The sequence below is a fragment of the Arachis hypogaea genome, chromosome 17 (genome assembly GCF_003086295.3).
Source record: "Arachis hypogaea cultivar Tifrunner chromosome 17, arahy.Tifrunner.gnm2.J5K5, whole genome shotgun sequence".
NCBI lineage: Eukaryota > Viridiplantae > Streptophyta > Magnoliopsida > Fabales > Fabaceae > Arachis > Arachis hypogaea.
In genome coordinates this window covers 118,230,727-118,302,815 of record NC_092052.1, presented here as the reverse complement: position 1 = coordinate 118,302,815, position 72,089 = coordinate 118,230,727, and the positions used below count along the sequence as shown (strand labels likewise).

Below are 72,089 nucleotides of genomic sequence, written 5' to 3'. Positions count from 1 at the left end.
AACTATAAGAATTAAAAATCTATGTGCATTGATAAGCTATGTTTATTTTTGCCTCTATAAAAAAATAAAAAAATATAAAATATAAAAAATATAAAAAATATAAAAAATATAAAAAAAATTAAAAAAAATATTTTAATAAATAAATGAATAAGGGGACAAAATTATCCCAATGCTGAATTGAGAATTCAAAGATCAATGCACATATGATAAAAATTAAAATAAAAAGTTGATACATGAGTATGGAATGTAAAAGGAAAATTCTGGGTAGGTAGGTATGAATTCTAAGGTTATGCAAGTTATATAGGTTGGGTTGAAGCTTGGGTTAATTAAAGATTCAATTTATAAGCTCACTTGACCATACATGTATCCCTACCTACCTTGGCCCCATTACAACCTTGAAAAGACCTCATGATGTTTGCATTGGTATATTAACTGTTGTTGATTGGTTAGGAGAAGAACAAAAGTTAGAGAGCATGATTAGAGAAGGATAGAGTGATTACCCTATACACTAGAGAGGTTAAAGCGTACATACATCATCAGTGAGGGTTCAATGCTTGAATTTCCATGTTCCCTGCTTTCATGAGCTATCTTCTTGCACTTTTATCTGTCTTACTGTATGATGATAGAATTAGTGGAGTTTGATTTGTAATTATTTTGAAGAGCTTATTTACTTTTGATCAAGTGGACAAGAATCATATAGTTGCATTCATATATATATATATATATATGATTGCATTGCATTGCATGAGTTTCTACATGTTCATACTTATTTACTTTATCTCCTTCAATTAAGCATGAGGACATGCTAATGTTTAAGTGTGGGGAGGTTGATAAACCACTATTTTATGGTTTATATTGTGTTTAATTGTGTGGTTTTATAATGATCCTTACCCACTTATTCATTAATTTAGCATGCATTTATATTTTCTTCCTGAAATTATTACATGATTGAAAACCGCTTCCTAGAGACTTTTAATTATGCATTTTAATTCTCCTTTATTCCATTCGATGCCGTGATCTGTGTGTTAAGCGTTTCAGGCTTTATAGGGCATGAATGAGTTGGGGATTGGAAAGGAAGCTAGAAAAAATGGAAGGAACACAAGAAATTGAGGAGATAACCAGCGAGAAGTGACGCGGCCGCATGGCTCATGCAACCGCGCAAAAGAGGAGAAATCGCAGTGACGCGGCAGCATGGCTCACGCGACCACGCGGACTAGAAAAGCACGAGCAACGCGGAGGCGTGGACGACGCGAACACGTGGCGAGGAAAAGCGCGAATGACGCGTCCGCATGGATGATGCGATCGCGTGACATGCGCGATCTGCATAATCTGCAGGATTCGCTGGGGGCGATTTTGGACCCTATTTTGACCCAGTTTTCGGCCCAGAACAGTAGACTAGAGCCAGAAAACATGCAGAAACCAAAGAGAACATTCATTCTACACAAGTTTAAAATTAGATCTAGTTTTTACTCCTCCTCTAGGTTTTCTCTCTAGACATTCATAGTTCTTAGGATTTAATTTGTGATTGCTCTTTGCATTGGAACACTGAGAAGATTTATTACCTCATCAAGACTTCGTCATTCTAGTTCGTTTTCTTTACTTGGTTTACTCTTCCATGTTCTCTGCTTTGTTTAATTTTACCATTGGAATATTCTTAAGATTATTTAATACAAGGATCACTTTTATTTTTAATTGACTATTTTAATTTTTATTTACAATGTCTTTCTTTAATTCCTTTTTATATGCTATGAATTTTACCTTTACAATGAGTGAGTAGTTCCCTAACTTGATGGGGAGTTGATTGAAAGGAACCCTTGAGTTGGAAGGTGGTGCACGAAATTGTGATCTCAGGCAACGGCGCCAGAAACTCTGTACGCACGTCTTAATAAATCATTTTTCATTCACAACTTCGATACAACTAACCAGCAAGTGCACTGGGTTGTCCAATTAATAAACCTTACGTGAGTAAGGGTCGATCCCACAGAGATTGTTGGTATGAAGCAAGCTATGGTCACCTTGTAAATCTCAGTCAGGCGGATATAAAATAGTTATGGAGTTTTCGAACATAAATAATAAATAGATAGAAAATAAGGATAGAAACACTTATGTATATCATTGGTGAGAATTTCAGATAAGTGTATAGAGATGCTTTCGTTCCTCTGAACCTCTGCTTTCCTGCTGTCTTCATCCAATCAGTCTTACTCCTTTCCATGGCTGGCTTTATGTAAGGACATCACCGTTGTCAATGGCTACTTTTAATCCTCTCTAGAAAATGGTCCGATGCGCTGTCACTGCATGGCTAATCGTCTGGAGGCATCACCCTTGCCAATGGCTGCATCCTATCCTCTTGTGAAAATGGTCCAAATGCTCTGTCACAGCACGGCTAATCATCTGAGGTTCTCGATCATACTGGAATAGGATTCACCCTCCTTTTGCGTCTATCACTACGCCCAGCACTCGCGAGTTTGAAGTTCGTCACAGTCATTCAATCCCAGAGTCCTACTCGGAATACCACAGACAAGGTTTAGACTTTCCAGACTCTCATGAATGCCGCCATCAATCTAGCTTATACCACGAAGATTCTGATTAAGAGATCCAAGAGATACTCATTCAATCTAAGGTAGAACGGAAGTGGTTGTCAGGCACGCGTTCATAGGGAATGATGATGATTGTCACGTTCATCACATTCAGGTTGAAGTGCGAATGAATATCTTAGAAGCGGAATAAGTTGAATTGAATAGAAAAATAATAGTACTTTGCATTAATCTTTGAGGAACAGCAGAGCTCCACACCTTAATCTATGGAGTGCAGAAACTCTACCGTATGAAAATACATAAGTGATAATGGTCCAGGCATGGCCGAATGGCCAGCCCCCATGAAAGTCTAAGATAGCATAAAACTGATCAAAGATGTCTAATACAATAGTAAAAAGTCCTATTTATACTAAACTAGTTACTAGGGTTTACAGAAGTAAGTAATTGATGCATAAATCCACTTCTGGGGCCCACTTGGTGTGTGCTTGGGCTGAGCTTGAAGTTTCCACGTGGAGATGTCATTCTTGGAGTTGAACGCCAGTTTGTAACGTATTTCTGGCGTTCAACTCTGGCTTGTAACGTGTTTCTGGCGTTTAACTCTAGACAGCAGTGTAGAACTGGCGTTTAACGACCTTTTACGTCATCTAAACTCGGCCAAAGTATGGACTATTATATATTTCTGGAAAGACCTAGATGTCTACTTTCCAACGCAATTGGAAGTATGCCATTTTGAGTTCTGTAGCTCCAGAAAATCCACTTTGAGTGCAGGGAGGTTAGAATCCAACAGCATCAGCAGTCCTTCTTCAACCTCTGAATCTGATTTTTGCTCAAGTCCCTCAATTTCAGCCAGAAAATACCTGAAATCACAGAAAAACACACAAACTCATAGTAAAGTCCAGAAATGTGAATTTAACATAAAAACTAATGAAAACATCCCTAAAAGTAACTAGATCCTACTAAAAACATACTAAAAATAATGCCAAAAAGCGTATAAATTATCCGCTCATCAGAAGGTTCAAGAGAAAGATTGTAATTGGGTTATTGTTAGTTTGCTCTCTAATTCCTGACACCAATCCTCCCCAGAGTGGATTGGGACTTGCTGATAGAACAGCATTCCAGCTTGTTTTACCTTCCCTTACTTAGTAAAGGATAACTAAACGAAATAACTCTCAATTGTCAATTAATCTTAGAGTATTCCATCAAGAATAGGGCTTCCATGTAATCAACTCCCAGTCAAGGCTTTTATTTACATTATTCAATTTCATCAATTTAATTTCCTGTTTACTCAACTCAAACTTTTTCGAAAACATCTGATTAATAAAATAGCTCCCTTTCCTGCAACTCGTTGGGAGACGACCTGGGATTCATACTCCCAGTATTTTAAATTTCAATTTTCTGTGACACCTTTCTAAATTGAGCGGTGGATTTCTGGCGAGTTAAGAACTATACTTGCAACGTATATATTCTAATAATTTTTAATTCACCAATTTCTGCCCGCATCACCTCCTTTACCCTGTATGGGCCTTTTCAGTTTGCCGCTAACTTTCCTTCACCCGGAGTCGGTAGTCCTATGTCGTTGCGCCGCAAGACCAGGTCGTCCCGTTCAAATTCTCTCTTGAGTACCTTGGCATTAGAGTGGAGGGCCATTCTTTGTTTTAGTGCTGTCTCCAACAAGTGGGCCATCTCTCTGGCTTCATCCACCAAGTCTTTTTCTACGGCCTCTTCGACTCCTCCTAGAAGTAGTCGTGGACACGGCTCGCCGATTTCTACCAGTATTATTGCATCTACCCCGTAGGTGAGTCGGAAGGGTGGTTCCCTGGTAGACGACTGCTAAGTTGTGCAGTAAGACCAGAGGACTGAGGCCAAATCGTCAGCCCATGCTCCCTTCTTTTCATCAAGTCGCTTTCTGAGGCCTTGCAGGATGACCTTATTTGCCACTTCCACTTGGCCGTTGGTTTGGGGAATGCTCCAGAGACGAAAACTTTTGCTTTATGCCCAGGCCAGCCAGAAATTCTCCAAACTTTTTGTCGACAAACTGTGTCCCGTTGTCCAAGATGACGACTTCTGGTATTTCAAACCTAGCTATCACTTGTCTCCACATGAAATTCCGACAGTTGGCCGAGGAAACGCTGGCCAACGGCTCTGCCTCTACCCACTTTATGTAATAGTCAATGGCTACGACTAGGTATTTGACCTGCCCTGGTCCCACCAGGAAAGGCCTCAGCAGGTCGATTCCCCATTGCGAGAATGGTCGTGAGGCCGTTAGCAAACTTAGCTCGGCTGTTGGTGCTTTATGAAAGTTGGCGTTCTCCTGGCAGGTTTTGCATTTCTTCACAAATTCCTTAGAATCCGCCATCATAGAGGGTCAGTAGTAACCGGCTCTGACGAGCTTTCTGGCTAGGGCCTTCCCCCCAATGTGGTGACCGTAGCATCCTTCATGGAGTTCTCTGAGCACGTAGTCCGTTTGGTCGGGATGTAGGCACTTCAACAGGGGTTGGCTGATCCCCTTCTTGAGCAACTGGCCTTGTATGATTGCATATTTGGCTGCTTCTCGCCTTATTGTCTTTGCCACCTTCTCGTCGCTGGGGAGTTTAGCCTTTTCCAAGAAATCGATGATTGGGCTCATCCAGCAAGGATCTACTTGGGTCAGATACAACGCCACTGCCGGTTCCTTTATCAAACCCTGAATGAGAGATCGGTTCCCCGTCCCTGGTTTTGTGCTCACCAGCTTTGATAGGAGATCTGCTCGTGTGTTCCTCTCTCTCGGGACGTGTTGGACCGTGACTTCCTCGAATTGCTTACTCAACTCTTTGACTTTCTCCAGGTATTTCTGCAACAATGAATCTCTGGCTTGGTAGGTCCTATTGATCTGCGACATCACGACCTATGAGTCACTACATATTTCCAGCCTCATATTTTGCTTGATTGTTCAACACCGGGAATTCGAATTTGACTGACTGCTCGTATACAACTCCAGTTGGATTTTCTAAGATGATTCCTGCTCCTCCGAACGTTTGGTTGGATGCTCCGTCCACGTGGAGCTTCCACCGTGTGTTCAGAGTCTCGGCAGGGTTCCCTGTGACCTCTACCAGGAAGTCAGCCATGGCTTGAGCTTTAATCGCGTGCCTGGGATCATACTACAAGTCGTATTGGGGGAGCTCAATAGCCCAAGTCATCATTCTACCCGCTAGATCGGGTTTCTGGAGTACTTGGCGGATTGCCTGATCCGTCCTAACGATTACTTGGTGTCCTTGAAAGTACTGCCGCAGCCTGCGGGACGAGGTCAGGAGCGCATACACCAATTTCTCCAGCTTGTTGTACCTTAGCTCTGCTCCTTGTAGTGCTTTCTTTACGAAATATATTGGTTGTTGGATCTTCCCTTCTTCTCGTACCAAGACTGCTGCCAATGCCTCGTCGGTTACAGCCAAGTACAAGTATAGCGCCTCTCCGCTCTTAGGCTTCCCCAGGACAGGTGGTGCCGAGATTATCTCTTTGAAGTGCTTGAAAGCCTCCTCGCATGCCGGGGTCCATTCGAACGCTGTCCCTTTTCTCATCAGGTTGAAGAAGGGTAGCGCCTTGGCCGCCGACGTACCGAGGAAGCGGGATAGCGCAGTGAGCCTGCCCGCCAACCTCTGGACGTCTTTCACACATCCCGGGCTCTTCATTTGTAGGATCGCTTCGCACTTTTCCAGGTTAGCCTCCACCCCTCTTCGGGTTATCATAAACCCCAAAAATTTCCCGGCTTCGACGGCAAAGGCACACTTGAGCGGGTTAAGCCTCATGCCGTGTCTCCGAAGAGAGATAAAGACGTTCTCCAGGTCTCCGATGAGGTCCTCAGCTTTGGCGGTCTTGACCCGGATGTCGTCTACGTACACCTCCACCGTCTTGCCGATGAGGTCTTTGAATATCTTGTTCATCAGCCTTTGGTACGTAGCCCCCGCACTCTTCAACCCAAATGGCATCACCTTGTAGCAGTATGTCCCGCCTGCGTTATAAATGCCGTTTTCTCTTTATCTAGTTGGTGCATCAGTATCTAATTGTATCCAAAATAGGCATCCATGAAACTCAGATACCGGTAACCCGCCGCCGCGTCAACAAGAACGTCAATATTGGGAAGGGGGAAAGAATCTTTGGGATATGCCTTGTGAAGGTCGGAATAATCCACACACATTCTCCATTTCCCACTGGGATTTTTAACCAGGACTACATTCGATAGCCACGTCGAGTAGTCGAGTTCCCGGATGAAGCCCACTTCCAGTAGGTTGGCCGTTTGCCTGGCCACCTCTTCCGCCCTTTCTTGGGACATCTTTCTCCTCCTTTGGGCCACCGGCTTTGCCTCCGGTTTCACGGCTAGTTGATGTGACATGAACTGGGGGTCTATACCCGGCATGTCAGTTGGGGTCCAAGCGAACAAGTCGCCGTTGGCTCTGATCATCTCCATGAGGGGTTCTTTCAAGTCATGGGGTAGGTTTCTATTTACAAAGGTGAACTTTTCATCCAAGTCGCCGACTCTGAATTTTTCGAGGTCCCCCTCGGGTTCTGGCCTAGGTTTGTCATCCACCCTGGCGTCCAGGTCGGCGAGGAAGACATCGGATGCTTCTTTAGGTTTCTTCCTCAGGGAGAGGCTGGCGTTGTCGCATGCGACTGCCGTTTCCAGATCCCCCTGATGGTCCCAACTGATCCATCATCAAAAACAAATTTCATTAATAGCAGCTTGGTAGAAATCACTGCCCCGAACTCGTTGATGGTCTTCCTCCCCAAGATGAGGTTGTAGGCCGTGGAGTCTCTTAAGACAACGAACTCCGCCATTAGCGACCTCTTCCCTAGACCTCCACCTATCGAGACCAGGAGGGAAACTACATCGTCAGACTTGATGAAGTTATCTCCTAGGACGACCACGCCGGGTTGGTGGCCCCTCAAGTCGGTATCCCGTAGGCCCAGAGCATCAAATACGTTACGGAACTTGATGTTGGAATCAGCTTCCGTGTCTACTTGGATCCGTTTTACTAAGCCGGTGCCCACTCTGGCCGTGATCACCATCGGAGGGTTCTCCGGGACATCGTCAAACCATTGGTCTTCGGGGCCGAATGATATCGACGGTACCCTTCGGGAGGGAGGTTAGAGCCAGAGGACATAGCTAAGACCTTGGCGTCCTTTTTGCTAGCCGATTTCGATCTGGGGGAAACATCTCTTCTGATCACCACATTTACAACAGTGAGGCCGCGCTCACTATCCTCCTCGGGCTCTCGTCTTTGTCTCACGGCGCGGCTTTTGTCCTCGTTTGATCGGTCGTGGTCCTACCTCCTCGGTTCCCTTATAAGGTGGGAAAAATCAGCCAACTTCCCCTCCCGAATGGCTTGCTCCAGGGTGTCTTTCAGGTCGAAGCAGTCTTGGGTCTTATGGCCATAGCCCTTTGTAGTAATTGCAGTAGAGATTTTTGTTTCCTCCCGTCCTGTCCTTGAGTTGTCGAGGCTTCGACAAGTTGCCCTTGTCGGCGATTTGCTGATAGACTTCAACGATCGGAGCTGACAAGGGGGTATAGTTGGTGAACTTTCCTACCCGGGGAAACAGCTTGAAGGTTTTGGCTGATCCTCCATCTTTGGAGTGCTCCTTCGACCTTTCCCAGCCGTCGGGAGGGCGAGCATTGGAGTAGGCGTGCTACCGCTTATTGGCTACCACAACCTGGCTAACTTCTTCATCATTGATGTATTCCCTGGCCACGTTCTAAATTTCTTGCATCATCCAAACGGGCTTGGTGGTAAGGTGTTTCCTGAAATCCTCATTCAATAACCCGTTGGTCAAGCACAAGCTGGCCACCGAATCGATTAGGCCGTCAATCTCCAAACACTCGTCGTTGAACCTATCCAGGTAATTTCGGGTCGGCTCGCCACTTCTTTGTGTTACTCCTAGTAGATTGATCGGATGCTTTACTTTAGCGATACGTGTGGTGAACTGAGCTAAGAAGGCATGACTGATGTCCACAAAGGCGGTTATGGAGCCCTGAGGGAGGGCGTTAAACCAACGAATCGCCGGCCCTGCTAACGTTACGGGGAAAGCGCGACACCTCACTTCATCGCCTACCCTTTCCAGGTTCATCCTGGCCTCAAAGGCCGTTAGATTCTCCTGGGGATCTTGAGTCCTATCATACCTCATATTTGTTGGCTTATCAAAGTGCTTAGGCAGCCGGATTTCCAAGATCGAGTGGTGGAAAGGGGTTGCTCCCATGACCACCGGTTGTCGCCTTTTCCTCGTCCTTTCTCTACTGTCTTCCCTGTGTGGTCGGCCTCTCCTTGACCTCTCTCTGCTATCTTGTCGCTGTGGTCGGCTTCTCCTTGGTCTTTCTCTGCTGCCTTCTCGGTCTTCTTCTACGGTTTCTCTCATCAGTGATCGGGAGTAGATCACAGGATCTCCCCGTCTCCTTGGCGCTTCCCTACTTTCCTGGCTCTCTGACTCTGTCCTGAGGCTCGGAGTGCGCCTGGAGTGGCTTCTTCAGAGACTTCTTTCTCTCCTTTGAGGAGATCGGAAACGCTCTTGACTAGGAGTTGGTTGATGGCGTTCTCTGCTGGCCACTTCCCGTTCTAGGTTTTGTACTCTGTGTTGTAGTTCTTGTATTATTCTTGTGCTATCACTACCTGTTCCTCCAAAGGGTCGTCTCTCGGGTTACCGCGGGAGGGACCTGGTGCGCTCGCAAGTGGGAGCGCCTGTGGCTACCCTACCGGCTCTGGGGTTCGCTCCCTCCCCGCGGGGCTCGCCTCCATCGTCCGCCCCAACTGTGCCCAGAATAAAGTCCATGTCCCCACAGACGGTGCCAATGTACTGTTAGTCGGATACCGGATGGTTCAGGAATGCTTGTCGGGTGCAAAGGTCGGGCCTGGTCTCGATTCGGGCCTGGAACGCGAGGGGAGAGAGCCGCCGACTTCCCGAGCTCTTTGTGAGTTGAGGGGGGTGCCACCTGCAATGACACTCTAATGCTCAAGTCAGAAGGGGTGCAGGTGGTATGAGGATAAGGGATATGGTGACGTACCTAGGGAGAGGGGTAGGACCCTCCCCTTATATACCCTGTCAATAGGGCGGGCCCCATAGGAGAAGACCCCCTTCCAGGAAGTTTTCTTTCTCACAGCTGTCATGCAGCTGGTAACAGGGGCGCGTGTCCGGGTCATAGACCGGACGGGTTGTGCACGTTGACCCGACTGCGCAAATCGGTTTATCCTCGAGCCGGGTCGGCCAACATGCCAGCTGGGCTGGGCAGTAATAATTTCTTAGGCCCCACGGTGGGCGTCAATTGTTCTTGCTTGATGATTGAGGTATAACTCGTCCTTTGACTATCTACTCCAAGCTTCTTTATCTCCGCTCCGAGCTTCTCGTCAATTGTTCTTTAGTATTTTGTAAGTTTATTCTCAAGTGATATTCAACTTGCCTCAAAATGAATTTCTCCCTTTCTTTTATATTGGGAGTTCGGATCCGAGGTTGTCTATTCCCAAATTATAGTGGTAATGTATGGAGATCATAACGTTCTGATTGTTTTTATGATTTTAATGGCCAACCTATAACGTATATGTCGAGTTTTTCTTAACCGACATATAACGGTTATATCAGGATTAATAGTTAAATTCGTCCCTGAAAGATCACTCATTTTTTAAATTGGTCCTCAAATGATTTTTTTAGTAATATTAGTTTCTGAAAGATAAAACGTAAGTCAAATTGGTCCTTCCGTTAGTTAATGATGACGTATTATGTTAAATGTCAGGGGGCATAATGATGCGGTAGGTTAATGCCACGTGTCACAAGATAATTGGTTGACGTATCAGGTGAGTGATACCTGGCATACCACATGTCATTTGACATGTCATAAATTTATTTATAATCAAATTAGTCCCTTAAAGTACACATGTAAATTATTTTCATCCCTAAAATTTAAAAAATTGATCAAATTAGTCTTTATGTAAATTTCTCTTTTTTTATATAATATTAAATTTTTAATATTTCTTAATCCTACTCATTTTAATCTTATTTTTTACATCTTAATAAAAATAATTAAATTATTACATAGTTATTTTCTTATATGTATTTTTAGATTTTCCATTTTCGAATTCTAGTTTTTTGTTGTAAAATTTTTTAAGATAAATAATTTTATCCAATTATTAATAATTATATACTAAAAGTTTTAATATTATAGATCTCACTAAATAAATATAGTAATTATTTTAAATATTTTAATTTTTTAGATCTCACTAAATAAATATAATAGTTATTTTTAAAATATTAAATTAAAATATTAAAATTCAACGAGTAATCCCACAAATTGATTTTTTAATTATTGAGTTCTACCATATAAATTAAACAATAATAAAAATTATAATTTTAAAAAATCTAAAAAATATAAATTTTTAAATAACTATTATATTATTTAGTGAAATTCAAAATATTAAATTTTTTAAATATATCATCAATAAAGTTAATAAACACATCAAATAAAAAATTTCACTATTAAAATAATTACAATTTGAAAATACAAAATTTTAAAATACAAATGATAAAATAATTTTATAATAATTTAATTATTTTTATTATTTTATACAAAGAGAATTTTATTTATTAAGGTCTAAAAAATAATATTAAAATTAGTAGTATCAAAAGATATTTAAATTTAATATTATAAAAAAATAAAACATATTTATATAAGGATTAATTTGATTAATTTTTAAAATTTTAGAAATGAAAATGACTTACGTAGTTACGTGTACTTTTAGGAACTATGTTGATTATAAATAAATTTTTTACATGTCAAGTGACATGTGACGTGTTCGGTGTCACTGACCTGAAACATGACATGTGACATTAACCTACCACGTTATCATGTCACATGACACTTAACATGACACATCATTATCTAACTGACGAAAGTAGCAATTTGACTTACCCATTTTGATCCTAAAAAAATTTCAGAGTAGACATTTTAGTCCCCAAATAAAATTAATTACTCGATTGGTCCCTAACAATTAACTCTATCAGTCTCTTAGGTCCTTTGCTCCGCCAACTCTAACGGAGGACAAAATAGTCTCTGACAACTCTAACATGGGATAAAATGGTTCCTGACCCCCTCTGTTCGGAAACAAAATTGTTCTCCCCCAATTTCTATCATATCTCATATAACGCTAACAGTCTTAACACTACAATTTCAAGCTACACAATGCACGCTCTGCAACTTCAATGTTCACAAGAAGAAAAATCCTCAATTTGATATCAATCAATTCATACTCAGGAAACTAATGACTATGTCTTTCAAGTACTCATCGTCTTCGATGGATCCCATGATTCTAGATAGCAAGTCCGATTTGTTAAGACCCGTCGTCGTCGTTGCCTTCTCCCTCCTCCTTTGCCTTATCATCTCCATGGCCACATTGTCCACCACTATGATCGCTTCCTTCGCCTTCTTTTTCGAACCAATGTTCAGTAATCGCTTCAGATTTCATATGAGCGGCGACAGTGACATTGCTCGCTATACTAATAGCTTGGATGCGAGGTCAAAGCTGTCTGCCAACTTGAATTTCGGGAGAAAAGAAATGAAGCACTCGGGGTTCATTCCAAATAAGAATTTGCATATGATGTCAAAGGAGAATCTTCTCATGATGTTCTAATGTCCAACAATCTATATTGCTTGTCGGTGAGTGTAGAAAGACGTACCCTTGAGATAATTGTGGAACTTGGTCTTGAGCATGTGGTGGACGTTGTTGGGGTTGGAGGTGATGTTGTTATTGAGAATGTGGAGGTGGATGCTTCTGGTGTGTGAAGTGCGGAGGAGGTGGGTGATCCATGACATGTTGAGGTAAGTGCGACACGCGTGGCAGTTATACCATAACTTGATCTTGGAGCTGAAGAGGAGGAAGAAAAAGATAGAGAAGAAGACTGTGAAGGTAAAGAAGGAGAGTATGAATGTTAGGGTTATGCGAGATATGATGGAAATTAGGAGAGAACGGTGTTATTTCCGAACAGAGGGGGTCAATCATTTTGTCCCCTATTAGAGTTGTCAGGGACCATTTTGTCCTTCGTTGGAGTTGACGGAGCAAATGACCTAAGTAACAGACGAAGTTAATTGTTAGCGACTAATCAATTAATTAATTTTACTTGGAAACTGGTGCACGAATTGTGAATCACACTTTTCACAACTCGTACCACTAACCAGCAAGTGCACTGGGTCGTCCAAGTAATACCTTACGTGAGTAAGGGTCGAATCCCACGGAGATTGTTGGTTTGAAGCAATCTATGGTTATCTTGCAATTCTTAGTCAGGAAGTCAATTATATTTATCAGTTGAATTGCGAATGAACAAGAGAGCATGGGTTAAAGGTTACTTGTTATGCAGTAATGGAGAATATGTTGGAGTTTTGGAGATGCTTTGTCTTCTGAATCTCTGCTTTCCTCTGTCTTCTGATTCACGCACGCACGTCCTTCTATGGCAAGCTGTGTGTTGGGGCATCACCGTTGTCAATGGTTACATCCCCTCCTCTTGTGAAAATGGTCCAAATGCTCTGTCACAGCACGGCTAATCATCTGAGGTTCCCGATCATGCTGGAATAGGATTCACCCTCCTTTTGCGTCTGTCACTACGCCCAGCACTCGCGAGTTTGAAGCTCGTCACAGTCATTCAATCCCTGAATCCTACTCGGAATACCACAGACAAGGTTTAGACTTTCCGGATTCTCATGAATGCCGCCATCAATCTAGCTTATACCACGAAGATTCTGGTTAAGAGATCTAAGAGACACTCATTCAATCGAAAGTAGAACGGAAGTAGTTGTCAGGCACGCGTTCATGGGGAATGATGATGATTGTCACGTTCATCATATTCAAGTTGAAGTGCGAATGAATATCTTAGATAGGAACACGCATGTTTGAATGGAAAACAGAAATACTTGCATTAATTCATCGAGACACAGCAGAGCTCCTCACCCCCAACAACGGGGTTTAGAGACTCATGCCGTCAAAGAGTACAAAGTTTTTATCTAAAATATCATGAGATACAAAATAAGTCTCTAAAAGTTGTTTAAATACTAAACCAGTAGCCTAGGTTTACCGAAAATGAGTAAACTATAGCAGATGGTATAGAGATCCACTTCTAGGGCCCACTTGGTGTGTGCTGGGGCAGAGACTTAAGCAATTCACGTGCCTAAGGCCATTTTGGGCGTTCAACGCCAGGTTTGGATCCATTTCTGGCGTTGAACTCCAACTTTTGATCCTTTTCTGGCGCTGGACGCCAGAATTGGGCAGAGAACTGGCATTGAACGCCAGTTTACGTCGTCTATTCTTGAGCAAAGTATGGACTATTATATATTTCTGGAAAGTCCTGGATGTCTACTTTCCAACGCAATTGGAATCGCACCATTTCGAGTTCTGTAGCTCCAGAAAATCCATTTTGAGTGCAGGGAGGTCAGAATCCAACAGCATCAGCAGTCCTTTTTCAGCCTGAATTAGATTTTTGCTCAGCTCCCTCAATTTCAGCCAGAAAAATACCTGAAATTTCAGAAAAACACACAACTCATAGTAAAGTCCAGAAATATAAATTTTTCCTAAAAAACTAATGAAAATAAACTAAAAACTAACTAAAACATACTAAAAACTATATGAAATTAACCCCAAAAAGCGTATAAAATATCCGCTCATCACAACACCAAACTTAAACTGTTGCTTGTCCTCAAGCAACTAGACAAATAAAATAGAAGACTAATAGGTTGAGAAGCAATAATATCTCAGAGTTTTTGAGTGAATCTCAGATTCTAATTAGATGAGCGGGACTAGTAGCTTTTTGCTTCCGAACAGTTTTGGCATCTCACTTTATCCATTGAAGCTCAGAGTGATTGGCATCTATAAGAACTTAGAATTCAGATAGTGTTATTGATTCTCTTATTTCAGTATGATGATTCTTGAACACAGCTATTTCATGAGTCTTGGCCGTGGCCCTAAGCACTTTATTTTCCAGTATTACCACTAGATACATAAATGCCACAGACACATAATTGGGTGAACCCTTTGGATTGTGACTCAGCTTTGCTAGAGTCCCCAATTAGAGGTGTCCAGAGTTCTTAAGCACACTCTTCTTTCTGCTTTGGACCTTGACTTTAACCGCTCAGTCTCAAGTTTTCACTTGACACCTTCACGCCACAAGCACATGGTTAGGGACAGCTTGGTTTAGCCGCTTAGGCCAGGATTTTATTCCCTTAGGCCCTCCTATCCACTGATGCTCAAAGCCTTGGGATCCTTTTTATTACCCTTGCCTTTTGGTTTTAAGGGCTATTGGCTTTTTCTGCTTTTCTTCTTTTTTTTTTTTGCTGCTTTTTCTTGCTTCAAGAATCATTTTTATGATTTTTTAGATAATCAATAACATGTCTCATGTTCACCATTCTTTGAAGAGCCAACATATTTAACAGTCTTAAACAACAAATTCAAAAGACATATGCACTGTTCAAGCATTCATTCAGAAGACAGAAAGTATTACCACCACATGTAACTAATTAGAATTTCTCTTATTAAAAACTCGAAATTTTATTGCCTCTTATTCAAAAGATCTACTATTTTATTCATGTTTGCTGATGATGAGAAAAATAAACTATGGCTTAATTGGAGATAAAATCAAAATAGATACTAATTACTACTATATGACTCCTAAGGTGAACTTCTCTAATGACACTATCACAGAGTTAAGGCAGAAATTAGAGTTTAACAACCTTTGTTCTGGGAAATGGGTGTTCCTCTGATCCGTGGGGTGCTTGATTCTTCAAGAGATAACTTCTGGCGCTTCAATTCCCTTAAGTCACGCCCTTGTTCCTCTTGTTCTTTAAACATATAGGTCAGTATTTGACTGTGTTCCTTCTGTTCTTTTATTATTTGCTCCATAGCTTCCCGTATTTTGGTGATAGACGTCTCAAGATACTCCCAGTATTCAGATTGAGGGATTTCTGGGAGAAATTCCTGTGTTTTCTTCTTGGTGGGATCATCCTGTGCTTGTTGTTTTTCCATTGATGCTTTGGTGATTGGTTTCTCAACTGAGATATACTCAGTTATTCCCATCCTTACCCCAGCGTCCTTGCAGAGCAGAGAAATCACGTTTGGATAAGCCAACCTGGCTTCTTTAGAATTTTTGTTAGCAATTTTGTAGAGTTCAGCTGAGATCAGCTGATGAACTTCCACTTCTTTTCCCATCATGATGCAATAGATCATCACTGCTCTTTTAACCGTGACTTCATAACGGTTGCTAGTAGGCAACAGAGAATGCCCAATGAAGTCCAGCCATCCTCTGGCGACTGGATTGAGATCTTCTCTCTTGAGTTGATTTGGGACACCCTTTGTGTTGGTGGTCCACCTGGCTCCAGGGATTCATATGTCCTCTAGAATCTTATCCAGGCCCTTGTCTGTTCTCATCATTCTCCTGTTGAAGGAGTCTGGATCATCTTTCAGCTGAGGTAGCTTTAAGATCTCTCTGATCTTGTCAGGGGTGGTATGAACAATATTTCCTCTGACCGTGGTCCGATATTCATAGAAAGCAGTTCCAGATAGTTTTTGCTTGTCAGTCTGCCACATATTAGCATAGAACTCCTAGATCATATTCCTTCCCACTTTCGTTTCAGGATTAGCTAGGACTTCCCAGTTCCTGATTCGAATTTGCTCCTGGATCTCCGGATATTCATCTTCTTTCAGATCGAATCTAACTTCCGGGATCACTGATCTCAGACCCATTATTTTATTATAATGGTCTGAATGTTCTTTAGATAAGAACTTCCCTTGATTCCAAAGTGGTTTTGGAACGCTCTCTTTCTTGCCTCTTGGAGTGGGTTGTTTTCCTTTAGGAGCCATGATCTTAGTGATCGCGGATAAACACACCAAACTTAGAGGTTTGCTTGTCCTCAAGCAAAAGAAAAGAAAGGAGAGGGAAAGAAGGAGAGCTAGGTGCAATTGTTGATGGGAGGGGAGGGAGGCCGAACTCGAATTTAAAGGGAGGGAGGGTGGGTTTTCGAAAAAAAAAGATAAAGATATGATAAAAAGATTGATTTGGAAAAGATAAGATATAAGATATGATAAGAGAGGATATAGTTTAAAATTGAAAACATATGAAAGATTTTTGAAAAAGATAGATTTAGATTTTGAAAAAGATAAAGTGGGGGTTTTGAAAAAGATATTGATGAGTTAAAAAGATAGATTTGTAAAAAAAAAGAAAGATTTGAAAAGAGTTGGATTGAATTTGCAAAGAGGGCTGGTGCTTATGGATTAAAATACATTTGATATTTTTAAGGTAGGGTTTTTAGAAATTAGGGATTTTAGAAATCAGGGTTCTTAACATGTTTATGCAAGAAAACATGAATTGAAGTATGAAAATCAAGATTTAGAATGAAAAATTATGAAGAAAAATGAGTTTGCCTCCTCCCTGCCATCCTGGCGTTTGAACGCCCAAACACTGCCTGTTTTGGGCGTTCAGCGCCCAAATGCTGCTCTCCTGGGCGTTCAACGCCCAGTTGCTGCCATTACTGGCGTTCAACACCCAGTGGGTGCCCATTTCTGGCATTGAACGCCCAGATTGCTACCATTACTGGCGTTCAACGCCCAGTGGATGCCTATTTTGGGCGTTGAACGCCCAAAATACACTTTTACTGGCATTTTCTTGCCAGTGAGCTCTTTTTCTCTGTTTTGTGTGCCGAATCCTTCTGTAACTCTGTGAACTTATACAAATGATTTCTCACCTTAGTGTCAGTGAACTTTATATAAACAAATAAAAATAAAAATAAAAATAGGGCAAAATTCTTAAAGGATTGATGCCCCATGGCTGGGTTGCCTCCCAGCAAGCGCTTCTTTATTGTCTTTAGCTGGACCTTGCTGAGCTTTTAATTTAGCTTCAGCCTTGAGCATTCTTGCTCAATGTTTCCTTCAAGATAGTGTTTGATTCTCTGTCCATTGACAATGAACCTCTTATCAGAATCAATATCTTGAAGCTCCACATAACCATATGGTGATACACTTGTAATCACGTATGGTCCCTTCCACCGGGATTTCAATTTCTCGGGGAATAGCCTGAATCTAGAGTTGAACAGCAGAACCTTCTGTCCTGGCTCAAAGATTCTAGATGACAGCTTTCTGTCATGCCACTTTTTTTATTTCTCTTTATAAAGCTTGGCATTTTCGAAAGTTGTGAATCTGAATTCCTCTAGCTCATTTAGCTGGAGCAATCTTTTTTCTCCTGCTAATTTGGCATCAAAGTTTAGGAATCTGGTTGCCCAGTAGGCCTTGTGTTCCAGTTCCACGGGCAGGTGACATGCCTTACCATACACAAGTTGATATGGAGAGGTCCCTATAGGGGTCTTGAATGCTGTTCTGTAAGCCCACAGAGCATCATCCAAGCTCCGTGCCCAATCCTTTCTACGGGTATTTACTGTCCGTTCCAGGATTCTCTTTAATTCTCTGTTAGAGACTTCAGCTTGCCCATTGGTTTGTGGATGGTATGGAGTAGCCACCTTGTGGCGAATTCCATACCGAACCATGGCAGAGTAAAGCTGTTTATTGCAGAAGTGAGTGCCCCCATCACTGATTAGTACTCTAGGGACACCAAACCTGCTAAAGATATGTTTCTGGAGGAACTTTAGCACTATTTTAGTATTATTGGTGGGTGTGGCAATGGCCTCAACCCATTTTGATACATAGTCAACTGCCACCAAAATATAAGTGTTTGAGTATGATGGTGGGAAAGGTCCCATGAAGTCAATTCCCTATACATCAAACAACTCAATTTCCAAGATTCCTTGTTGAGGCATGGCGTAACCATGAGGCAGATTACCAGCTCTTTGGCAACTGTCACAGTTACGTACAAACTCTCGGGAATCTTTATAGAGTGTGGGCCAATAGAAGCCACATTGGAGAACCTTGGTGGCTGTTCGCTCACCTCCGAAATGGCCTCCATATTGAGATCCATGGCAATGCCATAGGATTTTCTGTGCTTCTTCTCTAGGTACACACCTACGGATTATTCCGTCTGCACATCTCTTAAAGAGATAGGGTTCATCCCACAAGTAGTACTTTGCATCAGTAATTAATTTCTTCTTTTGTATCCTGTTGTACTCCTTGGGTATGAACCTTGCAGCTTTATAGTTTGCAATATCGGCAAACCATGGTGTTTCCTGAATGGCAAATAAATGCTCATCTGGAAAAGTCTCAGAGATCTCAAGAGAGGGGAGGGGCGTCCCTTCTGCTGGCTCTATCCGGGACAGATGATCAGCCACTTGGTTCTCTGTCCCTTTTCTGTCTCTTATTTCTATATCAAACTCTTGCAGAAGCAACACCCATCTGATGAGTCTGGGTTTTGAATCCTGCTTTGTGAGTAGATACTTAAGAGCAGCATGGTCAGTATACACAATCACTTTTGATCCTACTAAGTATGATCTGAACTTGTCAATGGCGTAAACCACTACAAGTAATTCTTTTTCTGTGGTTGTGTAATTTTTCTGGGCATCATTTAAAACGCGACTAGCATAATAAATGACATGCAGAAGCTTGTCATGCCTCTGTCCCAGTACTGCACCAATGGCGTGATCACTGGCATCACACATTAGCTCAAAGGGTAATGTCCAGTCTGGTGCAGAAATAACTGGTGCTGTGACCAGCTTAGCTTTCAACGTTTCAAACGCCTGCAGGCACTCTGTGTCAAACACAAATGGCGTGTCAGCAGCTAGCAGATTGCTTAGAGGTTTTGCGATTTTTGAAAAATCCTTTATAAACCTTCTATAGAATCCTGCATGCCCCAGAAAGCTTCTGATTGCCTTAACATTGGCAGGTGGTGGTAATTTTTCAATTACCTCTATTTTTGCTTGATCCACCTCTATTCCCTTGTTAGAGATTTTATGCCCAAGGACAATCCCCTCAGTCACCATGAAGTGACATTTTTCCCAGTTTAAAACTAGGTTGGTCTCTTGGCATCTCTTCAGAACAAGTTTTAGGTGATCAAGACAGGAGCTGAATGAGTCTCCATATACTGAGAAGTCATCCATGAAGACTTCCAGAAATTTTTCCACCATATCAGAGAAAATAGAGAGCATGCATCTCTGGAAGGTTGCAGGCGCATTACACAGCCCAAATGGCATCCTTCTATAAGCAAACACTCCAGATGGACATGTGAATGCTGTTTTCTCTTGATCCTGGGGATCCACTGCAATCTGGTTATAGCCTGAATAGCCATCCAAAAAGCAGTAATACTCATGACCTGCTAGTCTTTCTAGCATCTGGTCTATGAATGGTAAAGGAAAATGGTCCTTTCTAGTGGCTGTATTGAGCCTTCTGTAGTCAATACACATGCGCCACCCTGTAACTGTTCTTGTAGGAATCAGTTCATTTTTTTCATTATGAATCACTGTCATGCCTCCCTTTTTTGGGACGACTTGGACAGGACTCACCCAGGGGCTATCAGAAATAGGATAAATAATCCCAGCCTCTAGTAATTTGGTGACCTCTTTCTGCACCACTTCTTTCATGGTTGGATTTAGCCGCCTCTGTGGTTGAACCACTGGTTTAGCATTATCCTCCAATAAGATTTTGTGCATACATCTAGCTGGGCTTATGCCCTTAAGGTCACCTATGGACCACCCAAGAGTTGTCTTGTGTGTCCTTAGCACTTGAATAAGCATTTCCTCTTCCTGTGAATTTAAAGCAGAGCTTATGATCACTGGAAAAGTGTCACCTTCTCCCAGAAATGCATATTTCAAGGATGGTGGTAGTGGCTTGAGCTCGGGTTTAGGAGGTTTTTCCTCTTCTAGAAGAAATTTCAGAGGCTCTTTCATGTCCTCTGAATCCTCCAAATCAGGCTGAACATCTTTAAAGATATTTTCCAACACTGATTCGAGACTCTCAGCCATGTTGATCTCTTCTACCAAAGAGTCAATAAGATCAACTTTCATGCAGTCTGGATGTTGCATGGGTTTAACAGCGTTCAACTTAAATTCATCATCATTGACTCTCAAGGTTATTTCTCCCTGTTGGACGTCAATGAGGGATCGTCCAATTGCTAGGAAGGGCCTTCCTAGAATGAGAGTAGCACTCTTGTGCTCCTCCATTTCCAGCACAACAAAGTCAGTGGGAAAGGCGAATGGCCTAACCCTGACAATCATGTCTTCAATCACGCCTGATGGGTATTTAGTGGAGCCATCAGCAAGCTGAAGACATATCCGGGTTGGTTTAACTTCTTCAGTTAAACCAAGCTTTCTGATAGTGGATGCAGGTATTAGGTTGATGCTTGCCCCAAGATCACATAAAGCTGTCTTGGTACAATTACCCTCTAATGTGCATGGTATCAGAAAACTCCCAGGGTCTTTAAGCTTTTCAGGAAAGCTCTTCAGAATGACTGTACTGCATTCTTCAGTGAGGAGAACTCTTTCTGTTTCTCTCCAATCCTTTTTATGACTCAAGATCTCTTTCATGAACTTGGCATAAGAAGGTATTTGCTCAAGTGCCTCTGCAAATGGAATCTTTATTTCAAGAGTCCTAAGATAATCTGCAAAGCGAGCAAATTGCTTATCCTGCTCCTCTTTCCGGAGTTTTTGAGGATAAGGTATCTTGGCTTTATACTCCTCAACCTTAGTGGTTGAAGAAGCCTTTTTAGAGGGGTTGTTATCAGCACTTGTGTGTGTTTGATCCCTCACTGGCAATTGAGTGCCAGAGTTAGAAACTGGAGTGACGTTAGATGCCAACTCCTGGTCTGTTCCTGGCGTCTGAACGCCAGAACTGTGCCCATTTTGGGCGTTCAGCGCCAGATCCTGCCCATTTTGGGCATTCAACGCCAGACCCTTGCCTATTTCTGGTATTGAACGCCAGTCCTGCCTTGTTTCTGGCGTTGAACGCCAGTTTTGGGCATGGTCTGGGCGTTCAGCGCCAGCCTTCCACCAATTTTCTGGCGTTTTAGTGCCAGAATTATTTTTCTCTGGGCTCTTATTGTCCTCAGGTGAATCTTGGGTGGTTTGCTCATTTCTTGGCTTTTTGCTACCTTGAGGTGGGGTATTTAATGTTTTCCCACTTCTTAATTGAACTGCTTGGCATTCTTCTGTTATTTGTCTTGATAGCTGCTGCTTTGTTTGCCTAAACTGTTCTTCCATATGTATATTTGCCATTCTTGTCTCTTGTAGCCTATCTTTAAATTCGGCTAGCTGCTTAGTTAGAAAGTGCAATTGCTGGTTGAATTCAGCAGCTTGTTTTACAGGACTGAGTTCAGCAGTTACTGTTTTAATCTCTTCTTTCATGGAAGGGTCACTGCTTAGGTACAGATGCTGATTCCTGGCAACTGTATCAATAAGCTCTTGAGCCTCTTCAATTGTCTTTCTCATGTGGGTAGATCCACCAGTTGAGTAATCTAGAGACATCTGAGCTCTTTCAGCAAGCCCATAATAGAAGATGTCTAACTGAACCCACTCTGAAAACATTTCAGAGGGGCATTTTCTTAGCATCTCTCTGTATCTCTCCCAGGCATCATAAAAAGATTCATTATCTCCTTGTTTAAAGTCTTGGATGTCCAGCCTTAGCTGTGTCATCCGTTTTGGGGGGAAATATTGATTCAGAAATTTTTCTGTCAGCTGTTTCCATGTCCTTATGCTGGCTTTAGGTTGGTTATTCAACCACCTTTTAGCTTGATCTTTTACAGCAAATGGAAACAGTAATAGTCTGTAGACATCCTGATCTATTTCCTTATCATGTACTGTGTCAGCAATTTGTAAAAATTGTGCCAGAAACTCTGTAGGTTCTTCCTGTGGAAGACCGGAATACTGGCAACTTTGCTGCACCATGATAATGAGCTGAGGATTCAACTCAAAGCTACTAACTCTAATGGAGGGTATGCAGATGCTACTCCCATATGAAGCAGTAGAGGGGTTAGAATATGACCCCAGAGTCCTCCTGGACTGTTCATTTCCACTTAGGTCCATGATGGAGAAAGGGAGATGATGTAAAATAGAGAAAATATTTTTGTTTATTTATTTATTTATTTCGAAAATAAGATAAAGATAAATAAAAATGGGTGAAGATTTTTCGAAAAATTGAGGAGAGAGGGAGTGGTTAGGAAGTTTTGAAAAGGATATGATGATTTTTTTTGAAAAAAATTTTAAATTTTGAAATAAAAATCTGAATTTTAGAAATAGATTTTGAAAATTTGCTTTTAAAATAGAGAGAAAAGATATTTTTGAATTTAAAGAGGAGAGAGAAAAACAATAAGATAGCACAAGATTTAAAATTTTTTTTTTATCTGATGCTCCTTGTTTTCGAAAATTTTTAAGGGAAAAACACTAAGGAATACCAAACTTAAAAATTTTAAGATCAAGACACAAGGAAAACTCAAGAACACTTTGAAGATCCACAAGAACACAAGAACACAAAGGAAGAACACCAAACTTAAAATTTTTAGAAAACCAAACTAAAATTTTCGAAAAACACAGAGAAATCAACAAGAAAACACCAAACTTAAAGTTTGGCACAGGATTTAATAGAAAAATTATTTTTGAAAAAGGTTTTAATAAGAAAATAAGGATTCTAAAATTTTAACACGACACTAATACGAGACTCTAAACAAAAAGAGAAATTTTTCCTAATCTAAGCAACAAAATAAACCGTTAGTTGTCCAAACACGAACAATCCCCAGCAACGGCACCAAAAACTTGGTGCACGAATTGTGAATCACACTTTTCACAACTCGTACCACTAACCAGCAAGTGCACTGGGTCGTCCAAGTAATACCTTACGTGAGTAAGGGTCGAATCCCACGGAGATTGTTGGTTTGAAGCAATCTATGGTTATCTTGCAATTCTTAGTCAGGAAGTCAATTATATTTATCAGTTGAATTGCGAATGAACAAGAGAGCATGGGTTAAAGGTTACTTGTTATGCAGTAATGGAGAATATGTTGGAGTTTTGGAGATGCTTTGTCTTCTGAATCTCTGCTTTCCTCTGTCTTCTGATTCACGCACGCACGTCCTTCTATGGCAAGCTGTGTGTTGGAGCAACACCGTTGTCAATGGTTACATCCCCTCCTCTTGTGAAAATGGTCCAAATGCTCTGTCACAGCACGGCTAATCATCTGAGGTTCCCGATCATGCTGGAATAGGATTCACCCTCCTTTTGCGTCTGTCACTACGCCCAGCACTCGCGAGTTTGAAGCTCGTCATAGTCATTCAATCCCTGAATTCTACTCGGAATACCACAGACAAGGTTTAGACTTTCCGGATTCTCATGAATGCCGCCATCAATCTAGCTTATACCACGAAGATTCTTGTTAAGAGATCTAAGAGACACTCATTCAATCAAAAGTAGAACAGAAGTGGTTGTCAGGCACGCGTTCATGGGAAATGATGATGATTGTCACGTTCATCATATTCAAGTTGAAGTGCGAATGAATATCTTAGATAGGAACACGCATGTTTGAATGGAAAACAGAAATACTTGCATTAATTCATCGAGACACAGCAGAGCTCCTCACCCCCAACAATGGGTTTAGAGACTCATGCCGTCAAAGAGTACAAAGTTTTGATCTAAAATGTCATGAGATACAAAATAAGTCTCTAAAAGTTGTTTAAATACTAAACCAGTAGCCTAGGTTTACCGAAAATGAGTAAACTATAGCAGATGGTATAGAGATCCACTTCTGGGGCCCACTTGGTGTGTGCTGGGGCTGAGACTTAAGCAATTCACGTGCCTAAGGCCATTTTGGGCGTTCAACGCCAGGTTTGGATCCATTTCTGGCGTTGAACTCCAACTTTTGATCCTTTTCTGGCGCTGGACGCCAGAATTGGGCAGAGAACTGGCATTGAATGCCAGTTTACGTCGTCTATTCTTGAGCAAAGTATGGACTATTATATATTTCTGGAAAGCCCTGGATGTCTACTTTCCAACGCAATTGGAATCGCACCATTTCGAGTTCTGTAGCTCCAGAAAATCCATTTTGAGTGCAGGGAGGTCAGAATCCAACAGCATCAGCAGTCCTTTTTCAGCCTGAATTAGATTTTTGCTCAGCTCCCTCAATTTCAGCCAGAAAAATACATGAAATTACAGAAAAACACACAACTCATAGTAAAGTCCAGAAATATAAATTTTTCCTAAAAAACTAATGAAAATAAACTAAAAACTAACTAAAACATACTAAAAACTATATGAAATTAACCCCAAAAAGCGTATAAAATATCCCCTCATCACAACACCAAACTTAAACTGTTGCTTGTCCTCAAGCAACTAGACAAATAAAATAGAAGACTAATAGGTTGAGAAGCAATAATATCTCAGAGTTTTTGAGTGAATCTCAGATTCTAATTAGATGAGCGGGACTAGTAGCTTTTTGCTTCCGAACAGTTTTGGCATCTCACTTTATCCATTGAAGCTCAGAGTGATTGGCATCTATAAGAACTTAGAATTCAGATAGTGTTATTGATTCTCTTATTTCAGTATGATGATTCTTGAACACAGCTATTTCATGAGTCTTGGCCGTGGCCCTAAGCACTTTATTTTCCAGTATTACCACTAGATACATAAATGCCACAGACACATAATTGGGTGAACCCTTTGGATTGTGACTCAGCTTTGCTAGAGTCCCCAATTAGAGGTGTCCAGAGTTCTTAAGCACACTCTTCTTTTTGCTTTGGACCTTGACTTTAACCGCTCAGTCTCAAGTTTTCACTTGACACCTTCACGCCACAAGCACATGGTTAGGGACAGCTTGGTTTAGCCGCTTAGGCCAGGATTTTATTCCCTTAGGCCCTCCTATCCACTAATGCTCAAAGCCTTGGGATCCTTTTTATTACCCTTGCCTTTTGGTTTTAAGGGCTATTGGCTTTTTCTGCTTTTCTTCTTTTTTTTTTTTTGCTGCTTTTTCTTGCTTCAAGAATCATTTTTATGATTTTTCAGATAATCAATAACATGTCTCATGTTCACCATTCTTTCAAGAGCCAACATATTTAACAGTCTTAAACAACAAATTCAAAAGACATATGCACTGTTCAAGCATTCATTCAGAAGACAGAAAGTATTGCCACCACATGTAACTAATTAGAATTTCTCTTATTAAAAACTCAAAATTTTATTGCCTCTTATTCAAAAGATCTACTATTTTATTCATGTTTGCTGATGATGAGAAAAATAAACTATGGCTTAATTGGAGATAAAATCAAAATAGATACTAATTACTACTATATGACTCCTAAGGTGAACTTCTCTAATGACACTATCACAGAGTTAAGGCAGAAATTAGAGTTTAACAACCTTTGTTCTGGGAAATGGGTGTTCCTCTGATCCGTGGGGTGCTTGATTCTTCAAGAGATAACTTCTGGCGCTTCAATTCCCTTAAGTCACGCCCTTGTTCCTCTTGTTCTTTAAACATATAGGTCAGTATTTGACTGTGTTCCTTCTGTTCTTTTATTATTTGCTCCATAGCTTCCCGTATCTTGGTGATAGACGTCTCAAGATACTCCCAGTATTCAGATTGAGGGATTTCTGGGAGAAATTCCTGTGTTTTCTTCTTGGTGGGATCATCCTGTGCTTGTTGTTTTTCCATTGATGCTTTGGTGATTGGTTTCTCAACTGAGATATACTCAGTTATTCCCATCCTTACCCCAGCGTCCTTGCAGAGCAGAGAAATCACGTTTGGATAAGCCAACCTGGCTTCTTTAGAATTTTTATTAGCAATTTTGTAGAGTTCAGCTGAGATCAGCTGATGAACTTCCACTTCTTTTCCCATCATGATGCAATGGATCATCACTGCTCTTTTAACCGTGACTTCATAACGGTTGCTAGTAGGCACCAGAGAATGCCCAATGAAGTCTAGCCATCCTCTGGCGTCTGGTTTGAGATCTTCTCTCTTGAGTTGATTTGGGACACCCTTTGTGTTGGTGGTCCACCTGGCTCCAGGGATACATATGTCCTCTAGAATCTTATCCAGGCCCTTGTCTGTTCTCATCATTCTCCTGTTGAAGGAGTCTGGATCATCTTTCAGCTGAGGTAGCTTTAAGATCTCTCTGATCTTGTCAGGGGTGGTATGAACAATATTTCCTCTGACCATGGTCCGATATTCATAGAAAGCAGTTCCAGATAGTTTTTGCTTGTCAGTCTGCCACATATTAGCATAGAACTCCTGGATCATATTCCTTCCCACTTTCGTTTCAGGATTAGCTAGGACTTCCCAGTTCCTGATTCGAATTTGCTCCTGGATCTCCGGATATTCATCTTCTTTCAGATCGAATCTAACTTCCGGGATCACTGATCTCAGACCCATTATTTTATTATAATGGTCTGAATGTTCTTTAGATAAGAACTTTCCTTGATTCCAAAGTGGTTTTGGAACGCTCTCTTTCTTGCCTCTTGGAGTGGGTTGTTTTCCTTTAGGAGCCATGATCTTAGTGATCGCGGATAAACACACCAAACTTAGAGGTTTGCTTGTCCTCAAGCAAAAGAAAAGAAAGGAGAGGGAAAGAAGGAGAGCTAGGTGCAATTGTTGATGGGAGGGGAGGGAGGCCGAACTCGAATTTAAAGGGAGGGAGGGTGGGTTTTCGAAAAAAAAGATAAAGATATGATAAAAAGATTGATTTGGAAAAGATAAGATATAAGATATGATAAGAGAAGATATAGTTTAAAATTGAAAACATATGAAAGATTTTTGAAAAAGATAGATTTAGATTTTGAAAAAGATAAAGTGGGGGTTTTGAAAAAGATATTGATGAGTTGAAAAGATAGATTTGTAAAAAAAAAAAAAGATTTGAAAAGAGTTGGATTGAATTTGCAAAGAGGGCTGGTGCTTATGGATTAAAATACATTTGATATTTTTAAGGTAGGGTTTTTAGAAATTAGGGATTTTAGAAATCAGGGTTCTTAACATGTTTATGCAAGAAAACATGAATTGAAGTATGAAAATCAAGATTTAGAATGAAAAATTATGAAGAAAAATGAGTTTGCCTCCTCCCTGCCATCCTGGCGTTTGAACGCCCAAACACTGCCTGTTTTGGGCGTTCAGCGCCCAAATGCTGCTCTCCTGGGCGTTCAACGCCCAGTTGCTGCCATTACTGGCGTTCAACACCCAGTGGGTGCCCATTTCTGACGTTGAACGCCCAGATTGCTACCATTATTGGCGTTCAACGCCCAGTGGATGCCTATTTTGGGCGTTGAACGCCCAAAATACACTTTTACTGGCGTTTTCTTGCCAGTGAGCTCTTTTTCTCTGTTTTGTGTGCCGAATCCTTCTGTAACTCTGTGAACTTATACAAATGATTTCTCACCTTAGTGTCAGTGAACTTTATATAAACAAATAAAAATAAAAATAAAAATAGGGCAAAATTCTTAAAGGATTGATGCCCCATGGCTGGGTTGCCTCCCAGCAAGCGCTTCTTTATTGTCTTTAGCTGGACCTTGCTGAGCTTTTAATTTAGCTTTAGCCTTGAGCATTCTTGCTCAATGTTGCCTTCAAGATAGTGTTTGATTCTCTGTCCATTGACAATGAACCTCTTATCAGAATCAATATCTTGAAGCTCCACATAACCATATGGTGATACACTTGTAATCACGTATGGTCCCTTCCACCGGGATTTCAATTTCTCGGGGAATAGCCTGAATTTAGAGTTGAACAGCAGAACCTTCTGTCCTGGCTCAAAGATTCTAGATGACAGCTTTCTGTCATGCCACTTTTTTTATTTCTCTTTATAAAGCTTGGCATTTTCGAAAGTTGTGAATCTGAATTCCTCTAGCTCATTTAGCTGGAGCAATCTTTTTTCTCCTGCTAATTTGGCATCAAAGTTTAGGAATCTGGTTGCCCAGTAGGCCTTGTGTTCCAGTTCCACGGGCAGGTGACATGCCTTACCATACACAAGTTGATATGGAGAGGTCCCTATAGGGGTCTTGAATGCTGTTCTGTAAGCCCACAGAGCATCATCCAAGCTCCGTGCCCAATCCTTTCTACGGGTATTTACTGTCCGTTCCAGGATTCTCTTTAATTCTCTGTTAGAGACTTCAGCTTGCCCATTGGTTTGTGGATGGTATGGAGTAGCCACCTTGTGGCGAATTCCATACCGAACCATGGCAGAGTAAAGCTGTTTATTGCAGAAGTGAGTGCCCCCATCACTGATTAGTACTCTAGGGACACCAAACCTGCTAAAGATATGTTTCTGGAGGAACTTTAGCACTGTTTAAGTATCATTGGTGGGTGTGGCAATGGCCTCAACCCATTTTGATACATAGTCAACTGCCACCAGAATATAAGTGTTTGAGTATGATGGTGGGAAAGGTCCCATGAAGTCAATTCCCTATACATCAAACAACTCAATTTCCAAGATTCCTTGTTGAGGCATGGCGTAACCATGAGGCAGATTACCAGCTCTTTGGCAACTATCACAGTTACGTACAAACTCTCGGGAATCTTTATAGAGTGTGGGCCAATAGAAGCCACATTGGAGGACCTTGGTGGCTGTTCGCTCACCTCCGAAATGGCCTCCATATTGAGATCCATGGCAATGCCATAGGATTTTCTGTGCTTCTTCTCTAGGTACACACCTACGGATTATTCCGTCTGCACATCTCTTAAAGAGATAGGGTTCATCCCACAAGTAGTACTTTGCATCAGTAATTAATTTCTTCTTTTGTATCCTGTTGTACTCCTTGGGTATGAACCTTGCAGCTTTATAGTTTGCAATATCGGCAAACCATGGTGTTTCCTGAATGGCAAATAAATGCTCATCCGAAAAAGTCTCAGAGATCTCAAGAGAGGGGAGGGGCGTCCCTTCTGCTGGCTCTATCCAGGACAGATGATCAGCCACTTGGTTCTCTGTCCCTTTTCTGTCTCTTATTTCTATATTAAACTCTTGCAGAAGCAACACCCATCTGATGAGTCTGGATTTTGAATCCTGCTTTGTGAGTAGATACTTAAGAGCAGCATGGTCAGTATACACAATCACTTTTGATCCTACTAAGTATGATTTGAACTTGTCAATGGCGTAAACCACTGCAAGTAATTCTTTTTCTGTGGTTGTGTAATTTTTCTGGGCATCATTTAAAACGCGACTAGCATAATAAATGACATGCAGAAGCTTGTCATGCCTCTGTCCCAGTACTGCACCAATGGCGTGATCACTGGCATCACACATTAGCTCAAAGGGTAATGTCCAGTCTGGTGCAGAAATAACTGGTGCTGTGACCAGCTTAGCTTTCAACGTTTCAAACGCCTGCAGGCACTCTGTGCCAAACACAAATGGCGTGTCAGCAGCTAGCAGATTGTTTAGAGGTTTTGCGATTTTTGAAAAATCCTTTATAAACCTTCTATAGAATCCTGCATGCCCCAGAAAGCTTCTGATTGCCTTAACATTGGCAGGTGGTGGTAATTTTTCAATTACCTCTATTTTTGCTTGATCCACCTCTATTCCCTTGTTAGAGATTTTATGCCCAAGGACAATCCCCTCAGTCACCATGAAGTGACATTTTTCCCAGTTTAAAACTAGGTTGGTCTCTTGGCATCTCTTCAGAACAAGTTTTAGGTGATCAAGACAGGAGCTGAATGAGTCTCCATATACTGAAAAGTCATCCATGAAGACTTCCAGAAATTTTTCCACCATATCAGAGAAAATAGAGAGCATGCATCTCTGGAAGGTTGCAGGCGCATTACACAGCCCAAATGGCATCCTTCTATAAGCAAACACTCCAGATGGACATGTGAATGCTGTTTTCTCTTGATCCTGGGGATCCACTGCAATCTGGTTATAGCCTGAATAGCCATCCAAAAAGCAGTAATACTCATGACCTGCTAGTCTTTCTAGCATCTGGTCTATGAATGGTAAAGGAAAATGGTCCTTTCTAGTGGCTGTATTGAGCCTTCTGTAGTCAATACACATGCGCCACCCTGTAACTGTTCTTGTAGGAACCAGTTCATTTTTTTCATTATGAATCACTGTCATGCCTCCCTTTTTTGGGACGACTTGGACAGGACTCACCCAAGGGCTATCAGAAATAGGATAAATAATCCCAGCCTCTAGTAATTTGGTGACCTCTTTCTGCACCACTTCTTTCATGGTTGGATTTAGCCGCCTCTGTGGTTGAACCACTGGTTTAGCATTATCCTCCAATAAGATTTTGTGCATACATCTAGCTAGGCTTATGCCCTTAAGGTCACCTATGGACCACCCAAGAGCTGTCTTGTGTGTCCTTAGCACTTGAATAAGCATTTCCTCTTCCTGTGAATTTAAAGCAGAGCTTATGATCACTGGAAAAGTGTCACCTTCTCCCAGAAATGCATATTTCAAGGATGGTGGTAGTGGCTTGAGCTCGGGTTTAGGAGGTTTTTCCTCTTCTAGAAGAAATTTCAGAGGCTCTTTCATGTCCTCTGAATCCTCCAAATCAGGCTGAACATCTTTAAAGATATTTTCCAACTTTGATTCGAGACTCTCAGCCATGTTGATCTCTTCTACCAAAGAGTCAATAAGATCAACTTTCATGCAGTCTGGATGTTGCATGGGTTTAACAGCGTTCAACTTAAATTCATCATCATTGACTCTCAAGGTTATTTCTCCCTGTTGGACGTCAATGAGGGATCGTCCAATTGCTAGGAAGGGCCTTCCTAGAATGAGAGTAGCACTCTTGTGCTCCTCCATTTCCAGCACAACAAAGTCAGTGGGAAAGGCGAATGGCCCAACCCTGACAATCATGTCTTCAATCACGCCTGATGGGTATTTAGTGGAGTCATCAGCAAGCTGAAGACATATCCGGGTTGGTTTAACTTCTTCAGTTAAACCAAGCTTTCTGATAGTGGATGCAGATATTAGGTTGATGCTTGCCCCAAGATCACATAAAGCTGTCTTGGTACAATTACCCTCTAATGTGCATGGTATCAGAAAACTCCCAGGGTCTTTAAGCTTTTCAGGAAAGCTCTTCAGAATGACTGTACTGCATTCTTCAGTGAGGAGAACTCTTTCTGTTTCTCTCCAATCCTTTTTATGACTCAAGATCTCTTTCATGAACTTGGCATAAGAAGGTATTTGCTCAAGTGCCTCTGCAAATGGAATCTTTATTTCAAGAGTCCTAAGATAATCTGCAAAGCGAGCAAATTGCTTATCCTGCTCCTCTTTCCAGAGTTTTTGAGGATAAGGTATCTTGGCTTTATACTCCTCAACCTTAGTGGTTGAAGAAGCCTTTTTAGAGGGGTTGTTATCAGCACTTGTGTGTGTTTGATCCCTCACTGGCAATTGAGTGCCAGAGTTAGAAACTGGAGTGACGTTAGATGCCAACTCCTGGTCTGTTCCTGGCGTCTGAACGCCAGAACTGTGCCCATTTTGGGCGTTCAGCGCCAGATCCTGCCCATTTTGGGCATTCAACGCCAGACCCTTGCCTATTTCTGGTATTGAACGCCAGTCCTGCCTTGTTTCTGGCGTTGAACGCCAGTTTTGGGCATGGTCTGGGCGTTCAGCGCCAGCCTTCCACCAATTTTCTGGCGTTTTAGTGCCAGAATTATTTTTCTCTGGGCTCTTATTGTCCTCAGGTGAATCTTGGGTGGTTTGCTCATTTCTTGGCTTTTTGCTACCTTGAGGTGGGGTATTTAATGTTTTCCCACTTCTTAATTGAACTGCTTGGCATTCTTCTGTTATTTGTCTTGATAGCTGCTGCTTTGTTTGCCTAAACTGTTCTTCCATATGTATATTTGCCATTCTTGTCTCTTGTAGCCTATCTTTAAATTCGGCTAGCTGCTTAGTTAGAAAGTGCAATTGCTGGTTGAATTCAGCAGCTTGTTTTACAGGACTGAGTTCAGCAGTTACTGTTTTAATCTCTTCTTTCATGGAAGGGTCACTGCTTAGGTACAGATGCTGATTCCTGGCAACTGTATCAATAAGCTCTTGAGCCTCTTCAATTGTCTTTCTCATGTGGATAGATCCACCAGCTGAGTAATCTAGAGACATCTGAGCTCTTTCAGCAAGCCCATAATAGAAGATGTCTAACTGAACCCACTCTGAAAACATTTCAGAGGGGCATTTTCTTAGCATCTCTCTGTATCTCTCCCAGGCATCATAAAAAGATTCATTATCTCCTTGTTTAAAGTCTTGGATGTCCAGCCTTAGCTGTGTCATCCGTTTTGGGGGGAAATATTGATTCAGAAATTTTTCTGTCAGCTGTTTCCATGTCCTTATGCTGGCTTTAGGTTGGTTATTCAACCACCTTTTAGCTTGATCTTTTACAGCAAATGGAAACAGTAATAGTCTGTAGACATCCTGATCTATTTCCTTATCATGTACTGTGTCAGCAATTTGTAAAAATTGTGCCAGAAACTCTGTAGGTTCTTCCTGTGGAAGACCGGAATACTGGCAACTTTGCTGCACCATGATAATGAGCTGAGGATTCAACTCAAAGCTACTAACTCCAATGGAGGGTATGCAGATGCTACTCCCATATGAAGCAGTAGAGGGGTTAGAATATGACCCCAGAGTCCTCCTGGACTGTTCATTTCCACTTAGGTCCATGATGGAGAAAGGGAGATGATGTAAAATAGAGAAAATATTTTTGTTTATTTATTTATTTATTTCGAAAATAAGATAAAGATAAATAAAAATGGGTGAAGATTTTTCGAAAAATTGAGGAGAGAGGGAGTGGTTAGGAAGTTTTGAAAAGGATATGATGATTTTTTTTGAAAAAAATTTTAAATTTTGAAATAAAAATCTGAATTTTAGAAATAGATTTTGAAAATTTGCTTTTAAAATAGAGAGAAAAGATATTTTTGAATTTAAAGAGGAGAGAGAAAAACAATAAGATAGCACAAGATTTAAAATTTTTTTTGATCTGATGCTCCTTGTTTTCGAAAATTTTTAAGGGAAAAACACTAAGGAACACCAAACTTAAAAATTTTAAGATCAAGACACAAGGAAAACTCAAGAACACTTTGAAGATCCACAAGAACACAAGAACACAAAGGAAGAACACCAAACTTAAAATTTTTAGAAAACCAAACTAAAATTTTCGAAAAACACAGAGAAATCAACAAGAAAACACCAAACTTAAAGTTTGGCACAGGATTTAATAGAAAAATTATTTTTGAAAAAGGTTTTAATAAGAAAATAAGGATTCTAAAATTTTAACACGACACTAATACGAGACTCTAAATAAAAAGAGAAATTTTTCCTAATCTAAGCAACAAAATAAACCGTTAGTTGTCCAAACACGAACAATCCCCGGCAACGGCGCCAAAAACTTGGTGCACGAATTGTGAATCACACTTTTCACAACTCGTACCACTAACCAGCAAGTGCACTGGGTCGTCCAAGTAATACCTTACGTGAGTAAGGGTCGAATCCCACGGAGATTGTTGGTTTGAAGCAATCTATGGTTATCTTGCAATTCTTAGTCAGGAAGTCAATTATATTTATCAGTTGAATTGCGAATGAACAAGAGAGCATGGGTTAAAGGTTACTTGTTATGCAGTAATGGAGAATATGTTGGAGTTTTGGAGATGCTTTGTCTTCTGAATCTCTGCTTTCCTCTGTCTTCTGATTCACGCACGCACGTCCTTCTATGGCAAGCTGTGTGTTGGAGCAACACCGTTGTCAATGGTTACATCCCCTCCTCTTGTGAAAATGGTCCAAATGCTCTGTCACAGCACGGCTAATCATCTGAGGTTCCCGATCATGCTGGAATAGGATTCACCCTCCTTTTGCGTCTGTCACTACGCCCAGCACTCGCAAGTTTGAAGCTCGTCACAGTCATTCAATCCCTGAATTCTACTCGGAATACCACAGACAAGGTTTAGACTTTCCGGATTCTCATGAATGCCGCCATCAATCTAGCTTATACCACGAAGATTCTTGTTAAGAGATCTAAGAGACACTCATTCAATCGAAAGTAGAACGGAAGTGGTTGTCAGGCACGCGTTCATGGGGAATGATGATGATTGTCACGTTCATCATATTCAAGTTGAAGTGCGAATGAATATCTTAGATAGGAACACGCATGTTTGAATGGAAAACAGAAATACTTGCATTAATTCATCGAGACACAGCAGAGCTCCTCACCCCCAACAATGGGTTTAGAGACTCATGCCGTCAAAGAGTACAAAGTTTTGATCTAAAATGTCATGAGATACAAAATAAGTCTCTAAAAGTTGTTTAAATACTAAACCAGTAGCCTAGGTTTACCGAAAATGAGTAAACTATAGCAGATGGTATAGAGATCCACTTCTGGGGCCCACTTGGTGTGTGCTGGGGCTGAGACTTAAGCAATTCACGTGCATAAGGCCATTTTGGGCGTTCAACGCCAGGTTTGGATCCATTTCTGGCGTTGAACTCCAACTTTTGATCCTTTTCTGGCGCTGGACGCCAGAATTGGGCAGAGAACTGGCGTTGAACGCCAGTTTACGTCATCTATTCTTGAGCAAAGTATGGACTATTATATATTGCTGGAAAGCCCTGGATGTCTACTTTCCAACGCAATTGGAAGCGCGCCATTTTGAGTTCTGTAGCTCCAGAAAATCCACTTTGAGTGCAGGGAGGTCAGAATTCAACAGCATCAGCAGTCCTTTTTCAGCCTGAATTAGATTTTTGCTCAGCTCCCTCAATTTCAGCCAGAAAAATACCTGAAATTACAGAAAAACACACAACTCATAGTAAAGTCCAGAAATATAAATTTTTCCTAAAAAACTAATGAAAATAAACTAAATACTAACTAAAACATACTAAAAACTATATGAAATTAACCCCAAAAAATGTATAAAATATCCGCTCATCAGAAACTAAAGTGTCTCGTCCGAAATTTTTTAGGGACCAAAATGGATAAATACTCTATATTTTATCTTTCAAAAATTAATATGACTAAAAAAATTATTTGAATACTAATTTAAAAATTGAGTTATATTTCAAGATGAATTTGACTATCAACCCATTATATATATTAAGATAACGTATCAATCGATCGTCACCGACACCGTTCTATAGGAGAGGACTACTACACGTTCATTATTTAATTTCGGAATTGTTTTCGTAGGCATGGCGCTAGGACTCCTGCTTCATCTAGAACAATATGCAAACGTTGATTTCATGACTCTGATTAATAGGATCGCGTAAAATCAATACAAAATAGTACAATCACACGTACCACCTAAATTATTGTGAAAACCATACACGAAATATAAATCATACAGATGTGGTTCGTCCTTAAACTATGAAATAATAAACTTGGTAGCAGTGAGCGAACCGGTTTGATTCGATCAATTAGTCATATATGTAAGTATGCTTACTTATCTAAAATTAATTAATTAATAAATCCGACACACTGAAAGCTTGGAGATTATGGTAGCGAATAAAATTGGCTTCCTTATAGGATCAAATTCGTTGAAAGTTGGCAACAGAAAAGTTAATATTGCATTCTTAGAAGAAAAGGGTACTTTAGAGGTCTTTCTCCTTCTGAAAAGATTAGCTAAACTTATTAAAACTACATTTAATCATAATCATTAATTAGTCAATAACCTACTTATACTTAAAATTTAAAAGAGAAGATGCGGGTAACATCAGCTTGTGATTTGGAGTCACTGTCACGTGGCTGTGGATGGGGACACAATTAAGGGTGTGTGTGGATCCCCCTACTTATTCTTTCTTCGTTCATGTTTGAAACGCAAGCGTTAGCATTTAGCTTAGAAAAATGTTTATGTACCATTTTCTTTTATAGAATAAAGTATGAAGTGACCAGTGAGAGTCGCATCCCATCTATGATCTATCCTCCTTTCTATAATAATGATGAAATTATGTGTGTTATAAGAATGTAAAAGAAAAGAAAAATAAAATAAAATAAAATAAAATATCTTGTTATCTAGCTTGTAGTCATGCTTACACCTAGCTACCCATCCATATCATGCAATCTCTTTGCCGTTTCAGCTGCGATTCCTTGTGTTTATGTCATCCATTTCAACTAGCTTTCTCAATCCATGTTCAATTATACGCAACAAAACATTTGCATCTTATGCAATTGGGTTATGGATTTGTATAGTACTTTGGTGCACATCAAATTAACAATTTATCTCATATATATGACAGCTATTTATATAATATATTATGACAATCGAGTATATATAGACCCTTAGCTTCCTCCTCTATTATTTATCTATCTATATTTTTGTTTAATAAAATAATAAATAGAAGAGAAATGAGATCTATCCAAACTCCCAAGACACATACATTAAGGTTGCCAGCTGGCAAGCATAGCAACGGACGCGTGGGTCTAAAAAAAAATATGCATACTTTACGATGTTGCACCACCATCCTCTCCCTTCCACATAATTTCTACCAATACTTTTTTCGTTGAAAATAAATTTCCATCGTATCATTTCCTAAGTAACTAAGTTGATCCGGGAGGGAAAAAATAAAATGGTTTAGGTGGGCAGGGCATGTGATTGGTGCAGCTTTTTGCCTCCTTTAATTTTATTTATCTTTTTTAATTTAATTTAGTTGAATGCATCCACCGGCAAAAACCACCAAACCCGTAAAAAAGAGCCAAGTTTGATTAGTAGAATAGAATATTAGATTAGAAGCGGAACAAACGAATCGTAGTGGATATTAGCTTATAAGGGAAAAGTGCAAAAACAAAGAACAAATTAAGATGGAGGAGCGTTGCGTTGTGGTTACTGATTAACTTAATAAGTAAAAAAAAATGTTTACAGTAAACTGCAATGGTAAAGCGCACGTTCTTTCATGATTGCTTAGCGCCATAGCCCATTTGATTGGATCCTTCCACCTCAACACATCCCTTTAAAATGAGAATCTATATGGTAAAAATTACTGACTAATCTTGATGTAAAATTAAATGAGAAATTCTTGGGTTCAATATTGCACTACTAACATCATAGGCAACACTATCCAAAACTGAATTAAAAAAATAATTAAAATTCAAAAACAATAAAAAAATATTTTTAATGAATTTTATATTAAATCTATTTACAATCTGTTATAATATAAGTTGAATTTACTGTTATAGTATTGATTCTCTAATGTTATTCTAATTAAATATGTGATCTAACAGTTTTATTACAAAAAAAACTTTTTTTTTGAATAATTATAAGAAAAATATTAAGGCCAACATTTTTAGAATTTTTTTTCTGTTAATTTATTGGAAAAAAAAAGTTAGTTTCTAGTAAAATCCAAAAAAAAAAATAAATACGAAAAAATTGTGCAATTTTGGTTGCTGGGGGCACCGGAGCACTTTTGCTATACAAGCTGTATGCGCATCGAGTCTTTTTCTCATGAAACCACACTCTCTTTCTCTCTCCCTCTCAGCCTCCTCTCTCTTTCCTACATAAATTAACATTGCTGTGTTTTCATCCAAAGTGGAAGCGGTTAAACTAAGTTTAAAGGCACAGCGGTGGAACTCTCATTATCTTCATCTCATATATAGCTGTCAACTCCACTCTATGACATGTTTCTTTCCCCCCATGACGATGCCTCCATTCACCTTCTGCTTCCCTTGATTTTTAGATTACAAGTGAACAAGGTCCGATCTCGATCTTACTATTACTTTCAATTTGATTGATTTCATCATTCTTCTCACCGAATTGAATTTGTTTTAGCTGCAGAATTAGTGCCACATCAAGGGAAGAGAAGAAATGGACACGAGAAGGAGGACGAGATTAGAGCCTAAGAAAGCTCAGACAGGAGCACATGATGATGATGATGATCATAGAGTAATTGAACTAAACTCTGCTTTATTGTCAGAACTCAGAAGAGTGTGTATATGTGTATGTGGTACTAGTATTTTTGAAAAACGGTTGCTACAGTGAACAAAGTTCCATACACTAGTTTTATTATTATTATTATTAAATTATTACTACTATTATTCATTATTTCATTATGATAACGTAACACTTCTCAGACTTATCATCACAAACTGTGGATGGCTTCAGTTCCAATGAGAAGAAAATTCTCAAAAGTCGGAATTCTTTTGCGAAACATATTACACAACACACATGCTCATCCTATAAAGTGAAAGGGAAATTCATTGACAAAAAGATGAACCTCTCAGTTTCAATTTTGAAATTATATGTTATTGCGTTGCATAGGTTGGTCCTAATCTCTTGAATGAAAAGGCAGAGATGCGGGAAAGTTTGGCACAAGGAAAAGGCAGAGCAAGCAGAGACGGAAGGACACGAAGCAAGGAGAGAAAATTGGCCTTGCAACAAGACGTAATGCAATGCCACTGCTCCGATTCCTGATTTTGAAATTGAAGCTTTGTTCACGAATTAAGTCTCTGAATTTGAATTTTCAGGTGGAGAGGTTGAAGAAGAAGCTTAGGAACGAAGAGAACATCCACAGGGCATTGCAGAGAGCTTTCAACAGACCCTTGGGTGCTCTCCCTCGTCTTCCTCCTTATCTCCCTCCCAATGTTAGTATTTCCCAAGTAATCTACTTTGCAATTCATTCAAATTTGAAATCTTATACTCACCGTCACTGCTGAATCAATCTAGACCCTGGGACTTCTTGCGGAGGTGGCGGTGCTGGAGGAAGAAATTGCAAGGCTTGAAGAGCAGGTGATGCATTTCAGGCAGGACTTGTATCAAGAAGCTGTATATACATCATCCTCCAAGATGAAAATGGATCATTCATCTCGTTTAGTTAAATTGAAGTCTCCTTCCCCAACAATTACACTTCCCGGTGAGTAATTCCCACAATTGCTCCTTAAGTGTGTTCTATAATAAAAGTTGCAACCTAATTCTCATGGCTTTTTGCATTGCAGAGGATAGGCAAGGAAAAGAGAACCAGTCATGTAGTCATTCTCACAAGAACACCAAGCAGTTCAATTCTAAAACTAAAACAACAAAAACTCCTATTAATACACTTCCCCTCCACAACAAACCATGGCATCGTCCAAAGAGACAGGTCTGGCATCTCTAATCCAGATTCAGTTGTGTCCTAGTAGATCAAAATAACTCAGAGGAAATTTTTCAAGTCAACTAATGTGAAATTTCAGACTGTGCAGCAAGAACTAAGAGTGAATGACCAGCCAATGGCAGAACCAACAGATCATGAAGAAAGTCCAAACATAATCTCTGAAAATATTCTCAAGTGCTTATCAAGCATTCTTTTGAGAATGAGTACTGCCAAGTATCCGGATTCTACAGCTGGCATGTTGCGAGATCCGAAATCTCGAAACTGTACTCAAGGAACATGGTTTCAGGATCCATATGGTACTTGTTTAGAATTTGGAGAGATGGATATTGGTCCGTACAAGCAATTCCGTGCAATTGAAGCTGAATCCTTCAGTCCAAAACGAACTGCTAATTCTTTGTTTCTGCAGCATCGGTTGAAGTATGTGATACTTACTATTTACCTTTTCAACTATTCATGTTGTGTGTGTCAATCAGGTGTTGCAGTATTCTAATATCCTGAAACTTGCAGGCTTCTTTTGAGGAAACTTTCCTCTGTCAACTTAGAGAATCTCAATCATCAGGAGAAGCTTGCATTCTGGATCAACATATATAACTCTTGTATGATGAATGTATGTCATTTATACCTTTTTGAACAATGTTTAGTTTTACTTTTTCATTTTTAACCTCTTTTAGAACCTTTGTAATATCTAATTGAAAATTGTGCTTTTATTCAGGCATTCAATGAGCATGGCTTACCGGAGAGTCCGGAAACAGTTGTTGCATTGATGCACAAGGTATGAACTGCTCGGGACTTGTATTTCTTCTTATACGTTGCATGTTCTTGCAGTTATAGCATTGATATGCTTAATAATTTATTCTGTTTTCTTCATTATTCAGGCAACAATAAATGTGGGTGGACACTTGCTAAGCGCAACAACGATAGAGCATTGCATTCTAAGGCTTCCTTATCATTGGAAATTGGTAAGCTTTGTTCATATGAAGTCTGAGTTTTCCTTAGATTGGAATATATAGATAATTACTAAAACTTCTTACAGCTGAATTCTAAACAGACATCAAAGGGAGCCAAGAATCATGAAATGACAGTAAGAAGCATATATGGATTGGAATTATCAGAACCCTTGGTGACATTTGCTCTCTCATGTGGAACTTGGTCCTCTCCTGCTGTAAGTTTTATTCGTTACACAAAGTAAACTTCTAAAATTTTATTATCTGCATTGTGTCATTGCTGATTCATGAACTGTGGCAAATGCAGGTCAGAGTTTACACAGCATCACAGGTCGAGAACCAACTCGAAGCAGCAAAAAGAGAATACTTGCAGGCTGCAGTTGGAATTTCAACTTCAAAGTTTGCTATCCCAAAGCTGCTAGATTGGTACTTACTGGACTTTGCAAAAGACTTGGAATCTTTGCTGGATTGGATATGCCTCCAATTACCAAGCGAAATAGGGAAAGAAGCCATTAAGTTCCTCGAGAATAGAAAAACCGAACCCCTCTCACAATTTGTACAAATTATGCCATATGAGTTTAGTTTTAGATACTTGCTATGCACATAATTTTGCTTCTGTTTATTCTGTATATGGTTTGTTTCATTGATGCTGGGGATGCAATTGGTATACAGCTCCAGAGCACATAGAAAGATTGTAGATGAGATCGATATTCTCTCCTCCTCCCTTTGAATATATGGATTGGCTTAGAAAATATTGACTTAACAAATACTTCTTTTCTTTTCTCAAAAAAAAAAAAATTCAATTAAAGGAACATTGTGCCTTTACCTTCCTTCATCTCAACCACAAAGAAAGAAAGTCAAAAGTCAAACTGTATAATATGTGGGATTTGAAGAATAGAACTGCTGAATTGCATATCAAATCTCAGTTTACTACTCAATTTCCTTAGTTGTATTCATTTTTGACATTTATAAGACTCTGACCTGAAATGTTGCTCAAGAAGAATAAATGTGGAATTATTACCTGAACCAACCAAGCGTGAGTAACTTTTTTGTAATGGTCACCATTGATTTTGTAACTTCCATGAAATGTGTGTCCCACTATCTTAATTTAAGAGTGATTAACTCCTAGATTTATCACTTTACCGATCCCACATTATTTATACAGTAGAAATGCCCAACTACATTGACAAGAAAAGAAAGTAATGAAGGTCTATCAATAACCCTCGAACTATTGCTGCGTCAATGAATGAATGATGGTCTCATTTTCATGGCACGTAGTGAAGATTACTAATAGTTGGAGTAGTGCTGGAATTCCATATATGGTCCAGCATTGGAAGTAGGACTAGTACTGGAATTTTCACGTAGAATGTGGTCCATGTAGATGTAGGTTGTTTCTGGTGTTACAGAAGAAGCCCCATCAATAATTATGACTTGGCTCATTTAAGTCTCCTAATTGCAGCTCCATTATGTTCCGTTTGATGGCTGTGGCCACCACAGCCGCTCCTTCCGAACCATTCAACTATCATATTTTCAAAAGGTTACATATTTGATATTATTTCAAGCTCAATTCTTACATGAGAAAATCACACAGTATTTAGATATTAAATACTAGTAACAATGTGGTTGTGAGCTATGAATAACAATGAATTAAGTGGGCGAGTGAGAACAGGATTGAGATTGTGTTGTGTTGTGTGTGTGTGTGCTGTCTCTGTAATCTGTACCCAGTAGTCCCAATTTTTTAATTTTGTCTCTTGCATTGAAGAGTTATCTACCAGAGTAGGCACCTGTACCTAGTATCTATTTGTTTGGCTTTATTGAAGTAAAAACAATTACTACTATGAAGAATTTCATTCCATTTCGGCATGCTGCCATGAATTCTTTTCAACTACACAAAACAAATAAAGAAATTTTCGTTGGAACTGATAAAGACTAGAGAACATGATTCTTTTAATATCCTTTTATCTCTTCTTTTGGTTGCCAAAAGCGTTTTGTCTCTTGTTATGTCTATGTATGATCGAATACTCAAAGTCGTTAAAGACATTGTCATCCTAATAAATGCTTTGAAAGCCATCCTCACTCCTTGTTAAGACTTTTTTTTTATCTATATAGAAACCAAGATATCTGTCACTGTTAGCGCTAATCTCCTTACTGCGACTGCACTTACATTGCCCCTCAAATGAGTTTCATATGTACATCAACATCAACAAGAATGGTCTTCTGTGTTTTAATTTTTAGGTCAGTAGAAGTAAATTTTGGTGCGAGGGATAACAAAATTTTAATAGGAGAGACAAAAATAATATAAAAAAATTTTAATGTGCACATATTTAGATATTTAAATTAGGTATTGTTTTGGGATTATCTGAAATAGTAATTTGGGTTAAACATGAGGTTTAGATTCTTTTTGAGGCAGGACTTGTACTGGAGTCAAAGTGCCGCAGTCCGAGTTTCTCGTAAAGAGGTTACATAAAAATATTATAGCACAATAATTAAAAAATATATAAAAAAGTTTACTATAATTATGTAAGAGATGCAAAAATAAATAAATAAAATAGAATAAAATCGTGATGTGAAAAAAAAAATTTCAATCAAACAATAAAAATGTTATTTGTATACTAAAATCAGCCACTAATATATTTATATATAAATATATGTATGGTTTAATTTATTTTCAATGTATATTTATATTTTAACATGTATTTTATATTGGTACCTGATTTTAATAATAAAAAATTAATATTTCTTTTTTTATTAAGTAATTATTTAACAATTTTTGTCATTTAATTGAAGAATTGATTTTTATAATATTTATGGTAAAAAAATTTCAATGAAAACAATTATTGTATGTAAGACTAAAATTATAAAACAACAAAAATAAATAATAATGTATATAATAAGTAAATGATGTCTATATACATCAATCAACTTTTAAGGAAACTACTAAATACTAATATTTTATTTATATTTGAGAAATTAGATTTGATTTTGGATAATTAATCAATAGAATAATAATAATAATAATAATAATAATAATAATAATAATTATTATTATTATTATTATTATTATTATTATTATTATTATTATTATTATTATTATTTGAATAGATATTATTAATACAAAATTATTTTATCTGTGCATTCTATTATATAATACAATATTAACAAAAATAACTATTTTTTATATTACTTATATAAATAGTCATTCAAAAAATGATTGTGATTGAACGATCATGTAAAACGTTTTACATTATTAAAAATTAAACGCATATATACTTAATTTTTTTCAAAGATTCAATAGGAGCAAATTAACCACCCCCCATGTTTGTGTGTAGATTCATCTATGTTGGCAAGGGTGGTAAAGTGGGGTGGTCTGTCCTAATCCGTCCTGTTTTTGCTTAGATCCGTACTATAAATGGGATCGATCAGTCTGTCCCGCCAACTAAAACAGGTTTAAAATGCTAATTCACTTCATTTTATGGCGGATTGGCGGGCCGGCGGGTTAGCCCTTAACTCTTTTTTTATTTATAAAAAAATAAAATTTAATAAAATTAATTAAAAATAATAATTAAAAATTAAATACAAATAAAAATAGTCGAATTATAATATACATTTTTTATTATTTTTTTTATTTTTAACTTCAATAAAATTATTTAAAATAATATTTATCAACAGAACCATCTTTATTTTAAAAAATAAGTCACAAAAATTTAAGCATATATACGAAATTGTAAAATAAAATAAATAAAGTTAATAACTAAAAGAAGAATAAAAATAAAAAATAAAAAATATTTAAAAATTATATAATTATTAATTTTGTAGTAGTAATCACTTTTTTATTTAATAAAAAAACTAAAAATAAAAATTCTTGGTCCGGTGGACCAGCCCATCCCGCTTCGCCAAAATCCGTAAATTTGGCGATGCGGGTTTGGCGGGTCCCAAATCTAGCCCGACCCACCTTCTTTAGCGGATTCGGCAGGTCGGTCCGATGGATTCGACCCGTTTTGCCACCCCTAAGTGTTGGTATCTATTTATACCATTTTTTTTTTGTCATGAATTGAATCAATAACATGGCCATACTTGAACAAAGTTGAAATTCATGTTCAACCCAAAAATCCGACCCAATATTACAACCCTTTTTCCCTCTCACATAAGGGTGATGTAAGGTAGAATTTGAATCCAATCCTAACTCGATCTATGGGTTGAATTTGTTACCAAAATTCAATTATTCTACCATACTTATGGGTTGAGAACAACCCAATTCTAACCATTAAAGTTTTTAATAAACAAAATATTAAATTATTTGTTGATGATTTTGACTAAATAATAAAGACTTTTTAAATTAAATGAGATATTACTCATTGGCTCGGATTTAGAATAGTTTTTGCTTTGTTTCTTTCCTTGTTTAGTCACAAAAAAAAAAATTAAATGAGAAATCCTTGATTTAACACCTATTTATAATATATTTTTATAACATAAAAATATATAGAATGTGAGTTATTCAGATAGAATGAATGCTATTACCCTACTCCAGTGTTGTAAAAACCGGACCCTAAGCCGTTCCGGTCCGCCAATTGAACCGAATAAGGTAACGAACCGGTCAAATCCGGAGTAAATCGACGAAAATCGGTCAAACTCGTTAACCGATTCAACCGAACCGCTGAGAGTGAAATTGTCAAAATGGGTGGGGTGAGTTTCGAACCCCTGTCCTCAAGGAAAAAAGAACTTGTCATAACCACCAGGCTATCACAATACCATTTAATATGTTTACAAATTATTTTATATATAGATATCTTTTATCAATCTATTTAATTATTTTAATTTTAGTTATAAACTCGTTCATTCTTAAATTAATTATATTTTTATTTAACAATAATTATAAACTCATTTATTTTTTTTATAATTATATAATATCTATTAATATTATTTTTCAATAAATACTTGTAGTATATAATAGTATAATAGATATAAACTAATTAATAAATTATTAAAATTCGAAAATAATAGTTATTTTAATATTAAAAAAATAAAAAAATTTATGATAGAGTAAATTTAACAAAATACTTATTGTTCATGTTTCATATTGTTTTAGAATAACTAGATATTTTTAAAATGTTAGTGAAAATATGTATTTTAAATTTTAATTTTAAATTTTTTACTATATTTTATTTTTTATTTATATAGGACCGGATCAACCGGTTCAACCAGTGACCTACCGGTTAAACCAATGACCCAATAATCCAGTAACCTGACCGGTTCGATCACCGGTTCGATTCTGACTATGCCCTACTCTCATGCTTGCTAAAACCTTTTTCCTCCTCCATTTCTACCATGCTTGAGTTAATCTTTTGTAGGCAAGAGAGTGGCCAAAAAACCTGCTGTATACTAATAAAGTGATTACTTATATGCGTTAGATGGTTTGATAAAATTGATAAAAAAAAAATATGACTCACATTCAATTATCATAATTAAAAATTATTAAAATATGATATATTTAATTAAATTATTATCTAATTTTTTAACTATTAATTTAATCTAAAAATACCCACAAGTGAATTTTCTCCTAATAAGTTGATCATGAAATATGATGTATACATATTTTTTTGTTTTTTGATTTTTTTATGGTGTTTTTCAATCTAGCACACTAAAAATTAATTTGTCGTGAATCTAAACTCTATTGAAAGATTTGTTATTGACCAATAAATTATTGTATACACAAGATAAAATTTAAACTCTCAATACTTATTTAAATAAACTAATAAACTTACTATTAAATCAAATTGGTTGTATACATGCTGCCTCTATTAATCAAATTCGAAACATGACAGTTAAGGGACCCAAGCAAGTAAGCAACTAAGTACTGTGTATTTGTGTTAGCCTGTTAGGCCTCATGCTTTCCAGATGTGTGTTCTTTTATTTTATTTTATTTGTGTCCCACCTGATCAGCTGATGTCTTCATATTTAACGTTTCTTTTTTTTTTTCGGACTTATTCATATTTCACGTTAATGTTCATTGGTATCAAGTTTGCATAAAGTAATTGGGCCAAAATAGCTCAGAAGCCATTTTTGTTCCAGTAAAAAATTGGATACTTTTGTTGGACGACTAAAAATGGGCCCAGTTAACTTCGACCACGAATTATTGGATTGCTCCAAATCCAACAGATTAGTCATAGTCAATTTTGGAGTCGCAATACTTTAAGGTTTTGCAGGGTGGCCCAGATTATTGATGAATAAATAACATTATATATATCCAGCTCAAATAGCTGACTTTGACTATAATAATTCCATAAATTGCGACTTTGCCCGGGGACAAAAGAATATATTATTATTATTGATCATCATCATATTAACTTTACATGTTTCAATGCCATGTTGGGTTCACCATTTTTCTAATATATCATGCAAATCGTGCTAATCCTTTTCTCTGATATGGGGAGGAGAGGTATGTTGTGCCTACAGGTTGGATTTCAAGCTTGTTTATTTACTTTCATTCGATTCAATATAATTCTTTACACGGTGTTGGTCCTGTTATTCTAGATTGTTGTCTTCGTCACAAGTAATGTGTAAATTACTCAAACCAAATGACTGGATGATATAATCAATTATGTCGTGGGATAAGAAAAGATAAAAAAATAAAAACTTATAGAGTGAAGTCATAAAATAAATAAATAAAAAATGTGAATTCTAGAAACCTTCTGTTAAAAAAGTATATTATAGAGGTATTTGTCACAGGTTTCATTGACTTTCTTCTATCTGAAATAAGAAAACTATTATTTCCAAGATTTTATTTATATGTATATTAAATAATTTCCAAAATGTAATTTTCAAGTTCAAAATTAAACAAGCACTTGCTTAACTCGTGATAAAAAAAAAGGGTACAAAAATTTGCACACTCACCAAAACTCGAACCTTTTACTTTTTCTTCGTTCCCCCTTTTTCTCCCTTGACTTTCTTTGGCCAAAGAAAAGTGGTGCATGGACATAGGCAATGTTATTGACAAGTGATATGTCACATTGGAAGTTCAAAAATGTAGGTAGCTTTATTATATGATGAAAGAAAAGAGGGGGAATTGAAAAAAGTCTTCATCAATCTCGACTTTGATTGCTGCGTTTGCGTTCATTAGTGCAGTGGATGTCTGCTGTTTGCTTCATAATTAGTTTAAAATTTAAATAGTTGTTCACTAATACTACTAATATTTGAATATGTAAAAATATGCATCAATAGCACACCTAGTTAGTAGATCTAAAAAGAAAAAAGAAAAACTTAAAAGTAAACAATTTTTATTTATATTAGCCAACATTTTTAAATTATACTGACCTAATAACAAAATAGAGAGTCAAATAGTTTAGTTGATAAGCCTCAAGACATCGAATATAACAAAAATAGCGTCAACTAATATATCATACTTCTATATATTTTATAGTAGTAATAACTATCGGAAAATTTTTAAGTGTACTGATATACTGGTATTTCAGTGATTTTTAACCGTTGATCTTAATTATAAAAAATATATATAATATATATAATTAAAATCAACGGTAAAAATTACTGAAACACCGTTACTTGAAAACTTTCTATAACTATCACTGTATGTTTTAAATAGTAGTTTCATAATAACGTATAGTTTCTTTCATCAGCGTCGAACACCGGATCTCCATAAACTAATGAACACTTCGCTGTATGTTTTTGTTTAATAATAAAAGTTTATATGGTAGATACTTGGTAGGGTCATCCTCTTCTAGAATGCAAGTATTGCCAGTGCTTACCGCCACCGAAATTGATAAGAATGAATGGTTGCATATTTTAAATGGGATGGCAGCTCCGAATTGACCAAGTAAGCCATAATAATATATAAGCATGTAATAAGTTACACAGCTGGGGCCTATGTGATGACTGCCATTACGCATACACACAATGACACACATGTGTGTGGTATTAGTATTACTAATAAATTAGATTCGTTACATTTCGTCCTTTCTCATCAAACTCATCTAGAAGCAGCCAAAATCACAAATATATTTTAATATTTCCTCCCTAGAACATAGATATATTATGAGAATGCGTAGATATTGAGAAGAAGAATAATATATATAATAATCTTGGACTCGTATATTGTAAGAAAATTATTTAATTTTTTAATTTATTTGTAGATAATATATATATTAATTATAATTATATATTATGTTATTTTTAAGGTTTTAAAAATCGAATTGGTTATTGAACTGTTTTAGTTATTGGTTTATTGGTTTATAGATTCAATCGATTTGACTGTGGTTGAATCAAAAAAATTATTTTATAATAAAATAATAAATAAAATATAAATAAACGTATTAAAATCTAATTATAGTATAATATAAACCTTAAAATATCATCTGAATTATTCTCAGCATTATTATTTTTAGGTAGTTCTTGGTTAATATTCTCATCTATATCTAAATATTACCAGCAATCCAATAATGGTTTTTTTCAATTACAATATCACAACAACCCACTCCAACCCAATAATCTCAAGTTCACAACAAACAACATCCAAAATTATTCACAATTATTCAACAAACAAACAAATTCAGTAGTTCACACTTCACAGCTTAACTAATAATAATTATTCACAATTATTCAACAAAGTTCACAGTTCAGTTTAGTAACTTCAGTGGAATCAGTTCACAGTTTGAGTTCACAGAACTTTGGTTCACACTTCACAATTCACAGAAAAAAAAAATCAGTAAATCACATAGTTAATAAAAAAAATTACCTAAAACTAGAAGCTAGAAAAATCAAACAATTATTCAATCATAGCTAATAAAAAAAATTATTCACAGAGCTCCACACTTTAGTAAATCAGTTCGTATTTTAGTGATTTCAATACTTCACAGTTCACAGAACTTCACAGAAGCAAACAATGGTTCAATATAGTTAATAAAAAAATTTACCTAGAAACTAGAAGAAGCCTTTAACAGAGCATGCAAGAGGGAGACAGTTTCACCGAGTGACCAAGACAAGGAAGCGTGGCTGCGCGATGGGCTTCGAACGGGCTTCAAACGGGACAGAGCTAGGTTGCGCGACGGAGGAAGGTTCCAATGGCTGCGCGATGGAAGGGAAGGTTGATATCGATGGCTACTGCGCGATGAGGGAAAGTAAGCGAGCAGACGGTGGCTGCTCGAAAGAACGACGGCGGCGGCACGAGGAGGTGGCTGGACGGAGGTGAGGGACGGCCAGGAGCTCGATTGAGAGGAGCCCTGCCTTGGACTGACTACGGAGTCTATGTGAGAGAGGCAGAGCGTTCTGGAATGAGTAAAATCTGGGCATCTGAGTTAGGGCTAAGCTAACTGCAGCTGCTGAAACGGTGACGTTTGGGCTCCCCTTTTCAAAAAAACGGCTGGATCACGGTTCAGTTCGACCGACCGGTTCCTGACCGGTTCACCAGTTCAATTGCGATTTTTGAAATCTGCGATTTTGACATTAGCCCGAGTCGTTTTCTTCAGCGGTTCACTGTTTAACCGGTTCGACCGGCCGATTCGAACCGATTTTCAAAACGTTGGTTATTTTAAATTAAATAATTTATATAACGGTGATCTTATTTATTGTTATAAATGCTAAATTGAATAAGTTATACTTATTTTTTATTTAGAATTAAATGAGAATAAAATCAGATACTATCTTTTGGATTTTAGATATTATTTTTATTTAGATTTTAGGGTTTAATAAGTATCATGTTCAAATATAAATAGTGACTTTAAAGTTTTGGTTCCCAATACACTAAAATCGTTTCTGTAAGAGGAGCTATAATTCAACAAATTTTAATCGAAGAAGATTGAGACAACTCTTCAATTACTTTTATAATATAAATACGCTTTTACACTATAACATATATTTTTTAGTGATTTAATATGAATAATTTAAATTATAAAATAATTTATTTTAATAAATAATATTAAAACTATTCATAATTTAGCCATCGAAAACATTTAATTTTATTATTTTTTTTAAATCGAAATATGTTAATATATGCGTAATTTACATTAATATTATCGCACGACAAAGTTATATACTTGCACATATATAATATATATTCTCCTTTTGATGTCGTGGATGTAGTTTAGGTTGTAGTTCTTCTATATATTTACTGTCATGGCCATTTATATATATTATTAATCGTTGGGATGTATATACTGTTGTGTGCTTATAATGTAAGTTAAGCATGTTTTAGTTATTATTTCTTCTTATATATAAAATGATGCTCATAAATTAATGATTAGTATTATTCAGTATGGTGTTATATACAGTCTTCCTCTTTTGTTAAATAAATAGAGTATTATTAAACTACAATTGTTTTAGATTTAATTATGTGAGCTATTAATTTAATATAAAATTAATTAATTATCTCTTTTAGAATATAAAAATTATTGTGTATATTATTTATGTGAATATTAATCTATTAAAAAATTTTATATTTAGTCAAATTATATATACACATTAATAATATTTAAATAATAGAAAATAATGTTAATTATTTATGTAAATAATAATCGGCCAAAAAAGTTTATTATTTGACCAAATAATAAGCATTACACATTTTTATTTATTTTCTATTAATTATGCGGTTAATAATCGGCCTAAAGGAAGGTTATTGTTTTGGCTAATTACTAAAAAAATATATACAATAATAAATAGGTTGTAAAGTTTAAGTTTCCATGTACGCATTTAATCGGTCCAAAGAAAAGCTTAATGTGTGACAGAAATTTTTTATAATATTTTATTATTGCAATGAAAGTATCACTTACAGTTAATTTTTCTATTCAAAGATTAAAAATTAATGTTGTTCTAGATATCTCAATATGGACTTTTTTTATTATTTAACTAATATTTACGACATACTTTTTGTTCTAATCCAGTAAGTATGGCTTCAGCTATTAATGTTTCTGCATAAATTAGTAGCATTCCTATGATGAATGGTTCAAACTTTAAGGTTTGAAAGGATACCGTAGAGATTGTCTTCGGTTGTATGGATCTGGATATAGCTCTTCGAGAAGAGAAATCCACTTCCACTTCAGAAAACCTCAATTAGGTTAAAATAGAGAAGTGAGAGAGATGAGAGATCCAATCGAATGAGCATTATGATTATGAAACGCTTAATTCTTGAGGCGTTTCGCGGATCAATTATTTAGGATAAAGATGCTAAAAAATTCCTACAAGATGTTGAAAAAATTCTTTGCTAAGAATGAAAAGGTGGAGACAAGTAATCGTTTGAGCAAACTTGTTTCCATAAAGTATAAAGGTAAGGGAACATAAGGGAGTACATTATGAAAATGTTTCATTTTACTTCTAAATTGAAAGCACTAAAGTACGTTAGAGTTGTTTGAGAATTTACTCGTACATTTCATTTTGATCTCTCTTCTTGCACACTTTGGGTAATTCAAAGTGAGTTATAACACTCTAAAAGACACTTGGTCCCTAAATAAACATATATCTTACAGTATGCAAGAAGAAGAGAGGTTACAACGAGATAAGACTGAAAGGCCTCATATGGTTTCATCTTCTGAGTATAAAAGAAAGCGTGATACTGCTGCGGATGCGCCTTCTCAGCAAAAAAGGCTAAGAAACAGGATCAAGCTTCAACCGGTTTCTTCTGTAAGAAGGTGGGATACATGAAGAAGGATTGTACCAAATATGGCACTTGACGTGCAAAGAAAGGTATGATTCTTACTTTTGCTTGTTCTAAAACTAGTTTAAGTTATGCACTTGTTAATACTTAGTGAGTAGATTCTACTGCTACTACTCATGTAAGTGTTACTATGTAGGGTTGCCTGTGGAGCCGGCTGCCAAGTGATGTTGAAAGATACATCTATGTAGCAAATGGAAATATAGTTGCAGTCGAAACTATAGGAACCTTTAGATTATGTTCCACGAGTGGATTTTACTTGAATTTATTTGAGACATTTTATGTACCGTCGTTTATGCAGAATTTAGTTTCTGTTTCTCGTTTGGACAAATCAGGTTATTTTTGTTCATTCAGAAATAATAAAGTCAATCTCTTTTATAATTCGAATAATATTTGCTCTGGTCGTTTGATGGATAATCTATATAGGCTTTATTTGAATTCTTATAATAATAAAATACTATAAACAGGTACAAAATAAAAACTAAATGAGAATTCGGCATCATTATGGCACAAATGCCTAGGTCATATCTAAACAGAGAACTCAGAGGCTTGTGTCAGATAGGATTCCTGGACCCCTAAATTTGGTAGACTTTGAAGTCTGCATTGAGTGCATAAAGGTAAAAGGACAAATGAAAAGAAATTAGGTGCCAAGAGAGCTAAAGATATTTTAGAACTGATACATACCAATATATGTGGTCCATTCTCTACTGTCTCTTGGAATGGATAACGGTATTTATTACGTTCATAGATGATTACTCTTGTTATGGACTTATGGGTACCTATATTTAATTTGTGAAAAGTCCCAAGTCTTGAATGTTTTCAAGTCTTTCAAAGTTACAGTTGAACTTCAACTTGGAAAGAAAATTAAAGCTGTCAAATCTGATCCTGGTGGTAAATACTACGGAAGATATGATGGTTCAGGTGAGCAACATCTCGGGCCTTTTGTACTTTTCTAGAGGAGTGCAGTATTGTTCTATAATACACCATGCCAGCTAAACCTAGTATGAATGGTATTGTCGAGAGAAGGAACCAAACTCTTAAGGACATGGTGAGAAGTATGATTAGTCATTCTTCCTTGTCTGAATCACTCTGGGGAGAAGCCTTAAAGACCACAGTGTATATCCTTAATTGGGTGTCAAGCAAAGTATTTAACAAATTTTTTTATGAAATTTGGACTAGAAAAAGACCTAGTATAAAGCATTTACACATTTGGGGATGTCCAGCTGAGGCGCGACATTATAGGCTACATGAAAAAAATTAGACTCGAGAACAATTTGTTGCTACTTTGTTGGTTATACTGAGCATTCATGGGGTACAAGTTTTACAATCCTACATCAAAGTCTATTTTTGAAACGAAAAATGCGAAATTTCTTGAGGATGTTGAGTTTATGGGGAAGAAAATATTAGAAATGTTGCTTTTGATGAGGATTTTGTAACTGATAATGATCATGTCTTTATACCTATTATTGTTCAAGATGCAATTACAGTACAAAAGCACAATGAAAATTCTACTGTAGATCTAGTTACAATACAAGAGAATAATAAGAATTCTCCTCAACTCCAACTCATACAGCAAACTCAACAACCTCAAGAAGTGTCATTAAGGATATCTAACAGAGAAAATGGAAGTACAATTTCAGATAAATATGTAGTCTGTTGGGAATAAGGAGTATGACTACAATCCAATCAATCATGTGTCAAATAATTTGTTATTATTATTATATTAAAATGTTAATATAATAAGGTCCTTGACTAAAATTTAGAGATTTATCATTGTGATAGTGATCATAATATTAAGAGATAAATCTTTTATAATTTAATCTAAATTGTTATTGGTCATGGGATTATTAAAAAGGACATTAATAATCTGGAAAGATCAATATATATATAATGGTCTTCATTGGATGAAGATTAATAGATCTTATTTATTAAATTATATATATAGATGGTGCATATAGAGATATGACCATTGAACTGACTCACTCTGAGAATTCCTAATGGTTATAATTACCGCATATTTGTCAATAGGATATTCTCAAGATGAACATAGTAATAGAGTTTCCTTTGACCTGCGACTGTCATAGTAATTAACAATGTATTTATTATATTTTGATACCGGACACCTAATACCCTAGAGTGCTAGTTGAATGGATATTGGGTATGATTTAAATACTTGTAGAATTAATGATTTGTCAATAAGGAATCCGTCAACTCTCGGTAAAGAGTTTGAGCTCTATGATTATAATGACAAATATGCGGTAATTATAACCATTAGAAATTCTCAGAGTGAGTCAGTTCAATAGTCATATCTCTATATGCACCATCTATATATATAATTTAATAAATGAGATTTATTAATCTTCATCCAATGAAGTCCATTATATATATATTGATCTTTCCGGATTATTAATGTCCTTTTTAATAATCCTATGACCAAGAACAATTTAGATTAAATTATAAAAGATTTATCTCTCAATATTATGATCACTATCACAATGATAAATCTCTAAATTTTAATCAAGGACCTTATTATATTAACATTTTAATATAATAATAATAACAAATTATTTGACACATGATTGATTAGATTGTGATCATACTCCTTATTCGCAACATAGTCTATCTCCAAGAACATGAGGATAGCATTGATTTGACAGAAAATGATCCAACTAATTTTCTAGAAGCCATGCAAAGTTCTAACTCGTAAAAGTAGATCAATGCCATGAAAGAAGAGATAAAGGCTATGAAAGACAATGACGTTTGATATCTCGTAAAAGTACCTGAAGGTGTAAAATCAATTGGTTGTAAATAGATATTTAAAATAAAAAAAATTCTAAGGGTAATGTCAAAAGATATAAAGTTTGTCTAGTTGCTAAAGACTTTACTAAAAAAAAAAGGCATAGACTATAAAGAGACTTTCTCTCCGATATCATCGAAAGACTCTTTTAAAACCATAACAACACTAGTAGCTCATTTTGACTTGGAGCTACAATCAGATGGATGTAAAGACAGCATTTTTCAATGGTGACATTGATAAAACGATATATATGGTACAATAAAAAAAATTTGTATCAAGCGATTCAAAATCTATGGTTTGTAAGTTAAAGAAATCCATCTATAGTCTCAAACAAGCTTCCCGTCAATGCTATTACAAGTTTCATCAAGTCATTATCTCGTATGATTTTATGATAAATATTATAGATGAATGTATATACCGCAAGTTTAGTGAGAGTAAATATTTAAAGCTATAAACCAATGGACACATCTATAGCTAAAGGAGACAAGTTCAGTCTCAAGTAATGCCCCAAAAATGATCTTGATAAGACAATAATGCATCATAAACCTTATGCATTATTACTAGGAAGCTTAATGTATGCTCAAGTCTGCACATATCTCGATATATCATTCATAGTGGGAGTGTTACGTAGATACTTGAGCAATCTTGGCATAGATTATTAGATAGTTGTTAAACACGTAATGCGTTATCTCAAGAGAACAAAGGATTACATGCTTACTTATCGGAGATCAGAAAATTTAGAGATCATTGGATACTCTGATTCCGATTTGGCGGGATGTCAAGATAGTAGACGCTCTACTTCAAGCTGTGTCTTCATGTTGGTTGGAGGCGCTATTGCATGAGAGTCTAACAAATAGACTTTTGTAGCTTCCTCAACAATGGAGGCAGCGTACGTTACTTGCTTTGAGGCATCCAAACGTGGCATATGATTGCGAAACTTTGTCATTGAATTTCGTATAGTAGATGACATTGAAAGGCCATTGAAGATATTTTGTGATAATAAGGCAACAGTACTATACTCCAACAACAATAAGAGCTTGACAAAATCGAAGTATATAGACATCAAGTTCTTAGTTGTCAAGGAGAAAGTTCAAGAAAAATAGATTTTCATAGAACATATAGGAACAGAGTATATGCTAGCAAACCCATTAACCAAGGAATTGATCCCTAAAGTCTTCCATGAGCACGCTGCTCGGATGAGTGTCAGTATTTGTGATGCCTTGGTTTAGTAGAAGTTTATTTTCTACTATATGTCCTATGACAGATATTGAATTATTTTTCTGCAGAATAAAGTTGATAGTTGATTTCATGTTATGTGTAACGTTTATTTTGTAATATTTATTTTGTATTTGATCTCAATAAAGTTTTAAAGTTGGACCAGTTGAAAATATATATGCACTAGATAATTTAGCATGTAATTTCCATATTACTCATCCAAATTTGATCTATGTCATTAAATATATTAATATGGTGATCATCATGGTTCAGTCATGACACTAATGTGATAAAAGTTGCGGTAATTTCATAACTAATATATGAGACGAACCAGATTGTTAAAGTAATAAAGAAAATAGCATTCAGATGCGCACATAAAGTTTATAAGATGTGATTGTTTCACGAAAGAATATATGTATAGCCCAAGTGTTGGGAGATTGTTGGAAAATTATTTAATTATTTAATTTGTTTATGGGCAATACATATATTAATTATAATCACAAATTATGTTATTTTAAATTAAGTGACTTATATAATGGTGATCTCATTTATTGTTATAAATACTAAATTGAATAAGTAATAATTAATTTTGAGTTGGAATTAAACGAGAATAAAACTATATACTATTTTTTGGACTTTAGATATTATTTTTATTTAGGTTTTAGGGTTTAATGGGTGCTATGTTTAAATATAAATAGTGACTTCAAAATTTTAGTCTCTAACACACTAAAATTACTTCTGCAACTCTTTTTTTTTATCAGAGGAGTTATAATTCAACCTTATAAAAAATACAAAAAATTTTGATTGAAAAAGACTAAAACACTATTCAATCATTTTTATAAATATAGATACACTTTCATATTATAATATATTTTTTTGATAATTTAATATAAATTATCTGAATTATAAAACAATTTATTCTAACATATATATTATGAAAACGATTTTAATGTATTATAATATTTTACACAATTATTTAAACGTTACCATTTATGCTGTTAAAAAAATTGTTATATGAAAATACTAGAACAAATATTATGTATAAATTAATAATCTAACTATGTTACATATATATAAATAATTAGCTACCAGATCAGTCATTTAAAAAAAATATAATATAAAATATATATTAAAAATAAATTAAATAAAATAAATAAAATATAAATATTTATATATAAATATATAATAATTAATTTAGTAATTAATTTTTTAAATAATATTTTTTATTAGCAATAATACTCATTTGCTTCATTCCTTTGTATGTAGTCAATAATCTTTTTTTTTTTTTTAAATGAAAGAAAAATCATATATAATTAATTAATTTTAAACTTTTGTTTGACTACAAAACTGTCCGTTGTAGTCGTTTAGCATGCATGAGCTACTGAGTTAGTAATTCTTTTGAAATAACTATCGCATCTAAGTTAAATGTGTAAAAAATAACATAACATTCTGTATTTACTATTTAATTCATATGTAGATCACGCTTCTCAAATTGAATTGATGCAGCCGTCCCCTCTAATTCTGTCGTCGCACGTAAAATTCTACACATTTGGGGTGGTTGCATTTTAGATCCATGTCCCCCAAACTTGAACGTGGCGCTTCAGTGTAATAAGTTGCATTTTACAGATTTTGTGTCACTTTTCAGTTTTCACTATCTAACTTTCAAAGGATATCTTTTTAAGCAGACAATAAATTATTTATTGTTTATATATTTATCTAAATATATGAATTTGATTAACTAAGAGTTAAGATTTTTTAAACTGGTCAAATGTATCAAAATGAAATTCATTTTTAAATAATAAATAATAATAACGTTGATTTTTCATTTAAGATTTTTAATATTTTCCACATTAACAAAGGAAGAAAACATTCAATTCCCGTTCAACGTGTTCGTCTTCTAGAGAGTATATTATTCAAATAGAAGATTTTCAGTATCTAAAAATTCCAAAATTAATTTTATTGGCACACATTACCTAATTTACCTTACCGCCTAGAAGGCTAAGAATAAGAAGTGAGAATCCTTCGCAAGCAACAATGAAAAATAAAAGAACGGTATTAAATGGCGGCCATGAGCATGACCCCCCTGCTGCCATTCGTCAACGAGCAATCCATACCCCCTTTCCCATCAATGCCCATCATGCTACGTATCCATGGACTCTATTTAACTATTTATTCGTTTTTTACAATTTAATTCCTATTCCTATTTATAGCAAGTGAACAAATATTGATAAAAAATAATTATTATATATTATTTAAATAGTAATTTGAATAAATAAATCTCCATTTGTAATCTCTAATAGCAGGCTAATATTTTTCTTTTTTTACTTTTCTTTTTAGTTTATGATAATGATTCAAATTCTTAATTTTTATTCATTTATTATTTTATTGACTAATTTAATTGTTAATTGAAAAAATAATTGGTTTTGAATTTTTTTTTTGAAAGATTATCTATTGAAAAGCTTTAAAATATTTCAATTTGTTTTATTTAATCATGTCATATATACACTTAAAATTAGTCACTAATTAACTACTATTACTTATAAAAATACGTATTGATTATTCAATTTTATTATTCTAGTAAGTATTTTTGTTTTTTAGTAAGTATTTTTTATAGTAATTTAATTTTTAGTATTACAAAGAATTCATAATTGATATAAAAAGAAAATATTAATGGAAAAATCCAATTTTAATAAGGAGTGATGAGGCTTCCACCCACTTTCACAAGGCTTATCTCAAACGAGTATAAATTTCTTCCGTCTATATATATAAAGTTTACACAACAACCACACAAAGCTAGAGCTCTTGCCTCTTGGTAGTTGGTAATTGGTATTGGTAGTAACAACCCCCAACCAAGACAGAAACGAAACGAAAGCGATAAAGATTTGAATCTCATCAATGGAAGTGGCAGTAGCAAGTCCCAGCCCTCCAGGGAGTCCATCAATGATGGATCACTTCGATTTCAATGGTGCAAGGATCTCACCATATCTCAGTGCTCCTTCTTCGCCCCGCCGTTTCGGTGAATACTATAACTTGAGTGCTCCAACCAGCCCTTCAAGGCTTCGCGAGTTTTACTCCGATTTCGATTACTTCACCTCCGCCGCGCCTTCTCCGAGTCTCAACGGCGGCGCTGCTGAGCACGACGACGGTTTTGCGTTTTTTGTTAGCGGTGAATCGGTGAAGTCCCCTCGCTCGGCGGAAGAGCTCTTCCACGGCGGGAAAATCAAGCCTATGAGGGAGGATGAGTTATTGGAATCTTCTAGAAGCCCGCTCCTACAGCACCAACCGAAGCTGTCTCCGATTGCGCAAGGGAAGAAGGCGATCCGGGAGGCTCTGTCTCCTCGAAAGAAGAGAGATTCCAGCAACGGCAACCAGGCGTTTGAGGAGAGAAGGGGAAGAGATCGGACACCCGCGGCGGTTTCTTCTTCGAGTCGGAGAGTGTCGAGGTCGCACTCTCCTTACAGAGTATCCCACTACACGTGGGAAGAAGAGCTCCACCATCATCAGCAATTACAACAAGTGCAGGGTAATACCAACAAGGAGGATCTGAAATCGGCGGCTTCTCTTTCTTCTTCTTCTTCTTCCTCTTCTTCGAAGAGCTCGAAGAGGTGGAGGTTGAGGGATTTGTTGCTCTTTCGAAGCGCCTCGGAAGGGAGAGGTACCACCAAGGATCCTTTCAGGAAGTACCCTCTTTTCTTCAAGAAGCCCGAAGAAGCAGCCAAAGCTTCTTCTTCTTCTTCTTCGAGCTTCAGAAATTCTGAGATGCCACCAAAGTCGAGAAGGAAAGAAGCAGTTTCGGCACATGAGTTGCACTACGCTAGAAAGAAGGCTGAATCTCAGGATTTGAAGAAGAGAACCTTCTTGCCTTACAAACAGGGCATTTTGGGCAGGTTGGCGGGTTTCGGATCTCCAGCCAGATAGAGATAGATACATACAAACATACATAGATGCATGCATCATGTTCTGAAAGAATTGAATTCTTTCTTTCTTTTTCTTCTTTAGTATTCTTTTGTTTAAATTTTAATATATTGTTTTTTTTGTATCTATGGTCGTGGCTTTCAAGCTTTGTAAACAGAATCGATCTTCTTTTCTTCTTTCAATTGTAATGAAAGACGAGCACAGCATCTTCAATGCTAATCACAACTTCTTCAAATGTATCAACATTATTTCAACATTCGAATTACTACTGCTGAGTATTTTGTAGAGACAAGCTCATGTGCCACTAATAATGGCGAAGACAGGACAATATGTATGTAATTGCATATATGGGGGCCAGGGCCTAACGACATTATCTGTATTTTGAAAAACGATGCACCACATTCAATTTAAACATAATGACAATGCTTTGTTGGTTTAGACTTCGAGTTTCAAGAAAAGGACAATTCCAAATTACCAACACACCCTTCAAATTGTATGAAAATGGAATGAGATCAGATTAAGGGAATTTTTTGGATGTTGTTCAAGCTGGGTTAGTTAAGGTTGTAGTTCTTACTACTAATGTTATAAAAAAAAAGTCTTTGCTCACCTGCCGCTTCCTACATAATGTCTGTCTAATAAGTCATACTTTTAACACATGGGCGTGGCCTTCTCTCTTGGCATTTTCTTCTTTTTGGTCACAACTTGCAAGGCTTTGCCCTTTTTTATGTGCCAAATTCAATAATGCATCATCAAATATCTCTCTCTCCTCTCTCTTGAATCACATGACAAAAGAGAATAATGTTTGCAAAATAATTTGAACTTACCTCGGAGCACTATATGTAGTCTATCAATAAATCTTGCAAACGATTAAAAAGAAAATAGCTGATAAATGAGACAATAATTCTTTACTCTCTTTTCAGCTCTCTCTACTTTTTTTTTTCCTGTAATTTTCTTAGCAGGACTGGTATTTCTTACATGTGAAGGTAACTATATATTTAGTGCACGTGAAGTATTTTTTATATTTGATCTTATCCTCACTAGTACATGTGAATATGTTTATCCCCTTGTTCATGTATCGAATGATTCGAATTGAATACACATGGAAAAGGCGGAAATCCAACATTCAATTTGCAACTTTATTATAGAAGGTTAACATAAATCAATTCATACATTCCTTATAATTCTTGGATTTATCAAATAAATTTTATTTTGCTATGACCATTTTCTTATTTTTATTACATTTTATATTAGTTTATGAACTTTCTCTTTGAATTAATATCAAATAAGCAAAATAATTCAAATATAAAGGCAATATCATTAATATAAATAAAAATAGATCTAGGTAAATCTGTAAAAAAATGATAATTGTGATCATAATTAAATGAAGCATATTCCAAATTCAACTTTTAATATATACTAGTTTTTAACCTGTACAATACATGGTAAATTGTTATGTAAAAACATGTGAAGAGGTGATAAACTTTCATCAAATTCTGTTGAGTGAATTTCAAAGAAAAAGCATGAATGGAGATGAGAGGTTGCACAGTGAGAGAGAGTGAGTAGGTGTGAAAAAATGAGAAGAGGGAAAGAAAAAGAGAGAAAAGGTGAAAGAGGGTTCTAATATGAATTGAGGAAAAATGAAATTGAGCAAAAAAAAAAGCTATTATAATTAGTTATATTGTGTAAATATCTATATGTAGAGCCACTTGACAATTTTCTCAATTAACTTAATCAACTTGTCAAAATGTCTTAGAATTAACTAACTAATTACTTAGTTACTAACTAACGCATGTACAGACTAATCAATTAAGTCGATAATTTTCTAATTAACTTGAGTATATGTTGAATGAATGAATTAAATCACAACTTCCACAGGGGTGTGAACATCGAGCATTTTTAGTTTGGACAAATTTGCAGAGAAGGGTCCTGATGCTAATGGTTTAGTCAGAAAATTAGCCAGCTAATCTGAAGATGAAAATGGCAGTAAATAAGTCAACCTAGTTTGAAGTTTTTCACTAATGATATGACAGCCGGCTTCAATATGTTTAGTGTGTTTATGGAAGATTATTGAATTCACATCAATGTGGATGGCAGATTGAGTATCATAGAAGATAGTGATGGGTGATGTTAGAGGCATGTCAAGATCCTGGAAGTTGAAGGAGAGTCATTGTGCTTCACAAGTGGCATTAACCAAAGCGTGATATTCGGCTTCAGAAGACTAGCGAGAGACAGTGGTTTGTTTCTTGCTATGAATTAAAATTCGAGAATTATTCATAAAGATTTGTAGGTTATGATATTATCATTTATCTCCTACCATTGTAATTCTTGAAGGACTTATTTAACATTTTTTATGTCCATTGCAAAATTTTAAAATATAAATAACTTAATTTTTAATTTTCTAAAGGTAAAAAATTTTATTCAATTTAACATGAAAAGGAATAAGATGTCCAAATGTGAAAATAGTAATTCAGAAGAGAAAGGGGAATCTAGGGATGACAACACCACTCGAACCCGCGGGTACCCACCTTGCTCCTACTCGCTCGGGCGAGTTTTTAGCGAGGCGGGTTCTTAGGCGGAACAGGACGGACCGGATTTAGGTAGTACCTGCCCCGGTATATATATAATATATATAATATTGTAAAATAATTAGTAAAATGATTAATAATATTGTATCATATTTAAAATTTTACTTTAATTTATGTTATGTATGTGATCATCGTTATATAAATTTTGAAATTTAATTTTACTTATTGGATTTTAATAATTATAGGGGCGGGTATGGACGGGGAGGGTATCCGAGGGGGCGAGTTAGGGTTCAACTTTTTACAACCTGTGGATAGGGGTGTGCAAAAAAACTGGTTTCACTAAACTGAAACTGTTGTAAATAAACCAGTTTTTTCAAATAAAAAATTGAACGGAAATCATAGTTTTTATGAAAACCAGTTTTTATGGTTCAGTTTAGTTTTAAACCAAATTAAAACTGGTTTTATTCAAACCTTAAAATTACTTTTTACATACTCTTTCTCTCTCTCTCTCTCTCCCTCTCTCTCTTTCCTCTTTCTCCCCTCATCTCTCCTCTTCTCTCTTTCTCTCCCTTCTCTCTCTCTCTCTCTCTCTCTCTCTCTCTCTCTCTCTCATTTTCCTCTTTTTCCCCTCCTCTTTGTCTCCCTCCTTCTCTTTCTCCTTCCCCTGTTTCTCCCCCTCCTCTCTCTCTCTCTCTCTCTCTCTCTCTCTCTCTCTCTCTCTCTCCTTTTCCTCTCTCCCTAGGGGTGTGCAAAAAAACTGGTTTCACTGAACTGAATTGAAACTGAACTGAAACCATAGTTTTTATCAAAACTAATTTATTAAAAATCAGTTGTTATGGTTCAGTTTAGTTTTAAACCAAATTAAAACTGGTTTTATTCAAACTCTAAAATTACTTTTTACATACTCTTTCTCTCTCTCTCTCTCTCCTCTTTCTCCCCCTCCTCTCTCCGTTCACTCTCTCTCATTTTTTTCTTTCTCCTCCTCTTCTTTGTCTCCCTTCTTCTCTCTCTCCTTCCCCTCTTTCTCGCCATCCCCTCTCTCTCTCTCTCTCTCTCCTTTCCCTCTTTCTCCCCCTCCTCTCTCTTTTCCTTTCACCCCTTCTCTCTCTCTCTCTCTCCTTTTCCCTCTCCCCTCTCCCTCCCTCTCTCACCCTTCCTTCCACTCTCTTTTCTTCTCTTTCTCTCTCTCTCTCTCTCTCTCTTTCCCTTCTCACTCTCTCACACTCTTTTTTCTCTCTATCTCCTCTCCCCCTTCTCTACCCCTCCCTTCCCTCCTCTCATCCTCTCTCTCTCTCTCTCTCTTCTTTTCCTCTTTCTCCCCCTCCTTTATCTCTCCCTCCTTTCCCTATCTCTCTCTTTTTCCTCTCTTTTCCCTTCTCTCTCTTTCCTATCCCTTCTCTCTCTCCCACCTCCCTTTCTCTCTCTCTTTTTTTTTCTTTTCTCTCTTTCTCTCTCTCTCGCTCCTTTCTCTCTCCTTTCCTTCTTTTTCTCTCTCCCCTCCACTCTCTCTCCTCCTCTCCCTCTCTTCCTTCTCTCCCTATATTCTCCTTTTTCTTTTTCTCCTCTCTCTTTTTTCTTTCTCTCTCTCTCTCTCTCGGTCTTCGCTCACTCTTTATCCGTCGCTTCTCTCTCTTTTTCTCTCTTCTCTCCAAAGCGAGAGAGAGAAGAGAGGAGGAGATAGAAGAGGGAAAAGGGGAAGGAGAGAGTTAAAAAGAGAGAGGAAGGAAAGGAGAGAGAGAAGAGATGGGAGAAAGATGGCAAGGAGAGAGAGAGAGAGAGAGAAGGGGGAGAGGGAATGAGAGAGAGGGAGAGAAAGAGGAAGGAAGAGAGAGAGCATGTGGAGAGAAGGATAGAGAGAGAAAGAAAGGGGAGGGGAGAGAAAGAGAGATAGAAAAGGAAGAGAGGGAGAGAGAGGAAGACAAAGAGAGGGGATGGAGAGAGAGAGAGAAGGAGAGAGAGGGAGAGAGAGAGGAGGGGGAGAGGGAAGGAGAGAGAGAAAGAAGGAAGGGGGAGAGAGAGCATGGGGAGAGAAGGGAGAGAGAAAGAAAGGAGAGAGGGAGAGAAAGAGATATTGAGAGAGAGAAGGGGAGGGAGAGAGAGAGGAAGACAAAGAGAGGGGATGGGAAGAAAGAGGGAAAAGGAGAGAGAGAGAGAGGAGGGGGAGAGGAAGGAGAGAGAGAGAGAGAAAGAGAGAGAGAGAGAGAGAGAAAGAGAAGAGGGGGAGAGAGAGGGGATAGAGAATATAAAACTATTTTTTTATATGTTAAAACTAGTTTTTACCTATAAACCAGTTTAAACTGGTTTAAATTAGTGGACTGTATTGTAAACTGGTTTAAAACCAGTTTCTTATGTGACAAAGCAGTTTGGTTCAGTTTCTAAACCATTTAAAATGGTTTAGTGCAGTTTTAGTTTGGTTTATGAAAAAACTGAACCATGCACACCCCTACCTACGGGTAGGAGTGGGGCGGGTTCTATGCGGGTTATTGTAGGGTGGGGCGGGTCCGGGTAGAGCAAAAACCCACTCCGTTGCCACCCCTAGGAGAATTCCAAGGCTCAAATAGTGAGCAACAAAATATTATACCAACTATGTAAGAAAGAAATCCCTAATTCAAAAATTAGAGAAATGGTGAAGAAACAGCTGAGAAAAGAGACCGTAAGAGTCTTCTTGCAACTTCATCTACTTTTTCTGGGGGCTGATTCTTTGTTCAAAAATGGTCTCACTACGGGCACCCCAAATGGCCCAGCAGTACACACTCAATGCCAACGGACTCGCCATCTCCATCTCAGACTGGTTTAGGTGAGTATGCTTCTGCTCCCAACACTGGTAAAAAGACTATGCTTTTTTTCCATGGTCCATACCACTGAACGGACTTCTTAGCCATACTTGTTTTGCATGAACACAGGAGAGAAGACAGTGTATGATCGATTCCGCAGTGGCGCTACATCTTGGGCAAGTCTCGGATCTCCCAGGCAGTCGCCGATGAAGAAGATCCATCACCGAAAGGCATTCATGCAAGGCTCGCCAAAGGAAGATGCCAAATTTGGGGGGAGCTTCATTTTTCACAAGTTCACCCAAATGTTTCTTCTCTGTTGGAGGTTGGGATGAGTTTTGGATGAGACTTCATAATTATCAGATTTATGGAACATCCATATTAGTTTATCATGACCTTCAATAATTTTTGTTAGTAAAATCTTATTACTAATTTGGGCTAGAAACATGCTTTGAACAATCTGCTGATTCCATTGTTTGCTGGGAGTTAACAGTGTTGAGTTAAGAAATTAACTAAATTAATTAGTGATGACAAACATTATTTTTGGCAAAATAAATAATTAGAGTTGTTCAAATTAATAAGTATATGTTGCTAATTATTTATTTTGTGTTGCAGGCCAAATTCATTTTTAAGCAGCCCAAATGGTATAATAAAAATATAACAAGGCTGATGGGAAAATAATCAAGCTCAGCCCAAAAGAAACAAAACCAAAGGATCTGATGGGCCAACCGGGTTGCTCCAAACCCGTATCTATCTCACAAGGCTTCTTTTGTAAGATTGAAGTCTTCTCCCTCTTGAAGTGCAACGTTCTTCTACTTTCTGACCAAGTCAAATCAACTTCACAAAAAGTAAGAAAGAGAAGAAAAGCTTCCTCCATAAGCCAGTAACCAAAGAAGCAAGAAAGAGAAAATCTAAGCTTGAAGCACAGAAGCTAAAGCAGAAAATCTAATTCAAATCAAGTTTAGATTAAAAGTAATACATCTCATCTTGCATGCAACAGATCTTCATCCCTTCTTCCCAACTCTCTGCACTATCCAAAAATGGCATTCAAGGTAAAGTTGATCTCTGTTCTTCACTGCTACAAATCCACGGTCACAAGAGATTCTTGGGGACCAAGTTGCATCTCTATGGTTCAGATTTGGTTGACCATTGGAAGACAATCTCGGTTACTCCTACATGGCTTTCGGTCAAGTTGGAGAAGTCAGAAGCAAAGATCCTACTTTGATGTTTGAGAAGAAAAAGTGAGCTTGTGGGTTGGTGAAGCTCAAGGCTCAAGGTGTTGACCTTGGAGGAAGAACCAAGCAACATGCAAGGAGATAAAAAGAAGCTTGCTGTTCATTCAGAAGCAAGGAGAGAAAACCAGTGAATAGAGGTGTTGTTCTGAGAGAGATCTTTGAAGAAGTTCAACTAACTGGATAGTGTAACCTAATCAAAGGTGCATTCTGCCAGTATGAAGAACTAAATCAGAGGCTTGCTAATCTGGTTTTTCGCATAGCACAGAGGCTATTGATGAAGTCAATCTCCTTCTTGTTTTACATATTGTAATGTACTTTTCTAAGTTTATCTTTCTGTAATTTCTTGAGAGAAAAGGCATAGTGAGAAAACTCAAGTAAAAGCCATGAGTGGAAAAAGGCTGAGTGAAACACTTGAGAAAAAAGCCTAGAGTTATTTTCAGATTTCTTTAGGTGTGTTTATGTCTTGTATCTTGTACCTGTGAGGTATCCCTTTCTTAGTTGGGTTAGCACTAAGAGTGAATAGTTAGGTATTAGCATAGCCAATGTCAAGTTAGGTTAGAACTTGAGTGTGAAAAGATTGGGTCATTCCTGTGTTATTGGTGTATGTAATACTGTTAACTATAGTGAAATTCTTCCATAGTTGTGGAGGAGACTGGATGTAGGTTGCATAGCACAAGGCAACCGAAGCAGGATACATGCTGGTGTTAGCTTTTCTCTTCTCTGCTGTGTTCTGTTTTCTGATATTCATGAGACAAAAATAAATTGTCTCATAAATTTCCGCTGCTGAGTTCAAACAGAATCAGAATTGCAAAGTTGTTTAAACAGGGTAATAACAGCAACTAAAAGGAAGGCATAGATTCAACCCCCCTTCTCTAAGCCTACCACAACCATCAAACAGGTCACTGATTCTTATTACTGCTTGGTTTGTTGAGAAATCATTCAGGCACAGGGGAGGTAAAAATTGTTGAGGAGAAAGAACCCATGGATCAGAGAAGATGTTCACAAACTGGCCTGTTCCAATGTTCCGGATAAGACCTTTCTAGGTGACCTTTCGGCCTTCCGGCATACTCTTCCAACCACACGATGGTGAGTTTCTGCATGGATCCAACAGTTCACAATGGCGCCACCAAGTACTTCCCGAGGATTGTGTTGTTGCTGCTGTTTGCGCGCCTCTGGGTCTGTGTCGCCACCATCGCCACCGTCTCGGAGCTGTCTCTCTGGTCTCCTCTGTTTCTCTCTCAACGGATCTAGTCTTCTTTGTTTACGAACACCGTACAAGCCTGGTAGGTACAACACGTTGTTATTTTACCTTATTTGCTTGTTAATTTTGTGAAGTTCAAAGTTGATAATTTGATATAACATTTGTATAAAAATTAATATGATTTTAAGTAATTAGTTAGAAATTTTTCTCATATTGATTTTTTGTTATACTGATTTGACTTCATATGGATGAAAATTTTTGAATCCCTCATTTTCTAACTTCTGATTTGCCATCCTTTGCTTAATATTTTTTAATTCTGCTTGATCATTTGTTTAAAATTTCTGAATTTGTGATTGCTAATTTTTAATTTGTTCTCATTTGCTTTAAATTTTTTATTTCTGCTTGGTCATTTGTTTAAAATTTTTAAATTTGCCCTTATTTGCATTTGCTTGTATTTGAGTTGCTGTGAATTTGAAATACACTTAAAATTACACTTGGATCAGAATGTTGAACATAAGCTGGTCTATAAAGTAAATATTACATCAAATATTACTACACCTGGTTCTTGTTAGCTATGCAAGTATCTTCCAAATGTATATATGTTTGAAAGACCTGCACTTGATGACTCAAGTTTCATAAATGCATCAATGCAGTTAATAATCAATTATGTTTTAGAACAAAATATGAACAAAATATTAGATTTACATGTCTTATAAATTGAAGTGGTTGGGTGACAATATTTTAACTATGATTTGTATTGTATGGTAGTAGAAAAAATAGATTTAAATAATCAAGTGTGTGATTGGTTTAATTGAAAAGTGGTTAGATATTAAATAATTTTATTTGGATTAGTTGATATTAAACCTATTTTCATTACTATTGTTTGATCACTATTCTGATTTTTGACTACTCTCACGGATACAGCAGCCTATTAACAATGGCATCTAGAAGTAGAAGATCTACAAGTGGTTCCTACGACAGCGGTAGTTCTAATGTAATGGGCGAATATTTTTGTTAGTGTGGTTTAAGAGCTCCGTTACAAGTCTCAAACAGTATTGCCAACCCGGGTAGAAATATTATGCATGTCCTATAAGATAATATGGATGGTTTAGATGGGCAGATTCGTCTAATCAATATCCAAGTATCCAACATTCTTATTAGCGTTTTTTCAAATTTTTGGTTTTGTAGTTTGTATTGTTCTAATCATAGTATTTTTTTAAGTTCTAGTATAAAATTTGGATTGTAACAGGCATATGGACAAATTGTATAAATTAGTTTGTTGCAATGAAATGAGTTTGTTATATATCGTAATTTTTTTCTAATTTTGATTGCTGTTTGAAATGCTCTTTTCTTTCTATTATTGCAATTTTCATCAGCTTAATTAGATTTTGTTCTAATGTTTTGATCTGTTGCTTGCTGCGTTGAAAGGATAGTTAGTGTCATATGGTCTATGAAATAATATAATTTGTTGTTAGATATGCTTGATAATAATAATCTTTTTAAGGAGGTTTGGGAAAGGTGAAGCATTATTGGAGAACCAACTTATCTAATTCATATCCAATACTTAACTAGACCAATATTAATTTCATACTATTATACTAAAACGCAGTATGCTGATTTTTTTAAAAAAAAAGTAGACATGCTTGTATCTATAAATAAATCAACTTGACTTTTGTAATTGCCATTGAAAATGCCTAAGAAATCATTTTAACAAAAACTATAATTAGTTGAAACTCCTGATGGTGGAATCATATCCAATGTATAATCCAATATACAAAAACTAAATGCTAAATAACACATGCATTAATTCAGTAAAGCTTAAACTCATTAACTTAAAATGTTTTGTACTAAATAACACAATTAATACTATAATATTATAGAGAAAGTATGGAGAGTTAATGGAATAGTTGTACAATGCGTACAATGAAGGTTTAGGGAGTATTAGAGATATAACCATTAGTGTTACCTTTTCCCATTAGCGTAAGCATCTGGGATGAGTGGTATCATGACATGGTATTAGAGCTCTAGATCCGAAAGGTCAAGAGTTCGCTCCTTAGTGAACCTCAAAATTAGCTTAAGCTTTTGGGATGAGTGGTTTTATGACATGAGATGTTTATTTTCCCTAATAATTGGATGGTTATTCTGAATATTATGGGTGATGTTCATTTTGTAACTCATAACCTATTGTACACATTGTACAAATAAGTCATTGTCTTCCTAGTAGGACTCAATATTATATTAAGCATTAATTCATCCATTCAACCTATACCAAAAGACAAGCAATGCCATCTTAACCATCTAATGTATACTAAATGACAAGTAATACCTTAAACTATCTAATATTCTAATGTATTTCAAATGATAAGTAATACCGTTTTAACCATCTAATGTATACCAAAACATTGTAACTAAGTTCCAAAATATTATACTAAACCACATAACAAGTTTCGGTTACATATCTCAACTTCAAAAAATAGAACGCACAAGGACAATCTTTTGTGAATCTAACAAGTCCCAGAAGTGAGCACATACATCCGGACTCACAAAAAATTTCAACACAACCTTCACCACCTCATCATCACCAAATCTAAGTTGTGTAAGCTTTTCACTGACCTTAAACTTCTCGTTCACAACAACGATAGCATCATCAAGTACTTAAGTATTCTTCCTTTGATCAGTTCTGGATTGCTGGATATGCTCAGCAATCCTTTCAAAAACATGAGCCTACTTCCTCTTCTTTCTAGAACACATTGTGCTTCTTTCACTTGCACTAGCTTTACACTTTGTTTGGTATAATGGAACTTGTGAGGAAAGAAAAGGGGAAAGATGAAAATGAGTGGAAAACTTGTTTTCCCCTGTTTGGATTAGCAGGGAATTTGAATGGAAAATAAAAAAGCCTATGTAGGGCCCACTTAAAAATTTTCTGCCCAAACTTGCGAAGAAAACTGGAATGAAAGTATAAAAATGTGTAAAATTACACATATACCCTTTCATTAAAAACAAATCAAAATCCCTAATCTCAAAAGGAAAGCACGTATCTCTTTTCCATCTTCCCTGTTTCTGCATCATTTTCAACAGCGACGCCATAGCTTCCTAACGCCGTCGGCATTGCTGCAGCAGCTTCAGCATCTTCGGGACAGCTCCACCGCATCTTCATTCCTACATTCTCAAGCCAAAGGTGCGTTTTTTTCTGTTGTAATCATAGTTTTTTTTCCCAAAAATGAAATACAAAAATCATAACAGCACATATAGGTATTAATATGGGTCTGAAACATGCCATTTAACTTTGTGTGTGCTATTTCTTTGTGAGAAGTGGATTGCATGGTGTGTTATGAGAAGGGCCACGATATGAGGTATGTATAAGAGTCTTGAAAGTTGTTTTAGTACAATGAGAAGCATCCTGCCCAAGTTAATATTTTGTAGAATGAGATGAAAATAAACCATTAATACTTGAGGTAATTTCTTCAAGTTTTAAAATGAATATACAATCCCCAATTATGTAACCAATGGCATGTATCATAAAATAATATTTGAACAAGTGCAATAGTAGTAATGTGTATCACAAGAATATATAAGGCATAAAATACAATAAAAATCCATAATAATGATTATGTTAATGAATAATTCTTAAAATTTACACAGGTAGGAAAATGCAAGTTTTAATTTAAAATTTAATTTTGGCTTAAGGTTTTGATAATCAACACACTCATAATACTTCTTTTAGAATTAAACTATTGTTGATATTGTATAACAAATAACAATAAAAAAATGATGAAATTGACCATTACTCTAGTTCTTGTAGCTAGGCTCTACTTGTTGGGAATACACTATATATACATATTGAGATTTGAGAATGAAGAACAAAAGAAAATTAACAGAGCATGATCATAATAATGTTTACCCAACAAAAGAGCAACTTGTGTTTCATACTTCCCATCAAGTAATCGATGACCATATCTGTATTTTCCCTACAAAAGTCGTAATAGCCACATAAGTTAACATTACATTACTTAACAAGTTACAAATTAAAAAATTTTCAAGAGAAGAACAAAACACTAAATATAGAAAGGAAAACACGCCTGAGAAGCTGCGAATAATAAATGAAAATTGAATGTTACTAATAATAATAGATTAAAGAATAAACATATGGGTGACGGATACTTAGTTCTTGAAGACCAGACAGCCACTTCAAATTTCTCAAAGCAAAAGTTCATAAACTCCAAATAAAAGGGCCTCTTGAATACTGAAAATGAAATTTAATTATTACAAAGTAAGGAATATATATAGTAATTAACATTATTAACTACTACCAAGACTAGTAAGCTTTCCCATTTAGTAATGTGAATGGACATTATTATGTGTGTCTTTGTTACATATGCATAACTAAGTCACTCATATTTCCGATGAACACTTTTAAATTGAAAATTGA

The 72,089-nt window shown here is 36.9% G+C and overlaps 4 protein-coding genes across 31 annotated transcripts; 2 read left to right on the top strand and 2 right to left on the bottom strand.

Annotated features, from left to right (window-relative positions):
- Positions 1-4,899: 4,899 nt before the first annotated feature.
- Positions 4,900-5,412, bottom strand: LOC140180701 (uncharacterized). Its single transcript, XM_072221979.1, has one exon. The coding sequence runs from the start codon at positions 5,410-5,412 to the stop codon at positions 4,900-4,902; it is 513 nt and encodes a 170-aa protein (XP_072078080.1).
- A 2,846-nt stretch (positions 5,413-8,258) lies between these two features.
- LOC140180700 (uncharacterized) lies at positions 8,259-8,915 on the bottom strand. The gene has a single exon (XM_072221978.1). The coding sequence runs from the start codon at positions 8,913-8,915 to the stop codon at positions 8,259-8,261; it is 657 nt and encodes a 218-aa protein (XP_072078079.1).
- Positions 8,916-37,689: 28,774 nt separating this feature from the next.
- LOC112765561 (uncharacterized) lies at positions 37,690-41,115 on the top strand. 28 transcript variants are annotated; one of them, XM_072223407.1, is made up of 12 exons: positions 37,690-38,010; positions 38,087-38,200; positions 38,603-38,698; positions 38,782-38,898; positions 38,981-39,167; positions 39,250-39,392; positions 39,493-39,821; positions 39,912-40,011; positions 40,117-40,176; positions 40,280-40,363; positions 40,438-40,566; positions 40,656-41,115. In XM_072223407.1, exons 2-12 carry the CDS (start codon positions 38,123-38,125, stop codon positions 40,953-40,955), a joined length of 1,623 nt encoding a protein of 540 aa, XP_072079508.1. In that variant the 5' UTR covers positions 37,690-38,010; positions 38,087-38,122; the 3' UTR covers positions 40,956-41,115. The 28 variants fall into 28 exon arrangements, with proteins under 28 accessions (XP_072079508.1, XP_072079510.1, XP_072079506.1 ...); XM_072223409.1 differs by having other exon boundaries at positions 37,701-38,010; positions 39,484-39,821; positions 40,453-40,566; XM_072223405.1 differs by having other exon boundaries at positions 37,701-38,010; positions 39,484-39,821.
- A 17,570-nt stretch (positions 41,116-58,685) lies between these two features.
- Positions 58,686-60,147, top strand: LOC112765061 (uncharacterized). Its single transcript, XM_025810923.3, has one exon. The coding sequence runs from the start codon at positions 58,909-58,911 to the stop codon at positions 59,929-59,931; it is 1,023 nt and encodes a 340-aa protein (XP_025666708.1). The 5' UTR covers positions 58,686-58,908; the 3' UTR covers positions 59,932-60,147.
- The last annotated feature ends 11,942 nt before the right edge of the window (positions 60,148-72,089 follow it).

Excerpts from the sequence above, each read along its gene's own strand:
- LOC140180701 (XM_072221979.1), bottom strand. The coding sequence starts at position 5,412 with ATGTCGCAGATCAATAGGACCTACCAAGCCAGAGATTCATTGTTGCAG.
- LOC112765561 (XM_025811458.3), top strand. The coding sequence starts at position 38,123 with ATGGACACGAGAAGGAGGACGAGATTAGAGCCTAAGAAAGCTCAGACA. Across the intron at positions 38,201-38,575 it reads ATGATGATGATGATCATAGA|GTTGGTCCTAATCTCTTGAA; the intron begins GTAATTGAACTA and ends TGCGTTGCATAG. Across the intron at positions 40,567-40,655 it reads GAACTTGGTCCTCTCCTGCT|GTCAGAGTTTACACAGCATC; the intron begins GTAAGTTTTATT and ends TGGCAAATGCAG.
- LOC112765061 (XM_025810923.3), top strand. The coding sequence starts at position 58,909 with ATGGAAGTGGCAGTAGCAAGTCCCAGCCCTCCAGGGAGTCCATCAATG.
- LOC140180700 (XM_072221978.1), bottom strand. The coding sequence starts at position 8,915 with ATGAGAGAAACCGTAGAAGAAGACCGAGAAGGCAGCAGAGAAAGACCA.